Genomic DNA, 72,089 nt, shown 5'->3' with positions numbered 1-72,089 from the left:
GACAGCATACTTTGACTTGTAATTTACAGCCAGGCCTGTTTGGCCAGCTCCTGGCTGGACCAAAGTCCTCTGTTTTGCCAAAAGATGTCCAAACTTGGACTATCTTTCATTGGAAAAAGCAATGTTAAGTCGCTGGACCAACACAGATGTAACTGTTTTGACAACTCAAAGAAGAGCAAGAAAATAAAAGTGACCTGAACATGTTTTCCATAGGAATATATTAACCATAAATATCAACAATCTAAAGAGAACACAAGGGCAGCACAGAGAGAAAACACTCGTGCACAGTCTATCTTTTCATTATTGACACCATGTGTTGAAATACAGTCCCTCGGAAGGAGGATGGAAACATTTCAAATGTGCATTTTTTTGTTATGTTTTGGTGCACAGGTATTTGTGTTAGCAGTAGAAAACACAGATATACAGGATTTTCTTGGCCCATATTGTACCATACTGCAACTACTTAATATTGCTAGCTGGCAATTAACCCAAGTATATGCATCCTTTAATTATCATATAACACACAGTACCATCTAGTCTGGGGAACAGATTTAAATGTGTTTATCCTATAGCTGTCCCATGGTTTGTTTTCTGTTACACAATAAACAGCTGTTTACAGATGAAGATAATAAGCTGTGTTGAACCTCCCACTTTGATTCTGACCACGTCATGTATCACTGAAATTACTGGGACTCAACATTAAGTTTAAATGGACAAATCCTGGCCCATCTACTTTGTTAACATTCTTTTACCAGGGATGTGGTCACCAGCCACTACCTAGAGCCCCCTGCAATGAATTCAGCTACAAACCACTTTGGCCTTGCAGAATAAATAAACAGCTCACCAACAAACTGGCATTTCACAGATGGTTCTCTCATGTTCTCAAGAAATGGGTAAAACAGTTGTGATGAAATGTCAATAGAAACATCGGCGGATCAGAGTTGAGTGGGTGAGTAGGTAGAAACTATATTCATGTTAGTCAGCACTAACTCTTCAGAAACCCAGTTATCCCTTTCATCTGTCATTGGGAGGACTAAAGGAAAGATTTTATTAGTGAACAAAATGTTATCTGAGAGGTTAAGTAAAAAAATATTTTCATGTATCTAAAAAATACATACCAATCTAAAAGTTTGAACAAAGCAGCATCTACATAGGAGTGATGCAAACTGGTCTCCACTTTCTGCACAAGTATATCCTTATCTCTGATAGATTAGAAAAAAATGCTAGGTCAGGGTAAGGAATACATAATTTTGACATCTCTGAGACATTCTAAAAGCTTATCTTTCAAAAACTGATGATACTCTTTTGCACTATCCAATTTAAGTTTCCTGTTTCATTCAAATGTTAATATAGACACAAAAATCAGGATGTCAGGGGCCACAGGAGACCCTATGGTCCAGTCTCTACCATGGCTGAATATTCCCTTCCAGTATCTTCCAACAGTAACTGTGCAATAGCAAGTTATGTCCTTTTTTTTCACACAGGCAGCCCTTAGGGAGAAAACTCCCCACAACTGGAAAAAAGACACTATGCTACACCTGCTCAAAGAACTTGTAAAGGGTTTCTCATTGCTACATTTTTTTTGTGGGTAGAGGGGGGATGGTGTCTACAAAACCCTCTGTGGTTAAAAACATGCCACAGCCTATAGCGTGGTACAGTTTGCTTCTAGTCCGCTGGACCGGAACAGGTGAAACCAGTTAAAATTCTAGCCCCTGTTTCCTACTTGTTGCCTTTTGAGCATTATACCGGAACATCAAATTAGTGCAAGTCCTGAGCTCACCAAAGCTGGAAGCACCAGCTTTTCATGCAGGGACAACAGAAATCTTACCATGACTTGTTTTCCCCACAGAAGATTACATGGAAAAGCTGGTTCCCATCCAACAAACAGTTTATTTTACACTCTCTCTTTTTATATTTAAGGTCATGAACAAAAAACATTGGAACTAGGAAGAGCTGAACACACTAATGTGAGTTCGTCTGGATTTTCATTTTGTTTATGTTGATTTTCTTAGCACAAATGTAGTGATTAACAATAATGTTTTATGAACCTGCCTTGGTGACACCCAACAACATGCCTGTTTGGCAGCTAGTTTGGAAGAGACTTGACTGAACTTTTCAACAGACTAAGTTAAAATCCTTTTAAAACTGCTTAGGATTTTTACCTGAGAAGACCTGATTTGGTCAGGGACTTTTACTTTCCCATCATAAGCCCACCAATCAGTATGAAATAAACTACATATATAGCTGCTGTTTGCTGTTTAGCTAAAGTGGCGATCAGCCATATGAAGAACAGTGTCTGCAAGGCTCCAGCAGACAGTACTTCATGTAACTTTCATGACTGCATTTACTTTTAATTGATCCTGCCGTACTATGCCCCTTATGGAGTGCTTTAAATCAATGTCAACCATAAAGGGGTACTAAACTGTACAAGATCCTTTTTTGGTTGCAGTTAAAGATAACTTATTTATGAGGACATGAATAAAACTCCAAGTGTGTGAATGTAAACATGGCCAAAACTTTCAGAACTCTTTTCCTTTAGAGCGTCAGGCATCAAGGCATGGATTTTTCCTTTTCCCCTCTCCCTTTATTAGCTCGGTATGACATTGGAAGTCGCGTTACACAATGAAAAATCAAGGTGAGCGGAAAAGAAGCTCTTCCAAAGTTTGCAATGTTCTGGCATTCACCTAGCACTTTCATCTTACCAAAACATTCACTCTGCTAGCTAAGACATGCATGATTCTCACCAGTCAGGTCTTCTCAGGCCATAAATCCCAGCATGGACATTACTAGTAGCTCCTGAAAGCAAGTGCTTCAGCAGAGGTATTCCTCAGTAAATTAATTTACAAATGTTCATAACCCACTTGCACTGTACAGGAAGAATGACAACTCGGGGTGTGACTGTGGATCACTTCATCAACCAGATCCCTTTGTTTTGGGATAGCCTTCTCAAACATATTCCACAGCCTGAATGAAGTACCTCCAAAGTACCACTCCAAACAAGAGGTTTGTTCTTATCACAGAACTGAGGAAGCAAACAGTCCGAAATTCTGGCTAAACCTGCCATGGTCACTGTATTTAGGTTAGTTATATTATGTTAATTTCTCAATAATCTGTCAAAGGAAGAGAACATGGAATTAGTGAAGCCATGCTATACGGTTTCTAAAAACTTAAAAATCCCATACGACTCAAGTATTGCTGATGTAGAACTGATGAATGCATACAGTGAAGAAGTATAGAATAAGAACATCATTCAGTCTTTACGTATTACATTTTTCCTTTCAGATCCTCATCGAAATTAGGAGAGAGTGAGTCAGTATGGGAGACATCTAAAAATGTCATCAAAATCAATATGAAAGAAATTAAAGATGGTGAATTAACTATAAAGACTACTAGTGTTCATAAGTTACTATTCAAGGTAAAAGACCTTACAGAAAAAGAAATTAGAGATACGCAAAGAGAGCTCATTACCTTACTTGATTTTCCCTTTTATGGCTTAGATTTTACACTTTTAGAAGTTTTGGGGTTTTTTTCCTGGTCAGAGCATAAGTTTTATAACACACATAGACCCAGAATTTTTATCTTGTAGAAAACTTCAGAGTTCCATATTAAATATATGACATATTACCTCACTGGCATGAAACAGTTTGCCTCTGAGAATGTAGCAGAGAATAAAGAGCTCAGAACGAACATATTCCTCAAACCTGAGTTTAACGTGAATCTTATGGAAGATGCTGAATTGCACCTGCTCAGAATTCGAAGTCAACTGTAATGTCTTTAAAATCTCCATCCTGTATTTGCCAGTACAGCTCCGTGTGCTTGGAGATTTGTCTATAGCTGTTCTTTGAAGTATAAGTTCCACTGAATAGGCAACCTGTGAAGGAAAGTTAATATAACTGCAGTACTTGTCTGGCCGTGCAAGGGATGATGCACAGGGAGCCTGCTGTGCTTACAGCAGCACCAGAGCCAAAAAATCCTACTGTGTTTGCAAAAATAACTAGCTTATTTTTGAACCAGAGCTGGCTCTTTTATATCCTGACTTAAAACACAACGTATCGTTATAACGGTTTGGGGTTGGTGTGGGTATTTTTGGGGTTTTTTTTTTTGGTTGGTTGGTTTTGTTTTTTTTAATAACAGTAAAAGTTTTTGTAAACTATTCATAAGAACGATACCAGGTTTGGCCCCAACCCAGCAAAGCACATGTTTAACCTTCTGCATGTCACTAGTTTCTGAAATCAATGGGACTGCTTGCAGCCTGAGAGTAAATCATGTGCTTCAGTGCTCTGCCACAATAAGACCTTTACAATTGTTTTCTTCTGTACAGATAATTCCAGGAACCCTCACAGAGCCTCAATGACTTTCACATATGATGAAGAATTTCTACTATAGGTAGGAGGAAACCTTGCTAAACACCTCCTTTTACAGCTTTATAGCTATGTGTCCCATTTCTTTGCCAACTTGATACCAGAATTTAAACCTTGCGGGAGACACAGGTTAGTTATAAGCAGGGGGAGTTAAATGCATGTACAAAAGGGATGCTTTTCCTGGCAAACAAAGGAAAGAAGATAAACATATATAATGAAATAATTTGAGACATAAGAATTATATATGCAACAAATAAAAGGTTCTTTTAGCTCTGATGCTGAAAAAAAGTTTGGGTTTCCCCTCCCTCCTCTCAAGGAGCAAAAGACTTAACTTTGCAAGACTGCCTTTGAAGACACTATTTGGGGTACAGAATTTCATTCATGAAAATTATATTAAGCACTTTTTTTTTGTTCTGCAAACCATAAGCATACACTTTAGAGATCCAATACTGCTTGAAGGCTGGGAGCAAGGTGCGGTCTGACGGTTTGCATGAGGACTGGTAATTAACATTTTGACTTAGAATATTGCAATTGCCCCAAATTACCATAAACACCTTTGCACCAGGTGTAAACACCTAGCACCAGGAGCTATACTGCCAAGGTTGATAGTTTTACAAAATAATTATGCCTATTCTCTCTGGGAGAACGTTACTGAAATTTGGATAGACTCAATCTAAAAAGTTCAAACTTGTAATGAAGTTTTGAAAAAGAAACAAAAATTAAATTGGCAACTTTTTCCTAAATATATTTTGTGACTTGCCCAGGCAGCATCTAATAAATGGCAGCACTTCAGTAAGAAAAATGAGCCCTAGTCTTCTGAATACCAATCCATCCTTTCCGTGTGCAATAAAAAATAAAGATTCAGTGCACCTACTTGTTGCTGGCTGAAGAGCCCTCTCCTACAAACAATCAGAATTTCTGACAAAACCTATTACATGCATTTAAGGGGAGAAACTACCACCTTCACCTTGGATGAAAAACCACTCTCACCTTTACCTCAGGGTACTACAGCGATTTATGAAGTAATGCTTGTGCTGTCAGCCTGACAAATCTTAAAAAAAACAGAACACACACCCTGCCCCCACTTAGACATACAGCAAAATTTCGCAGAAATTTGCAGTAAAGAAGCATGATCAGGCTTCTGCTGAGCATTGGCTGAGTGTACACCTACCATCTTATTTTTCAGCTGCACCTGCATCCATGCATTAGTGCCTCCACTGCTCCTGTCAAGCTGTGCTTAATACTTGCCCAGGTGAAAGCCAGGACTCCTCCCTACCTACAGTGTCATTAAGCAGGTGGCAAAATGGCAGATCTTGAGCAATGCTGAGCTTAATTAGTTCACCTGAATCTGTTGGGCAGGACTGCTGCTTCTTTAGCATGGCTTAAATATCCCCATAGCCTTGCACCTGGGGAGCACACTGCTCTGTGGCTAGGAGGAGGAAATATTCATGAGCAGAATATTGCCCGAATGTGCTGATGAAAATGAAACCTGCTTCCAAGGTATTTTGCCTGGCTGATGTTTGATTTGTCGGCTTCACTCTGTATCCTTTCCGGGGCAACAGCACTGGAGGTTTATACACACTAACTTCTCCTGCCCGTAGCTTTTTTAAAACAGAGGGATGCTTTGAATTCCGTATGAGAGGTAAAAAATGAATTCCTAGTGCCCACACCTACCTCTGAGTTCATTGACGTATTTCAGCCCTGCACATCTGACACGCAGTAAAATATCAGCATCTTACAGTACCAGATACTAAATAGAAGAAGAAATGTGTTAGATGTCAGGCCTCAAGAAAGCAAACTTAACATTCTGACAGCAGCTGGAGAGTGATAGCCATAATCAAGCATTGTCCCTGCTTAGATCTGTGCCAAACAACCTCGCTTACTTCCAGCTAATTCTCCATCAGAGACGATCTTTCTTTACGATTCCAAAGAAACATGTTGTCAGTTCCCACCTGCTGGCATTGCTAGAAATAAAACCGCAGTTGATCAGATGCAATAGGTCAGCAGAATAGTGCATCGAACCGTTGTTTGTGCTTCTAAGCTGTGTTACAGGGGATTCACTAACATTTATTAACCCTTTCTCAAACTGTGGCTTTTGTTATGCTTTTATAAAGCAGTAAGGTTTCAAGGATGAAAACATGTCCTTTTACGAATGTCAAAGGAAGCATAATTCGGGCTTTCTGCCAGGCTAAAAGTTCGATATCATTTGAAAAACAAAATGTATTAGAGAAGAAAGAAAATGCAGATGTCAGCCTAGTGACACAGAGTAATCTATTTGCTCAGTGCTTGTATTTTCCTACCAATTTTGTATTTTTCAAAAAGGACAATAAAAGAATTGTGCTCACTGCTAATTAATGACAAGCTGGTAAAAGCATCTATCCATTGTTCCATTTATTTCTTCATTTCCAGCAGTTAACAGCCCTGTTCTGAAATGAATCAATGTCGTTTACACAATGCTGTCACCCCTATTGTTTCTTTATCATCCTTGCATTTTCATAAATCGGAGGTGTTAATCCCTTAATGGCTTCTCTCAGAGCTCTAAAATGTATGCAAAATGGTAATCCATCCCCTAAACAATTCACATTTACCAGGCACCCTCTTAAATATGTTTACTATTAAAATGAATCCTTTGTTTGGATCTAACCCTGTTTGTTTTCTAAACACAGAATCATAGCAGGTATGCCTAGTCTAATTTTAACCAGTGAATATCAAGTCACTCCATCCTTTTAGCAACCTGGTTAGTTGTCTCCAGAGGTGAAAGACTTTTCTTTTCCTAAGGAGTCATATCAGTACGTATGAAATTGAGGACATGCTTGTTGGCTTCTGAAGGAAAAATCAAGGGCTCGATGCAAAGATTACTCGCATAAGGACAAGATACCTGCTGCTGTTGCTGGCCTTTGGTTTGGGACTGAGTAAGTGGAGTTAAATGCTCTCAGACGGGAAAGTAAACCCATGGCATTTGTACACAGTACTTTAAAAGTAGCAGACTGTGCTTGCTGATGGGTTTAATACCTTTGTGTTCAGCAGTCCGTGGTTCAGTCTTTGCAGGATTGGGACAGTAAAGTTTCTGGGAGAAACTGCACCTTACTGTGTGCAGAAACCCGCGTAGGCACCTGGGCAGCTGGTGTGTTTGCAATAGTTAGTTAGCAAGAACAGAAATGGTCTTGCTCTCCAGTACAGTTTGTCAGCTTTTAAAAGTAGATTCTACAGAGCTTAATGGTTTCATCCCTGTTAAAGCATGTATTTTCTTACCATTTGGTTTTCAAAAAGTCACTATCAATGCTAATATTTCACATGCACTTTCCTGAGCCTGACTCATAGTAATTTAAATCATTGAGTTTCATTTCGCTGATATTCTGTGCCTTTGGGCCAGCACCAGAATGGACTGCACCAAGACAACTTTCTAGGAGTTATATGCAGACAAGTACAGGATAATTTCCAGAATCAAAGCACAACTCTTTTAAAACCAGATTCAAACATATTCTGATCTGAGGAAGGTACAGCTTAGTAAGTTATTACGCCAGTATTAAGATAAAGATGAAAATGAAAAAAACCCACAACCTTAAGACTAAAATGTCTGACGAATAGGCAGACAAACATTTCAATAACTTCGGGGCAAACAGAACGTTGGTGGTAATAGAAGCAGCAGTATGAATAAAAAATGAAATCAAAGCAGTACTTAAAAAATCGTTTGTGCATTTCTGTTTAATTCACTTCTGTTTCAAGTTGCAGAATCTGTATTGCTTAGAAGTGACACTGAAGTTCTCCAACAATGTATAATTGTGTGATCTGTGCTGCTTAAAGGATGGATCCTTGGAGTACTGACACAGAGAGAGAGAAGATCAAGGCTTGGCAGTGACCGTAACATGCTGCTACACAGCAGGCAAACATTGGAGTTGAGCAGCTGCACCAAGGCGGGTTGGGCTGCCTTTTTCCTTTATGCTCTTGTTTTGACTTGTGTTAATCACCCATTGTTCTAGGTGGGAGAGCTAAATTAAAGGACAGGGTGATCGAATAGAGCTCCCATTCAATTAGAATAAGCAGGTCACTGAAAATTCTACCGCACAAGGAGGTGATAAGCAGGAATTAGAAGTGTACCTGGAGAAGTGTATCATTTAGAAGTAGGCACAACAGCCTAATTTTAACTAAAGTTAAATGAAAATACTCTGTGGTCTTCCCGAAGGTTCAACATGTGCCAGCACTAAACGGTGGAGATCTCTGGAATCCTCCTTTTGCCATGAACTTACAGCACCAATTTTCAGGGGTAGAAACGTGGTGGTGTAATGGGAGGATGAAAAGAGATATATGGGAACAAATGAAAAAAAATCACCTTGAGCATTTTTTTGCATTGTTTTGGGATAACCTTCAGCATGTCCATGACATACTGCCAAATTAGATTGGCATTGCATAAATACTTTTAAGTATGGAGAGAAGTTTGACTCTGCAGAACTTTCAGCCCATTGTGTATGCTAGCATATTTCCCAATGAGGCGTACCACTAAAGATCATCCACTTGGCTGTATTTAGTTGCATTTCCTATCAAATAAAAATTAGGACGTTTCACACATTTTGAAAGTGGCCATTCTCGTAAGATTTCAAGTTAAATTTTCCTGGGCATTGAAGTTTTGAAAAGCTTTGCACGTGAACCTAAAAGTGTCACATGCCATGATCCACAGAGCTCTTGAGGGTTTGCCAGGCATTCTTAATTATTTGTTAGCTTCCCCTGAACTCTGTGGGATCCAGGGATAGTAGCATATGCTTGTCTACTAGGCAGGTGGAGGGGAGGATACACTTTGGCCCATAAGCTACTGAGTTATGTGAGCTCCTGAGTTAAATTATTGGCTACACCTTTCATGGAAGTACTTATGGACCACATCTCGTGCACTCTGGTGACTTTCCTCAGGCTTCTTATTTGATGCAGGTACTAAGAAATCCCTCAACAGTGGGAGGAGAGCACCTTTCCTCGATAGAGCAACACCGATTGAAGAATAAAGGGTTGGTATCAGATCCGTGTCCAGGTTAATTTCTCTTGATGTGATGATATCAAAAGACATCACTGGGACATTCAACAAGATGTGATTTGAAAACAGAGATCAGCAGTTCTCCATAGAGCAATAATGCAATTGTTCCAGGGATAAAAGGGTTGCAGATAAATTGGAAGTGTCATTCTCCAACTATATGTAGAAATGACACAGCTATTTGGGCACAAACCTGCCCTCTTCCTGTGGCATAATGCAGTTTTTGAGGCTTTCAGACTCCTACGCTGACATGTCCTCTATTTGTGATATGATGTCCTGGGACAGATTGCTGTGTTTTGTGGTGTGTGTATGTGAGGAGTGAACATTTTTGATCAAAGCAAGTACTGACAAACTGGATGTGATTTAATGAAAAGGGAGAAAGAGAGACAGATCCGGAGCTGGTTTCTACTGGTTTCAATTTAAATATTTTCAGTTTATAGAAATGGATAATATGGCTTTATCTGTGTTCCTTTTTTATTCCCTTAAGCATATCCATCAAACATGACCTAAAACCTCCGGATTTCCTATGACCTGACTTTAAATATGATGGAATTGTCTCTACAGCAAAGCAAACAGCAGCATTTCTGGGCTCTGTTGACTGTCCTAAGTCATGGACAGGAGGCAAAATAACAGAGCATACATTGCCATTTGCCAGAAGAGCCCTCAAGTATTCTGCAATATATAATTTTCAAAGATATCACCTGAAAAAATTATCCTTGAATAGGCTTGAACTGTGAGGTCTGGCAAAGTATTCCAAGTCTGGATTTTTTTAAACCTAATTCTGTTGCAAATGCAACGACACTGATTGTTTTGATTTAATAAAAACTGGCTGTTAAATCTCTAATTCTAACGTCTTTTCAATCTTTGCTCAAAGTGACACATATGTACTCTGTGACTGTGCATTTTGAAGTTAACAACTTGTTATTTGGCCTATCAGTTGTTGAATATTCAGCCCCTCGTTGGAATTATTAAAAATGTAAAAGTACTTCTGCCTTTATCACTTTTGTCTCTCAATTCATTCTTAGAGATCATAGCTCTTCCAGAAATCAATTAAGAAAAATACAGAGATGATGTTTTTTTTACTTCAGAAGCTGAAGGTTTCCAGACTCCTTGTAGTTGAAGGAGGAAAAGAATTAGGAGGAAGAATAAAGTATATATTTCATCTTCTAGTGATAACCCAATATAGAAATATGCCATTTTTAAAGACTTAGTCAACAATTATTACAGAATTAAATACGCCATGTATTACTTTAAGATTAGCACGGGAGTTACCAATCAAATTTTTATATGATTATATGATACTGTTTGAAGACTGGAAGAGTAACTGAATCACACATATATTAGTCTATTTTCTTTTTGCTGATTATTTTTTTTAACAGCCATGGAAGTTCATGGTGTCTTTAGGCCTCAGCAGAATCAGAGGAAATAATTTTAGTTGGTAAACACTGTTCAACCCACTGAGGACACCCACCCCCCGTTTACACAACAAACCAGTTAAGGCTTATATTTAAAAGAAACTTCAAGAAATGAACACTAAATTTTCATAATAAACATAAACATTTTCAAGGCAGGCTATCAAATACAAAATCAGACCACTGTAATTAAGGTCATCCTAATAGGTTTCCAGAAATAATTGCCAAACCTCACATATGTCACATCTAGCTATCTACTTGCACACTTAGTGGCCAGAGTGAATTGGGACTCCATCAGCTGATTATTTCTGTAATCAAACGCCCCTTTCATTAAAGGAAGCATCACTTGAATATTGTTGAATGGAATTAAACAGAACGTATTAAACTGTTTCTAGCTACCATCGCTGTTGGGAACATTTTAAATCATTTTTGTTCATATTTGTATTTCTTTCTGTTTATCGTTGAGAGCAGCTGTCACGCATGGAGAAAGCCAGCATTTCTAGATCATTTGTGTAATGAAAAATACTTGTGCTCTGTGCTTAATGAATCCTTAACCTCTCACCAAAGAATTATCTACAGAATGATACCAAATCTTATGTGCCTGGTCTAAATCTTACTGAAATCAGTAGAGACTCCTGGAGGTTTCAATAGGCTTTGGATGAAGCTCTGGGTGTACATTAGCTTTAGTGATGCATTATTTTGACGTTATTTTTGTGGTCTCATACCACCTACCCAGTAGGCTTGTTTGCTCCACCAATGCTAGCACTTCCTGGCCTAGGCTGGTCTATGTCTTCAATGAGAGGATCATTTCTACTCTTGTTTAGCTTTGATTAACATCATTAACCTATCATACACTGAAGCAACTTGCAGAGCAAATTGGTAAGCCAATTTCAGCAAGCAACATAAAGCAAAGAACAGCTTGGATTGTCAGATAAACATACCCAAAGGTGCAGTTAGGATGCTGAAATTATTAGGTGAAAGATAGGAAGCCAAAAAATCAGTGAGCCACTTGAGCAGAGAGTATAAACATAAATATCCAAAAGCATGCCACAGTACGTGCGTATTTTATGTTGATGTGCTAATACATTATCTGCTAAGGGTTTATTTAAACCATTTTTGTATTCCCTGTAATTCATTTATCTGCGTAAAGAAGAGCCACTAACAGGACAGTGTCTTATGAACAAGCAACCCTGTATGTTTTCCACTGCTGTTTATAATTCTTCATGCTCATATCTATAATTCATGAGCAAATTGGCTCGTGAATGTTTCCATAAAGGTTGAACAAAGTATGGTGCTGTTAACACTCGCGCTGTCATGCACAGAATCGAAATGTGCCCACTCTCATTCTATTCATCACAGCTCAAAGACATTTTGGCAATGATATTATCCAAATATTATTAAAACTTTGAACCCTGTCCCCATAAATTATAGCAAAATGGCTTCAGAGCCATTAGGCAAGGAGGATGTATGGGCTCCAGTTGCTTTGGAGTAATTATGTGCTTAAAAGGAAGCGTGGCTAAGCATTCTACCAGTAAAAAGAGAAAAGCTATGATCATTTGTTACTGCTTCAGTGCTGTACACAGTATTGCTCACACAGGTCAAGCCAACCTTACAGCAGGACAATTATCTGCCTAGAGAGACCAAACATCTGTTATTAAGTACGCAGAGGCACCACTGCAGCATGCTAGAAATCTTGTCCACTTCATTGGTTTGGCTTACGGTAATGTACTTCAAACACTTGGCTAACTCTGCACAACATCCCCCCTTTCTTATTGTTACTGCAACAGTTCAGCTTTGAAATATGCAGTACCTCCACTCCCCCATTACTTCCTTTAATATGCGCACAGCTGTTAAAGATGATGGTGTAACTTTAGATGAGTTGCTCTCTCTTTCTCGTTGCTCTCTCTCTCGCGCTCTCACTTGCTTCTTTCTTCAAAACGTGTTTTGAGACGTTCCTGTACATGTCTAAGTTACCCACTGAGAGTCACTGTGGAGATTAGGAGTAGTGCAAAACCACAGGGACACACAGTTTTTCTATTATAAAACAAACGCTGCTTGGCATCAAACATTCCCTAAGCTGGCCAAGGAGGCGAAGGGTGCCTTTGCACACAACAGTTATGACATATGTGTTTAAAGCAAGCAACAGCAGCGGAACAGATATCACTTGCCTGCACCCACTGACACACAGGTAGAACGATCCTCTTCCACCGGACTGATTATTCACCTGAAGTGAGGAGATTCCAAACTGTACACAATTTGCTCCACGTTTTAACAGCTCTGATGTTAATAGACAACAGTTTTCCCCCCTCTGATAGAAATTGCAGATGTAACTGACACATTTGCTTTCACAGGGCATAGCAAGAACTCTGAAAAAGAGTAATGAATGGGTGGCGGAGATGTCAGGGTTAGAAATTAGATCTATCTTACCTGTCTTGGGTTTTTCTAAGGAGTCTATCACAGTGCAATAATCAAACCTCTGGAGGAGATGTTAGGCAGGAGAGCTACAGAAATTAAAGATCCTAAGAATATTTTTACTACAGGCTTTGATGAAAAATGTACAACTTCTGTATTTGCTTTGTACACACTGTACTATTGTAAGAGGAGCTGATACAACTGGCAGATTTATGCCATCCTGAGATACTATCACCATAAACTTCTCTTTAAAGAAACCCAGATTTTCTTATCTTAAAAGCAAATGATAATAATGCTCTGGGATAAAAAACACAGGTCCAAAGTACTGTATGCATAGGTAAAAAGTGGAAGGGGAAAAAAAAAAGATGAAGAGGATCACAAGAGGCAAAAACAATCCTATGATAAAGATGACATTATTGTATAATCACCAGATTATTTTGCCCCTTAGCAGAAAAAAGGCTCCAGAGGAAAAGGCATACCTCATCACTATGATGTGTAGCTCACTTCAGCAGTTCCCATCTACATTATACTCTCCTTTAATATGCACGCTTGTGAATAAAAGACCAGTTAGGAAGAAAATTTGAAATTGGATCAGTGAAGAGGAGTGTTTCTTCTGTCTGAACTTTATGTTCACTCATGACTAGCCTCAAAGGAATTACAGAATGAATTCAAAGCATACCTGTAATGGAAAGATTTTAGTTAGCTTTTAATTTCAAATTTGTTCATTCTAAAGCCAAGCTCATGAACTCCTCAGCTAGAGTCTTCCTTGTGTAGTTATAGCAAATGCTGTATTTATAACGGACACGTTTGTCAAATAATAGGCAAAGAATTTAACACCTAATTCAAAAGGAGGTATTTGGGGCAAGTCTGAAAATGAGTGCACCAGCGTTTTTTCTCTTTGTTCTAAGATGACGTTCCCAGGAAAAGAATTGCAATCAAATGTGTACCTTCCTTTAAACATCATGGACTCTTACCAGTGGCAAGCTTTACAACATTTTCAGTACGCTCAGTGATGGCCTGAACGGAAGAAAGGAAACTGATCCTTTTGAATAAGATCTTCCATAGGATACCTTTCAAAAAGTTCATATAGGCTTTCTAGATTTTTGGGGGTGAGGAAATACATTGCAAAAAGTATCCAAAACTGCAATAGTTTAGCAATACATTTAATTTAACTGGGACACACTTCACCAGTATCTAGGAATCATGACATTTATCAACTAAAAAGAAACTTGTAATATTCAAGAGTACTCTGCTACAATAAAAATAATTTTAATCATGCAAAGGGAAGAGAGTAACTCACCTGCTGCTGTTCAAAGCAGGTAAGGACTTTACCACAAGGACTGTTCCCCACCATGGAGAAAAGCCCATACCACAGCACAGTCTCCAAACCTCCTGATTGTCCCGGCTGCAGCATGTTACAAGCCAACGGCCAAAGTTTTGGGTGAGAGAGAGATTCCAGGACATCACAGAGAGCCAAAATAGCTTTAGGAATTACTCAGAAGTTGCTTTGCATTGATTTATATAGTTAAGAAGCACATTCAAGAGTACAGCACAGGCAGAACAAAATGACCCCTCCAGAGGTCATAGAGATGTGGTTTGAGTAGAGAAAATAAAGTATCTGGAATGAGAGTCCTTTGGGTGGAAACATGATCCTAATCACATGCGGAACTGATCCAGCTGCTCTTATTACACCATATTACCATTAGTGAGATATTAACAGGGTTTTCCTGCACAAAATATTAATAGTTAGATTATTATTTAAATGTCCAATTTTTTTCAATGCAGGTAATACCAAGTATTGTTGCCCAGTTAGCAATAGACACTTGCAAAATGTACACATAAATTCAAACTATAGAAATCTGTATCATGATTTTAATTTTATATCATATTTGATATTTTGAAACTCAAATAAACTAGGTAATTTTTTTTTAAGAAGTTCTTTAATGTTTAGAAGTGTTTTCTATGAATATTTATCTGACTTCACTTTGAACTACTTGGTTTCATCCTTCTGAGTTTCTAAACAATGAATAATCATGATAAGATATAAAATGACATTTTAAAATGTGGAACTCCCCAGACATCAATGGGAGTTTTGTTAAAAAACTACAGAAGCCTCTGGTTATGATATATATAGTTTTCTAGCTCAAATAACTACAGTTTTTAATAAGTACTCATGACAAACCAGGTGTTTATTTTCAAAATGAGGCCATGACTTTAGTGATAAGAGTCTTCCAAATGAACATGTGTGTACATATACCATATATATTTACCTCTTTACAAAATGGAGACTTACATAGTGCTGAGGCATAAATTCATGAAGCATCATACTCAGCTTTATGGAATATATCAAAACAAGCTTATAAACTCAGCCTTTTATAACTAATTTAAACACCATTAGCAACAAAGCAGATCAATTAAAAGTATTCTGTAAAATGACACTGTCAATATGTTTTCAGCAAATAGGGGTGCATAATTTTTTGTGTTAGCATAAGAGAAGTGATGATAGATGAACTAAAGCTTGAGGCTGGGACATGAAAATGAAACCGGAGAGAAGAAACCAGTGTTATTCTACAAATTAACATTTTTTGGGAGACATCTCTTCTGATAAATGAGTCAGCCAATTGTCTGGAGTTTCTTCATCAGTGAAATCAGACTGATTGCACTTACATTACTGGTTATTTTGAATGTAATCCTGTGGGTAGATCTGTGGGCACCAGTATTCATACCTAGTGATGCCTCACCTGGTAACTGCAAGTGTATCACTTATAAGGTAAGAAACTGATCAGCAAGAGTAAAGGCATCAAAATAATTTCCTTGAGACACTGATTAAAAGAAACTCTGTAAATGCAAAGGTGGATAGGAAAAAAAAAACCATGCAAAGAAAATTTCATAAACAGAGATTCACCCCTGAGTGATGGTGCTGCACACAGTGCATATTAATGGATTAATGCAGACCTGCAACTCCCTGCACTCTTTATATTTGACTATCATCAATTATCACAACACTTGATAGAGCAGAGAGCACACTAGCCACTTGCACTGCTTTTTGTATAGTTTAGTGTCTCTACATTATCTGTATATGTACACTTATATGAACAAAGTATTTGTAAAATACATGATGATATCTGATGGTTATTTAACCTGAGTGTTTATACAGCAATTAAAAACTGGAACATGAAAAATATTTTCAAATATTGTCTAAATGCAGATTATAGAGGAATAGTTCAGTAGAAGGAAAGAACAGATATTCTCTGATATGTAAGACTTTGAAGAGCATAAATGGCCGTGGTGTGGAAATGGCTAAACTTTAGAGAAAGCAAACATTCCCCATTAAGGAAAGTGATTAGCACATGAAAATTATCACATTTGAATTGTAACAAGCTGTTAGTTTTTCTGTAAGTGTAGAGAGGAAAATCACAGGAGTGTGCACGTGTGAAAGAGGAGACTTACTGATGTGGTGGTAAAATTGTTAATATTAAAGATTAAGTCTAAGAAAACTTTACTATAAAAACATCCCTTCTGACAAAAAGCTAACAGTCTGTGATTGTTTCCAACTCCCAGCTTCTTAGCTAGGATAATACTGGATGAGCCATTCTATAGGCTCCACCAAGTGCTCTCCCTCCATATCACGTTATTTATTGTTTGATTCCTTAGTATTGTGGCAGTTAGCAAGCTACTCGAGGAGCTTAACATCCCTCCTGGCCTTATTAACATTGAAATGATTGTTTTCCTTACCTCCCTCCTTTCTTCTGAAGTGGTGTGTAGGTTGACCCTGTGCAATGACTAGGCAGAGAACAGAGGAGCAGAGTGGGAGATGATGCCCGCATGTCCTCCCACCTCTCACAGCTTGTCTGACCTGCCCTGCGTTGTGCTCACACTATTACACACTCGGAGTCCGCAGATTCTCTGACACAGAACATGGAGATGTGAGGTGTAAGTGATGTCTTGGATATCCAATTAATATCACCAGAGGAGATGCACACATCACAAAGAGGAAAGCAGAAGAAAAAAAAAAAAAAAAAAAGAAGTCAAATTAGTGCAGAAATCCTCCAGTCCGTGGAGTATAAATTATGTTCCTTTGGCATGCATCTCTTTTTTATTTACACTTAAAATTTCTAAATTTGTCTGTGTTGATAAAGAGACTTGGTATCTCTTCTTCCCTTCTGAAACAAGGCTTGGCATGGACTGTACTTTTGGGACACTACTGAAATTGGTATCTAATTTGCTATCAACTTTGTTGTGAACAATTAAGTAGTGTACTTTCATTCCCACTGCCAGGTTTCAAATGCTCTACCTTCTCACATGTGATCACAGGGGTTTTCCACAGAACATCAGGGCTGTGACGTTATTTCAGGACTCACTTTATAAGCATGTTCAATTACTGGTTCATTACCAGGGTAATGAAAAACTACGTCAGAATGGAGAACATTTTAACAGCATAACTGTTTTATGACACTAAGACATGATGAGGAATATTACTTTCTAAGGGAAAAATTCTTACTCTAGGCATAAAAATGCGTCATTTAGGTCTATAGACACAGATAGTGCAATCATCATGCTTCATTGAGAAAGCCAGTCCATTCAAATTTTATGCTCAATCATAACATTTTTTCTTATTCTCTTGTGGGAGGAAAACTACAGCACATTCAGTCATATTACATTTTTTTGTACCATGACCAAAGGTTTCTCCAACAAATATCACATACTTTGTAACATAAAAAAAAGAAACCCATAGCATGAGAGAAATCACTGATAGAGTTAGTTCATCGAAGAATCTCCTCCTGCCTGCCTCTCCCAAAGCCAACTTCAACACTCCTTCCATGCCCCCAAAATTCTTTGACAGGCTAGTGGCACTTGTGTTATTCCACCCCTTAATATTTTTTAACTCCATTTCCATATTTCATTTAAATACTGTTTGCCCAGGAGATACATAGCTACTGATATATATTTCAAGCAAAGTTTTCTTTATCTGAACAAGCCTCCAGGAAAAGAGAAACCCAATTAAAAAAAAAAAAAAACACCCAAAAAACAGGTTAAAAAGGAGAAGCGTGGGAATGAGCTTGTCAAAAAGGGTTTTTGATCTGTCTCACAAAATATTTGACTATGTGAGGAGACAAGTACAAGTAGATGAAATTTTCCGTATAAGAAAACTCCTCCACAGTCTAGTTTCAAAACAAAGAAGTACACACATTAATGTCAACCATTCTGTGCCAACTGATTAATTTTTGTAATCTTGTTTGAGGTTTTCTCTTCAATTGTCAGTTGTAGTTTCTTAAGAAATCTGCATGCAGCTGCATTTTTAAGCACTCTCTCTACTCAAATGAACTAATCTCTTATATTGTACTTGTCAAAAACCCCCTTTCAATATTCTTTTCCCCCAGGAAGGCATAATTTATGGTAAAGCACATTTTCTCAACACCTTCTCTTACACTGAGAGGACTTATGTGAAACTGTGGGCATATTTTTTTGCCCACTATCTTTTGCCTTCTTGATAACAGACAGCCTAGCCTGTGTTTCTGAAGCATTTCTTTATGCAGGTGGATGGCAAAACCATCCTTCAACCTAAAGAAAGAAATTACTTTGTGCAGGTGTGATGTCAATTCCAAACAGGTGACAGGAACAGATATTTTTAGCAACTTATTTTGAAGCTTTCTTATGTTGATACTACAAAGTTACTGCTTTCCGAGGGCAGCTGCCTTGTACAGGTCATAATGTATATCCAGTTTCAGATCCCCAGTTATAAACAGTGTCCCCCTATAAGCATGTAATCCCCCCCCCCCCCAAATCTCTAAGTATCAAGTAACTTTCAAAGTTTCCCTAACAAATCTGATTATTATTTTCTTATGTGCTAGCTACTTTCTCTCACTACTGGGTTGTGGTGGAGTTGAAAAATAACCTAAATAGTTAACATGCAATGAAAATTCAGTAGCCTATAGGGAAAAATCTTTCAGTCCATTTTCAAGAGGACAAACATCCAACCAAAACATTAACAGTTTCAGTCAGCAATAATCACCCTGGTTAGCAATCTAAGCAGGGATTGTATAGGCATGGCAACAAAGCTAAAATTGAATATTAGTGTGGTCTTTCTAAGTTGAGTTGGTAGATTGAATCAGGAAAAATGCCCTGCCTAGACAGTCTCAGCTTTGTAAATAAAGACCCCATTCCCTAACTGTTTATCCAGTCTTTTTACATGTTCACCTGAAGACACAGATACAGACGCGTTCAAGTTCATTCCAAGGTTTAAGAAAAGCTGTACACTCCTTGTAGGAAATATTGGACACTTGGATTCAAAATTGTAGAGAGTTTTTGTTGTGCCTTTCAGCAATTCTTATAGTGTTTATATGAGAGTGATTCTGCCACTAAATTATTTGCAAATGTTCCTCTTTTGGGGAGACTTGGAGCCAAATTATAATAAGCAAGAGCAGACTGACCCAGATTAAAGATACAATTAGTCTGTCTGATTAGTAAACCTAAAAAGTACTACTTACACTAAGTTATTGTTTTTATTACAAAAGAAGACATCCTGGCAGAACAATAAAGTCAGTGCCATGGATAAGAACCTTGTAATTTACTCCAAACAGTATGAAAAAAATCAGTTTAGAGATACAGCAATTCAAAATCAGTAGAACTGAAATATTATGCCAAAGGTAAGTCTGACAATACAAGTCCATACACATATAACTGTACATGCCTGATTCTTTTTCATATTAAAGCCATTTTATGGTATGGCATGGGTGAAATTTTAATCCTATTAAAATCACATGCAAAATCCCACCGAACTGCAAAAAGACTAGGCTCTCACATGAAATGGATCTTTTCCAGTAAGCATGCAGGACCAAACCAACTCCACTTTACAGCTCCAGTGGGACCTATCTTAGTATAAATTGAAATGAAAATTAGGTCTCCATGTGTGTAAATATATACACATCTATATATTTATTCACACAGATAGTGAATTACAAACTGATTCCTTTAGGGACCACACCTTAAAATATTTTTATTCATTAAATTTAGCATTACTGACAAATAACGCATCAGTCACTACTTGTGGAGCAGGGGGAGGACAGAATTGAATCCATTTGCTATCTTACAACCTGCTATACTTAATGTAATAGATACATTAAGAGTATTATACTCTGATTTGATTGTGATCTGTACCACTTCCATTCAAGCACCTCAAAGCAAAGTGCGCTGCCATCATTCTCACCTCTCCTTAAAGCTGGAACCTGTGCTATTTATGTGAATCTGTTACATGGCTCAGCTGTGGTTGCACCCAGCACTGCCAGTAGAATGGATTGTGGCTATAAACCATTAGCATTTGTGATGGGCAGCAGGGAACCCTCAGCAAGAGTTCTTCCCAAGCTGGAAAAGTGTGTGGTCGCTGTGACTTGAAAAGGTCAAAAAGGAAAAAATGGATATAATTTCATCAACCACCTCAAAGCTGGCAATTCCTCCATTTGATGCTTCTAAGAAGTCTGCTGAGCCATGTGCAGGCCAACATTACTGGTTTTACGCCACTGGCTTCCCAAATTGCTTATACAACAGAGGTCATGACTAGGAGCCATGCCCTGTTTTCCATCACAGCAGATCTCTCAGTCCATTAAGAAAAAGATGTGTTTATTCCAGTGTACACCATGGGATCTTTGCTTTAATTTTTTAAGATAGCAAGTGAAGCATCTCGTAGGTGTGTTGGCAAAGCATAGTCTGAATAGGCGTATATATTCGTATATATTTAGCACACGAGGAAACGGAATGAAGCTGCATCAGGGGAAGTTCAGCTTGGACATTAGGAAAAGGCTTTTCACTGAGAGGGTTGCTGGTCACTGAAGCAGGGTCCCCAGGGAAGTGGTCATGGCACCAAGCATGTCAGAGTTCAAGGAGCATCTGCGCGACTGTCTTAGCCATACAATTTGATTTTATGTAGTCCTGCGAGGATCAGGGAGTTGGACTCAATGATCCTTATGGGTCCCTTCCAACTTGAGGTACTCTGTGATTCTATGAAAGACCATCACGTAATTTTGAAAGATTCACAATATCAGGATCTCCTGGACAGCTCTCTCGAGTGGGAAATCAAATTTTGTTCCCATGTCTCTTCCATACAGAAAATCTGCTGTTTTACCCCTCATTCTGGGAGGCAGTTTCCCATCTGTTGCTGAGTGCTATGATGCTATAAGTGTGACCATACCATAAGCAGTTTCAGGATGACAGTGAAATGTGCATTTTTAAGACTAAAGGGAGAAGGAAAAGCCTGATGTCGAGACAGGAAGCCGATGAGTCTTGTAATAGCTGACTCTGCTATACACTATCTTCATGAGAACAAGAGATGAGCAAAAAGTGCCTTGCAAGAGATAGAAAAAAGTCTCAGGAGAAACTTGCTGAATATTTTGAGAGTCAAAGAGAAGATCTATGCAAAAAATTTTCTTTGAGCCCTTATATTAATGTTTTGAGTCTAGGCTTAGATGTGAATAACAGGTACACATTACTGCACATCTTCATGTGTATAAGTAGCTATGCAAGGAATTAATCCTGTCTCGTGTGTCCATCTGATCATGCTTTATGTGTTGGGTTTTTTTTTATTATAGAGCGCATTTAGATTTAATAAGTGCATAGTGGATTTTATGGCAAATGATGTCAGGCATTACAATGGATTGCACATGACTCATCAGTGCCATCAGTGAGTGGAAAGTGAGGACTTTGCAGATATGCAGCCTTTGCTTCAGAGAAAGTGCATCATTGTCTACTTTTCCCCAGACAGAGCAGCTTTTCAAAATGCTTTAATAATCACATATTAAAATACTAGATGAGAGAGAAAACATATACATATAAGCTCTCTAAATAACTGAAGCCATCTTAAGTTTAGTGTGTAGACATGCTAGAGTTAAGGTTACCCTTGAGGACCAAACCCTGCTTCCTTTCATACACTCCTACCTACTCGCACATACACTCCTCCCCTGCCCCAGATTCCAGATTGACCATACACACCTATTTTCCTATTCATAAAGATTATGATGTGGGAGTGCTCTCATGAAATTACTAAAGAAAGCATGACAGAAAGATGCAGGGAACAAATATCACAGCACACAGGTACTTCTGCCTCTGTCTAATTTCTTGGCAGTATCCACACTGTGATTGAACCTGTTCTTCATCCCTGATGCCCCTTCTGAGTAGCTACAAAACCCACCTGAAAACCTGGGTAATGATCTTGTGGTTAGCTGAGGATGATCTTTGTGCTACATTAAACCCTCAGTCACAGAGCAACTTCAGTACAAAATATCTTTATGGCACTTCTTAAGTTTTAGAACTTTGCCCTTTCTGCAGCTCACTTTGCTATCAGGGAGGTTTCACAAGGCAGCTGAACTAATGCAATATTCATCAACTTCAGAAGACTGGTCTCACTCTTGTTTCTCCTCCATCCCACCTAACTGATCTCACCTAAGCATTAGGTCAGATACTTAATCAAACCTCTCAATGAGATGGTTTCTGCAAGCTATTAATTTCTGTAATTCATCCACAAGGCAGAAATAACACTCTCGGACTGGAACTGGACTTTTTTCATAAGCTCCCAAACTTACCTTTTGTTCAGCAAGTCCAGTGAGCCCAGGCAGTCATAAGTCACCTTTCCAGGCTGTGTCCAGCCACGAATAGTGACTGCACAGCCTTTTAAAAACAAAAGTATTATTTACTAACAGTAGTTAGATGTTTGCTTTCACCTAAGGCCAGTCATTTCTGGCGGCCTGAACTGGCCTGCTGCTTCTGATTCCTCCCAGACAGCAGCTCTGCCTCAGTCAGGTTCTCCTGAACCTTGAAATCCCATCTCTCAACAGATCATCCTTTGAAAACTACCACTCTTCTTTTTTCTTTTTTTTTTTTTTTTTCCTCCTGTGTTTGTGGGACTTTTCTTGCCTGGTTCAAACAACTGAAGAGGAACCTTTAGAGTTGACAGAACTTTCCTAAGTGGTTCCTAATGGTGTGCTGAGAAGTTTCAACTGGGGCCATTTCTTCTGGTTCCCCCACCCCCTGCCAAATCCTCCATTAAGTGAAACCAATGTATTTTTACAATAAACATCCCACTAAGCACATCCATATATAGACTGATTTGATTATTATTGCAGAGCACCTCTGATTTTCCAAAGCAACTTATCTTAGTCATCACTATACAACAAAGAAAAAGTCATAAAATGAGAAAGCAAAAAAGAAACCCAAACCCTTCTCTTTAACATTCCTCATTGACAGCTTCTTCTTTATGTATTCCACTTTGTCCTAAGTGATTCTCTAATGCTTTACTAACCTTATATACTCTGCCTAGCACAGAAACGGAGCCAAGCAGGGCACATGCTTAGCAGGGCACATTTTTTATGCAATAAAGGCAATGAAGTATCTCCTATGAACTTCAACTGCAAAGCTCTGGGAGACCAGAGAGGAGTCTGGGAAAGTGGAAATAGAATATGCTCAAAACACAGAGTGAATATCCATACTGTAAAATTACTATAGAATAAATAATTGCAAGGACTTGGGAGTTCAGTGTTCTCACACCACCCCCCCCCACGCACCCCCAAAAGCTGCGTTGTGACATAGGAGTCAGTATTAGAGTTGATACACTATGATATCAACTGTAATTGTGTCACCAGTAACAATGACAGTTATTATTACTTTTTATTTTATGGAAATTCTCCATTTGTTCCTGCAGCTAATATGTCCTTTAATCTGGTAACAGTATGGCATAGGTGATTTCTGTTTTTACTGGCAACAACATATTTGCTGCTAGGAAAATGTGACTAGTCATGGAAAAGGCTTAATCTTGAAATTCAGCTATTTTTTGTTACTTGGTGGCCTCTAATTGCAAGCTTGAGGCAGTGCACAATAATTATCAGTCTGCAAGCATGAAAAGGAGTAAATGCCAGTCAGACTATATGGTTTCTTTGTGCACACAACAACATCTAAAGAACTCTGCCATGTCAGTGTTGGGCTGGCAGCTTGCTTCTTCAGTGTAATGGCAGTGATTCAGCTGGTAACTGGATGAAAAATTGCAGCAGGTTTCCCTGTTATGATTCTTTCATGCATCTCTGTCAATGGCAGTTTACATTCTGGGATTGAGATCATTTGTTTCCTGTTTGCTCACAGCTTCAGGCTTTTCTTGTTTGCCATCACAGATTTACAGCCACCACCACCACCACCCCCCCAGCAAACCACATCTAAGGGGTTGAGGGATTATAAGGCTTAATACTTTACAGCGCAGCACATGTAGCAGAAAGTTAAAACTACTGTAAAAGGAATGATGACTACATACTTCTGTGAAATAGATACACGCACGTGTGCAGATACGTATACCTCTATGTAGAAAGAAGTCCACAAAGCAGCCCACACAGCAGTGAGATGCTGGACTAAAAGCTATATTAAAGGTCTGTCTTCTCATAAACTAACACACAAAACCTCAGAAAAAAAAATTATAAATACAAATAACCTTTTTAATGGGTTCCTTCCCCTAAACCTACTTGGAAGATGATAGCAAAGTAAAATACACACTTCAAAAGACTCCTAATAGTCAGACCCTTGGACGAATTTTGATGAAAAAGATGTTGCTGTATTCATACAGTCATTAAACATAAATGAAAGCATAAACACAAGCAGGAATGACCTGATCCAGTACTTATTTATCACAGATGCCTAGTTGGAGAGATGTTTGTACCCCCTGATTTTAGCTGTTTAGCTTGAATGTCTTACGTGCTTACTACCACCAAGCACCCTCCCAGGGCCTATCTGGAGTAGGGAACTGCTACCGTGTACATTAACGAAAGTGTATCTATAAGGATACGCTATATCTATACAGGAATACGAAGGCCTGCATTTAACTCCTGCTAAAATTAACTGGAGTTGATTTCAGCCTTGAAAAACGTGACCCTAAGTACTCAGAATAAAACATGAGGGTAAAGGAGTGAGACCAGAACAAAATGGTGAGCATATGATTAAATCGAGACCTGAATAAAAGTTGCCCAATCTAACCATCTTTCTTACTCGACTATCCTTTTTCTTTATCTATGGAAGGAAGTACTGTTTGCCTTTATCACTCTTGTCATGGTCAGCAAAACTGGGGAAAACATAATTTATTTGGTAAATGCCACCTGTTTTTTGTTTTTCTATTCACTAACTGCTCAGAAGCAGTTTAGCTTTTCCTTGAAAGTGTATTTGTATTCAGGGAATTATTCATGGTTGCCAGCTTATTCACAAGCAGCTCATTACAAGCGTTCACTCTTTAAGTACTTTGTTAATTTTGATTAGATAAATGGCTATAGGGTATGTTTCTGTCCCTGGCTGGATCTCTAAGTGTTCAGTTTCTTGACTGAATACTCATGTTTACAAATTTCCAACTCTTTTTCTAAGACTGTTCTTCAATATTTATTTAATATACACTCTTTCAAACATTCCTGCCATAAGAAAATAAGCTTTGTCGCAGCAGTTCAAACAACAGTCTCTGGTGACCGAAGTTTTGGAAGGTGCGTTATTGGTTTGAGTGAGTACAACTGAGGTCGTCTTATTTGAAAATGCAAACATGATGTATTATATTGCTTAGCTGTAAGAAAACTATTCCTTAGAGGAGACAAAGTATATTATACGGATCCCTCTGAACTCCCTAGAACATTTTAAAATGTAATGGCATAATCCAATTGTTAGAAATGTTTCTGGATGAAGACCACAGAATAAAAACCACAGGCCTGCCCTGGTTCTTTTGCATGGCTCCAGCTATACAAAACAGTTGTAAAACTCTCTTCACAGCCAGTTTACCACTGCTGATGTCACCAGAAGGGCACAAAGAAGCCTTTTAAAGGTGGGCTTAGGCACCTGAAATGAGGCAAAACATTGCCATATTAGCCCCTTGTCTCTGTTGTAAACACATTTACTGTAGCTTGTACAGGTGAATTATGAGAATGGCGGTGGTGCCCTTTTGGGGAAGCTATCAAAGGATCTCAGGCCCAGGTCCTGAATTCGATCGGGCCTTAAATATCAGTTCTTTACATCATAAAATTGAAGGGAAGGGCCAAAAGGAGGTAAAGGTCAACCTAGGGGCTAGCAGAGGTAGCCAAGGAATACAAATGACCAGAAAAGAAGCTACCCTCCTTTGCAGCAACCGTGCTAAAGCCACTGGTTGAAATGAGCAGATTCTCCTGAAAATAACGGCAGGAAAAGGATAACCCACTTCTGCCAACTGAGTCAAGCCACAGTCTCTATGCAAAACTGACACTAAGTATTTTACTCTTTACAAATAGTCTTTATAATTGGGATTTTTAAATAATCCTTCTTAAAAGGGATTGCAGCTGTAATCAATTTGTGGAGGGCTGTTTTAATAAGAAGCTGCTTGAATAGGATTAACTATGAGACCCTAGACCTCTTTCCTCCAGTCCTTAAATTCCTATTTGAAACATTTAGATACCCCATAAATTATTTATTGGTCTTACAAGGTGTCATCAAGCTAAGAAAATGATGCTTGACAAGTTGAAAACCGTAACCATTTCCACCAATTTGTTAACAGCCTCTCCCACATGGCATGTAATGTCTCACTTCTGCCTTGTCTTACAGGAACAGTAGCTATATTCACCCAATGCACCACAAGCACATGCGCAGAGCTGGCAGATCTTGTGCATTCTGTTTATTTCAGGAAATCTATCAGAAAATTATTTTAAAGGGAGCTTGAAAATAGAACAGCAGAGAGGATTTCCTTTTCCTTGCAAGGTTCTTAAATAGCAAGGCAACATAAAAAAAGCTTTTTCACTCCCCTGTCTCCCACCCAAAAGACCCCTAGTTGACTCTTTTTGATTCCTGAACCGCGCAGATAAATGTCTAAACAGGCATGCTCTAAAAAGGCATACAGGGAAAATCTATGTGGGGTTTTGCCAAGAAAAGAGGAATCACCCCTTCATCTGAGGTGTGTCTCTCAACAGCTGTATCTGCCAACCTTGGAAGTAAGGCTACTGGAATTTTTTTGCAGGGGTTCTCTGGCAGTACTGGTTAGTGAAGACTGGTAAAAAGGTAGTGGGACAGGGGGCATCACTTTTCTGTAAGGGTTCTAGCTAAAGGATCACAGCAAGCACGAGGCAATTTGCATTCAGCAAATATCATCTGAAGTCAGTTTTATACCTCTGATCATCTGAGAAGGATAGAAACTCTCTGCACCTGAAAAGAGGGTTTTGCTCATCACTGCTTCTTATGGGAATGTAACAGAAGGTTTCATGTTTTCTGTCATCTGTGGAGTCTTAACGCACTGACTCCCACACTGACAATGCTCCATCATTAATTACTGCAGTTTTGTAGGGGTCCTAGGCCATAAGCATTTTGTCTACGAGTTTGTTAGTTTGTGTTTGTTTGGTGGTTTTTGTTGTTTGGTTTTTGTTTTTTTTTTTCTTTCAGACACCATATAGATTCTATCTGTGGTACAACCAATCTTTCTACCATGAAGCAGTTTGTGTTAGTGTATCACATAAAGCAATTAAAAAACTGGTTAAACAAAGACTTCAAAGTGTGACGCTCTAATTTATTACATGCCATTTGTTTACTGTATTATTCTACTAATACCGGATCAGTCAGCCTTCAACAGCAATAATAAAACTGTCTACGGGACCAAGGCTCATGGGGGAGTGCTCTCTACTTTTGAAAGTGTACAGTTTCCACTAACAGAATATCTGAAACTAAATCCACTTAGAAGCACAAAACTGGGGAAACTACAGATGCGCCCCAGTAAGGTTTTGTCTGATCTGCTTCCTGATATAATTTCAAGTTCACTGAACTTCTTTGATGTTTGGTCATTTTAAGAGAGAGTGACTGCTGAAAATTTCTTTTCTGTTCAGGCATGGTGCAAGTGACACAAAGGAGAGCAATAACTACCACTGTTACTTATAAACCATCACATACAGCTGAGTTTATCGGACATTTTAAACATTGGGACCGGGTGTGGTCATTTAATAGAAAATCCCTCTGTCTTAAAAAGTGAGAAAACAGAATATGAGGTGAAAAAATTTAGGGACATAAATCTATTATTACTTTCAAAAACATTTAAGCTGTTTGTTTCTGTCTCCTTATAGACACCATGAGATTACGGGTTTGATCCTCTGTACAACCCATCTGTTTAGTGTGAAGCAGTGTTAGCATATCACGTAAAGCAATTAGAGAAACTGGTTAAACAAAGACTTCAAAACGTGAAGTCTCTGGTAGTCCTGGCTGAAATATTTAAAATACAACACAGTGCACTGTGCTTTTTCCACAGACTGCTCTACGAAACAGGTAACTCCCAGTAGAGGAGATGTCACTGAAAGCGTAAGATCACATTTAACACAAGAAAGTTGTTGCTCTCCATCATCTAATTTTAAAATGCCTGACTTTTTTAAAATCATTTTTTAAAATGATTGACTTTTAAGCCAGCTCAGTAATTTAAAAATAAGTACTACACTGCTTCAGATTTACAAACTTAGACATGATGATTTCAGAAAGATACTGGGTGAAAGCAAATAATGCTTTCCCATTTTTCTTTGAAAAACTCAATCTTGACTGTTAAAAGTGTACAGTCAGCCATAAAGTTACTGTAAGTCACAAAAGGAAAACACATCCCTCAGAAAGCTGCGGTTTAAAGTGAGAAACATGCAATAAGAAATGCCTGAATATGCAGAAACATCTGTATATCAGTTTTATCTTGTTCCAGGTAATTTGCAGAGCTTATATGCTAGTACAGCTCTAGTCATTCATGAACAAAGATGTTTTGTGGTTTTAGGCATACACACAGAAGTAAATGAGTTTAAAAGACATAGAAAGCAATATAATTTAGCAGGGGGAAAATGAAGAAATTCTTGAGTTGCTAATAGAAAAGCAGCACATTGGCCTAGAAACCCCTTTTTGTTTATAATTTCATAAACTGAGTCAGTAGCCTTAGACAAGCCTGTCACATCTTTGGCTTTGAACAAGGGTCAGTGATGGATAACTGACCTCCTTTCTCACTTTTATCAACAAATGTCAAAAAAGGCAAACAACAGCAATGACATCCTGCCCAAACAGCCAAGAGTGTTTCATTTTCTTTGCACTTCTGTTTCCTCTGTGCCTTTAATCAGGGCCGGGGGATGTAATTGCTCTGTCTGGGCACAGCTTAAGGCATGCTGTGCAACTAACAATTAGTTTAGAGACTGAGATCTATAAATTTTGAGAAAAGAGTAAGAGGATTTGGTGTGCTTGAGCTATCCTTTCTAATGAAGAAAAATATCACACCGGAAGGGACCCAGAGTGTTATCAAAGCAACTTAATATCATCTGGTAGTGATTTGTAGGCCCTCATAATCTATTGTGATCATGTTGAAGGGGGAGGAAAAAGTCCACGTGTTCCACTATTTATGAGATTTCCAAAATGATGGCCGCCATCTGTGCAAACGCCACTAATCTCAGCCACCGTCTTCATGGCAAATGGCTCCATGAGATTGTCCGAGGGAAGGGAAACACTGCAGGAATGTTGGGCTATTTATTGTTTATAAAAATAAACCAACTGGACTAAGACATATGCAAGGAATTTATATCAAACAGCTGCAAAAGCAAGTTGCCTCAATAGGGAGGGTGCATTGATGATGCAATCGGACCACACTGCAAGAGTTTCCTATTAATCTTAGAATATACATGGCACGCTTGAGATACTGATTTGTCCCCATCTACACCCAAACTCACTTTATGCGCATATTCTTAAAATAATTCTTCAAAACAGTTTATATAGACTGAAACTAATCTATTATGTGAGTTTATTAACTAAATAAATATAAACAAAGTCTAAGAACAGTCTGTCCCCATATAAGCTTACCTCTCTTAAACATTTCCTCCTTGCTGTCTTAAGTTAAACAAGCACAATGCTAATACTGAGTGTCAGTGAAACCTCATCTTATATATACCAACTGTCTGGGATTTGAAAATTCCTTCTTTTATGGTGGCAGTCTAATCCTATCAAAGTCCTTTCCTCATTTCTTGAAGAAGACAAAATCCATCACAATAACAATATCCACTGAGAACAAGGAGTAAAAATATAACACCAAAATGATAAACGGTGCCACAGCAAAAGCACAAAGTACAGTATTTTAGTACTGAGCATGCATAACAGCATCAGACAAAGGGAAAAGGAGATCTGAGAACAGAGACAAGCTTCTTGCCTTTGCAAAGCTGGTTTACCAGACATGCTTGACACTGGAGAGAATCTTACTTATTTAACTGTTAATGGGTTGGTATATCTACAGCAACCTCTGGGAAATTCTCTTTCTAGGTCTACATGCTTGAGAACAGCTATCTTCGCTTTTCATTAAAACTGCATGCACTTTGAAACACCTGCCTTCAGGAAAACTCTCAAGCTGATTGACTCTAACATGAGAATTAATTCAGGCTGCTTTAGTGCATGGACAAGGCTCCACAGAACAGCATGTCGGTGTTAGGCTTTTCCATAATACAAACTGGCAAGGATTGCTCTTTTGGGAATCCCGCTCAGCTGGAATTCAAGCACTTTGTTTGACAACTGACTTTCAAGGTGTGTGTCCTTTTCTCCTAAACAAACACATGATGCTTGAAAGCCAAGATACAACAGTGCATATATACATATATATAAATGAAAAAAAGACAGTTCCTAAGAAATCATTTGCTATAGTTGGTGAGTGTTACTTACCCATGCTGATCCCAGAGCTTTCTAGCTAGAAGGGAGGAAAGTTTTTTGTTTGCTTGATTTATTTAAAAGAGTGATCAAAAAAGCCTCTAGTAGATACTAGTTGTGTTTTCTGATGTCTAGGAGACTCTGTGATTTGGGTCTTCCTTTTTTTCAGAGAAAAAATCATTGCACAATCACAAAATAATTTTGCTCAGGCACACTAACAGTGAGGTACACACTTGAACGGGATGCTTGTTAACAAAAAACCCCAACAAATCCAACCCCTCACCCCAAAACAAAACCCTGAAATCACTCAAAGTATAGCTTACATGTAAAATAATTACACGCACATCATACGTGTTATGTTACATGTTGTGGCATACTTGTTCGTTGGCCTCACTGAGTGAGTGATTTCCCTGAAGCACAGACCTCTACCATGCCCATGCATAGCACCAAACATGCCACAAAGCTCCAAAATTCACCTGCAGACCTTCCAATTCTGCCTCTTCCTTAGCTCCCACGCACAAATACTTGTAAGTTCCCTGTCCACAAACCCATGAGCCCCCATCCAAAAAGCACACGCTTGAGCAGCAGTTCAAGTCGTAGTTTTCCTACAGTTATGGCTAATCTATAAAACAGCATAAAGGCTGTTTACATTTATTAGTGAATCTGAGAATAAACTTGCCCTTTTAGAGGCAAGAGATGGTTGAGAAGCAAATTTGAAGATTACAGATTATCTGTTGTCTTAGCAATCACTGAAATGCAATCATGGTGTTGCTGACATTTTTCTCTGACAGTAAGAGAAAGAAATTCTTGTATTTCCTTTCAGTCTCTGACTGTTCATTTCTGTTCCTGTGCTGCAATTAATCCTCTTTGCTATGCTGAAACCTACAGAAGTGGCCTCACAGAAACAGGTAGTAGCACAGCAAAGGTGTGGTCTGTGACCCAGAAGCCAGGGAACAACTGAAGGTGACTCCACCACTAAAGAAAATAGATTCCAGGACTGCATCAACAATAGACTGATCAGTTTCTAAACGTTTTACTTTGAATACCTGCAAAGTCCTAAAGGTTAGTTTCATAAAACTCTTTGCTTCAAAGCATGCTAAGTCTACCTTATCAAGTAAAATAGTCTAAGAAATTAAGCTGTGAGTATTTAATGTCTGCCACAGAACTGGACTGAGACATTTTACATGAGCAATGGTCCCATCAGTATTAAAAGAGCGTGCCTAGAAGAATTTCCTTGCATGGGTGATGCTTTCTTTACCAATATCTCATCACTTACTTCAATATACATCTATATTTTTAGGTCTATTACCAAACATACAAATACAAATATTTTTAACACACTTAGGAGTGGTACGCATGGAGACTCAGAAAAAAATTAAAGCAAATCAACTAAAGATCAATGTGCATAAGAGAAACCACCTTTAGCCTATAGGTCGGTGTTCTTATGCATCAACCCATGGTCTCACACTGCCTACAGAAACACCTCCAGCACCCTCCCCCCATTTGTTTCTGCTGTCAGTGGGAGTTAACCAGCAGGATGAGTGTGAGCACATCTCAGGTCAGTTTCCCAAAAGGAAGTCTCCTGAGCTGGTACACTTGTTCCCATCTCCTGCCGCAATTGATTTTGTTTTGAATTATACCACTCCAACTGTTTATGAAGTCACGCTATAAAGTAGTTTGTAAACTGATCTGGGTTCAAAAGCTGTTGTGAATCGCTGGTGGCAGGAGATGTGAGGTTGGCAACAGTCTCTTAAATCAGCTGTGCTACACAAGAAATAGTGGAATTGTATCTGAGGCTATCTTTTCCCTGGCAACTTTTGTGTGTCTTATGTCACTAAGTTCACAAACAGGTCACAGAACCTGATGGGAAATAAATTGCAGAGCTTGAGCCTCACCAGTGAACAACCTCTCCAAGAGGAAACCCTACACTGGCATTGGTTTGCAAAAAAACATGCAGAATGGCCCAGGTAAACCCAAGAAGCTCCCAGTTTTCAAATATAGAGACAAGAATAGATTGTGTCCTCCTGTACATGTCTGTCAGGAAAGTCCAAATATGCTAAAGGGTCTGGAACAATGCCTAGTTTTTGATCCTGTTATCTCAAGCACAAAACAATTGCAAAATAAAATTTGCTAGCTGAATGCTTTTTAGGCTACGTTTAATAGAGATCTTTAAAACTCCAGTGTACTTCCTACTCCTACTTATTCCCGCATCATCAGTCATGCACAGCACTGTAAAATACCACGTTTGTCACTATTTTGGAATATAAAGGTATATGCTACATGTGATGTCTTTTTCAGGATTGCCGAGTGATTCATACTACGATGAATTCATACTATGATGGGGACAACAGACATTTCAGAGTATGCCAGAAGCTAACTTTTTTACAAGTTATTAATCATTCTTTCAGCAGATTATCATATCTTTTTCTATTAAAACACATAGAACTATCACCCAGGAGCTAGCTGTAATCATGGTATTTTGCGTTCCTGTTCACAAAATATAGGTGAAAGTAGTGGTAACCTAGAAATATATATTGCTTTTGTTGTATATAGTAAGCATGAAGGGTTGTAAACTGGAAGATGCACAACTGCTTCATTACAAAATCAATACCAATCTTCCATTTCTGCAGAGCCTGGATATCATTTACATGCTGTCTAGTGTGAGCCGCCTTACATAGAATTTCCTTCTAATTAGCAAGTACATATGTCCAAACTGACTGGGAAATGGGACTTAAAAAGCCTTAAAAATAACATATTATTTGCAGTACTATTATTCCCACCATTGCAAACATGAAAACATTAAGTCAATAAACACAGGTATTCAAAGGCGGTCCTACCTTCTTCTGCATGGACGCATCATTTGAGAAGTTACCTGTCATTTAAAACATCAAGAAAATATCTTTGTTATTTTTATGACAGCAATTTTATTTATTTATTTTTTTTAATCCTAGAGATCCTCTTTTGCCATCAGGTACCAAAGCACTTCCCGAGGGATGTAAACGTTCCAATCCCACTCTTAGAGGCTGAATAGGAGCTGGTCCACTGCAGTGGAAGCAGTTTAGCCAGCAGGGCAAGGGCAGAGCTAAAAGTTTACCTACCTTTCTATCCCACCCTCCTATAAACTAGATGTACTGGCTTTATTTCTATAGGTATACTATTTTAAAAAAATGTAACTAGATCTTTTCTGATTGCTAAACACATGTTTCCCTCACAAAAATAATAGTTTTCAAGCCCTGAAATCTGACTTGATTCTTTTTCTAAATCTGGTATGTTGAAGGCTAAAATGGCACTTCTTTCAGTTACTGCGTACTGCACCATCGCTGTGGGAAGAGACAGGTCAGTGAAGCGTGTACAGAAAGGTGTTATCTTTTAGAGCTGGGTGGTAGCTGTTAAAGCATGAAATCTATAAACTTGCCCAGATTCACAGCTGTTGTAAGGAGGTTTGGGGGAGCTATATGTATTTGCACCAACTAAATATCTCATTTGTCAGCATGCTGAACAGGAACAGTCTGCAGATAGACATATTTCTGCTCTGTATTCACAACAGAAAAATTAATTGCCCCTCCCCAAACCCTCTAATATCACAAACCAATACGCCTCAAACACAACAGAAGTACCATCTATATTGTACAATGCAATTTAAGTGAAAAAGTGCTGGCTAAGGTCTACCTTTTGGCAGAAAAGTCCACGAGGAAGGAATTTATTTTTATAAATTAGAACACTTCATTTAGCAATTTACTAAGTTATGTGGTGATTTTTCAGTTATATATGTTATATGACTAGTTAACAAAAACTGTCTATAGTGAGGAGTGAGCTGGAACAGACAAGATAAAATTTATGACTGTTTTGTATCAAAGTCAGCTGAATCTACTTGAAGCTTGAGGAGGAAACAAAAAGTCAGTCTAAACATTAGAGAAACTGAAATTTAAATGTTATGATAAAAACTCACTTCACCTGTAAAAACCCTGTGATGGTTAACAAAAATAATTTAATGCGCTCATCATCATCAGTTTTTGCTTTGGTCCTTAATACGCTCCTCCTAGCGTACAAACCTGAAACCTTCTAGAACAACAGACTCTCTGTCTGTGTGTGTGGGGTACAATTGTTGCCACAAACCTGAAAAATTAAATGAACGTAAAACCATTTTAAGATTCCAGTCAATCTTAAACAATATCACCACAATATGGTATTTTACATCATCAATATATAATGACCAGAGTAGAAACAGGGTTGATCATATCAAAAGCAAAAGGGGACTCGTGCAGAATTAGCTTTGCTCAAAGAGCTGTCTGAATTCAGACAGAACAGCGCTATCCAGGCAGCTTCTCTGCTGCTGGGGCTGCCTTTGAGTCCAAAATGCTGTTTGACACTTATCCCATGTGTGGTGAAGTGGTTAGAAGCTAAAGCTGTTTTTCCCTTCTGAGAATGCTGTTTGCTGCTGGTTTTCACACTCTGTGGAAAGGATTTCCTCACAAAATCACCTTTTCCTTACATTGCTTTTGTACTTGCATTGCCTTTCTGAGGTTCTGCGGTGTAATAAGGACCATGCAGTATTGAGTTTACAATCAACAAGAGCTGAACAAATACTCTGTATGACATTAGGAGGAGAATATCAGCTGGTTTTTTTGATTGTGCAGTCAAATAAAAGAATAGTAGGTTAGCCTAATTCAGTGCCTTTTTATTCATATTTTGCTATTCTTAAAAAATAAAACTGTTTTTCAGGTTTCAGAAACGAAAGAATAAAAAATAAAGTAAGGAATGTTCTCAGCATTCTTGGAACAAGTGATTCTTGGTATTACTACTTTTTATGGGAGTGACTGTCAATCATCAATCTTAAAAAATGTCATAAACACCCACACATGCTATTTCGAAGATACCTAATGTAGGATATATAATACCATATTTCAAACTGGATTCAAAGCTTTTCATCTATCTAATAGTTAAGAACAAGGAAAAACACAAACATCAAATGAAATGAAATGTATTTGTTGATGCTAACTGCAAATATTCATTTTTTTAAAATTAATAGTCTATTACATATCTGCTTAAAATTAATTTTTCATGTCTGAATGATGATAGTGATCCTGAAATGCCTGTATCCACAGAGAACCACTGATTCCAGCATGTGAACTGCAAGCAGGACCAATCTTAAAATGCATGTTATGGCTTAGGATTTCTTAATTTCTAAAAGAAATCCATAATCTTTCACAGCTTTCATCCCATTCTGACATGATCTCAGCTATTCATCAACAATTTACAATCCACAGATGTGGGGAGGGGAAATTCCACAAACTGATATTTGTAGAAGGTACTCTTCCAAAACAACACCAATATTCACCACAGCTTCTAACCCTTTACAGATTTTATTAACAAGGTATACTAAAGATGCAAAAGATGCACATGGCAGATTTCCACCCTGTTTGCAAATTGATAGGAAAAGTAATTAGCAGCAGTATATTCAGAGCTGTGCAAGGTGACAAATTATAATTTATTCTTGCTGTAACTGACCCAAGAAAAATACTCTAGAAAGGACCTAGTGGGCAATCAAGGGACAGTTGTAAGCAGGTCTATACAACCCCATATAGGGTGACTGTTTAGAAAGAACTGCAGAGGAAAATACACACAGTGAAGTAAAGAGAAATTATCGGGAGAGCAGGTAACTTTGAAGTGTTTTGCTCTCTGATCATCTTTGAAGATGATGACGGTGGTTTTAAGAGACCAGGTAATGTTTCATCTAATCCAGCAAGTTTACATATTACTACAGTGAGCATTGTTTGTTGTCAACCAAATGGACCACAACTGGCTATGCAACGTTCATCAAACAGCCCAAGGTCATGGTCGCAGAGCACTGCAAGAAGCAGTCAGAGCTTTCCTAGAGGGCCTGGTGATCGCTCACTGCGCGTTCCAGCAGGGCAAGGAGCTCCCAGGATGCAGCCGAGCCGAAGTCTGCAGGCCAGTATCATACAGACACTAAATAAAAGGAATTCCAGATTCAAACAATATCTAACATAACATTCTCTTCTTTTCGCATCTCTTAAGTGAAAGAAGTTCAACAATGCATGTGAAGCCCAGGCACTCACAGCAAAGGTGTGCAAGGAAGACCACACACTTGCCTCCCCGTTGGCTGGGGCAGGTGGCAGGGCCACCTTTGCACCACGTGCATCTTTCTGCTGGCTCCTCTCTCTGATCCAGTACAAAAATGGAACTTCAGGGCCACTAAAGGAATACTGGACGTATTTCTCAATCTCAACTCCAGCTTTCAAATGAGTGCATTATTTATTCATTAGTACTACATTCAAAGTGCTGTTTCCCTTGTTACTTGGTGAAATAAATGAAAGAACAGCAATATCAATCTAAATCCCAATTTACAGCTCTTGGAAGCCCCAGCTGACTGTATCATAAAATTCTCCTTACCCTCCCCCCTCCACTCTTTTCTGCCTTGCATCTGATTGAGATTACAACTGCCCGCTGCCAGGAGCTAGAGGCTGACCTGGTAGCCTCACTTAACAGGGGAATCTATTACAATGATCAACAGATTCCAAGTGGAAGGAAGGGTGGTCCTGGACTTAATCTGAGCTTGGATCAGCTGATGGGGCTCTACATGTGAGTTGCACCTGAAAATACATTTCTTCTCTGGAGAAAGACTGAGCTGAAAAAGTAGGGAAGACTGAATTGTCAGAAAGTACACCACACCGACACAGCTCACGTACTTGGAGAATTTTTTCACTTCCTTGTTTTCTTCCATATCATATGAGAAACAAAATATCTAAAAAAATTTAGACCTGATTACATCATGAATCTTGATTTTGATTTATTTGGGGAGACACACTAGAACATCACTGTTTCTCACGTAGCTAAGCTGCTCATGACTGTAACACACAATTCAGTCCCTTCTGCTCCCACAGGGCTTCCCCTGGCTAAATTTGCAAACTTGCTGTCCGTTCCTAAGATGTTGTAAGAAATACAGCAAAATGCAGGCAGTTTAAATTGTAGGCACTTTTCTAGTCTGATAGCTTTAGAACAGGCTTCATATTTTATCTTCAGGTCATGGCCTTTTATAATTATGGGAAAATTCTAGCTTTGACTATCCAAAAAATTCAGCCCAGACTGGACTTGGGGTCTTAATCCCTGCTACTTTTGACACATCATTCTTGTAAAGAAAATCTTAAGCCCAAATGCTTATATATTGGAATAAAAAGATGTCAAAACTTTCACAGTTTTAAAAATCTATGATTTTTAACCCCCACGTGGTGATTCTCAGCGTCCTGTCTGCTGAACACTGGTGACAGAGCAATGTGGCTGTCAGAACCAACACTTCAGCTGGATACGAGGGGAAGCTTTGCCTCAGACTGCCCCACCGTTAGCACTCGGGAGCTTTTGCTAGCTACATCAGCTGCACTTTACCGTGTGTTGTGAAAACTTTCCTTCACGGCAGAGCAGGGAGGGCTGGGGGTGTGATTTTTCAAAGGGTTTTAGCTCTGACCAGCTTCTGTAGTGATTTAAACTCCAAGGAGCCCTTAAAGGCAATATTATCTGTCACCTCTCACCTTTCAATTTCATAGGAGCTGCTTTTGACTAGTAAGACAGTCAAGTTACTTTAATACCAGGGAACATGAATTTGTGTCTCCCTAAATATTCAGACTCACACGAAACAGCAGATGCTTGACCTGTGCAGATGCGTAGGTGTGTCAGTGTGTGGGAAAGGAGGAATGCACACACGTGTAAGTGTGCGACAGCTAGGAGATGGCTCCTGCTGTTCGCTTAACTGGTTAAACACACCCAACTACTTTCAAATGGGCAGTAAAATACTAGCTGTTTAGGACACACAGACGGGCAAACTATGACTCAGGAGGAGGATCTACTGTGACAAAACCAAATGTAGTCTTTACTGTTTGAATAGGCAGCTCAAAGAGACTGAAGTAGGCAGAGTTAAATTAAACCAAGGTCAGAATGTAACCATTGTTAAGACAGATTTAGGCAGCAAACCCCAAATTGCTTGAGGACACAAAAACTGGTGGTTTATCTTGAAATCTAACATGCGCTATCTGGCAACGGCATTGTTTCAATTATGAAACAATTCACATCTCGGCTGACACATGTAATGAAGCTTGCTACTTGCCTAGTACATAATTTAAGGTAAAAGAAAAGAGGGTATGTTTTATCATGGTCTATCATATCTTTGTCTATTGTTCTGCAATCCATTTGCATACCTAAAGGGAAATGGCCTTTTTAATTTCTTTCCCCTCTCCTAATCATCTGAGGCCTATTAAGAAGTGTTCTGTATCCTGTAATCAGGCAATTTATACAGTGTGCACCCTTAGGCTACAACCATTACAAACAAGCTGAAAAAGTCCTTTACAATAAATGATTAGCATGGGAAGACACCATTCATAATTAATTTTTTTCTGTTTGTGTTGGCAGATGGTCCCAGACATTGAAGCATGAAGAGAAGAGGGCAGACTTAGAAGAAAAAGAGAAATGTCTGTAAGACTGCTTCACTTTGGGAATAAACATGCTCACCGGCTTTTCATGAATTTGTGCATGTTAAAGACTGGATTCAAAGACAGTGGAAGTCAAAAGAAAATAAATCCTATACAGCTTCTGACCGGGACCTGAGCTAAAACCACAAGAAAAATATTGACTCGAAGGGACAGTATGACTGCTTTTTTTCATCATTTTCCATAAGGGTTATTCCTGAGGCAGACATATTGCGCCGCTGGATTAGAAAATGATCAGCTTTGTATTTCTGAAAGCTGGGTACTCACTGAGGCAGCAAAGAAAAGGGAGTTCTGCTTTTAGCCACATTTTACGACATGCATTCTCCTACTTCCACAGAAGGACAGTTGATGACAACTTCATTCTCCATTTACTCATGTATTTGCTCACTGTTTACATGTTACTTTTCAGTACTTTAAAACAACTTCTGATGCACTTCTGAGTTGTTGGCATCACTGCAAACTCCCCCAGAATGAGACCCAGCCAAGCAGACTGTCATTTTAGTGGCCTGTGCCAGCACTTTCTTGGTGACAGGATAGTCCTGACTGCTACACAGCAAATTCCTAACTTAAGAATAAATGGAGCTTTTTCTGTCATGACTCAGAAGACTCTGACCCTCCCTTTCGCTCTGTAAGAAAACAGCAAGCTGCATTTCGGTATGTGATCTCTAGAATGTGATCTAATCCAGGCTCACTGAAGTCTCTGGTGTGTTTTGAGTGCTGATACTGAAACCCAAAGTCACTGACTGTGCCTTCAAGATCATCTGTTTGGATTTACGCAGACAAAAAATGCAAAGTCCCTGGATGAACTCTGAAGCATGGCACAGGGATTACAGGATCTTATCCAAAAATTCAATTAGCTTTAGCCACATCTCATATCTGTGGTACCTAGTTATAGCTACACTTGCCAGGAAGAGACGTTCGCCACAGCTTCCTAGGGCCAACATCAGATAATCCAGGTGAGCTGGACCTTCGTCAAGGAAGACATGACATCATATACTTCAGGTAGTGACACTGCCACAGAGCAATCACACAGTTAGAGGTCGTATCAAGTTCTAGCCTGCTTTTGCCTCCACTCACCTAGCCTCCAGAGGCTTTATGAAGTTCTTGCTGTTGACTTCAGGCATTTTTCCTCCGCAAATATAAGAGTCAGCTTGTACTAGCACCTACAAGGCATTATGTGCTATGTTATAATTTCCAAAGGAAAAAGAAAATAGGAGCATTTATTCATATAATATCTAAATATTTTCCTGCCTGCTGAAGCTAATCTGCAGCACAGTCTGATTTCAAGGCAGTTAGTGCTGAGGGCACAGGGGAGCATCCCAGGGCAGCACAGCCACATACAATCACTTCCAAGCAACACACACGGGGTCTATGAAAACTGGGAACACACTTTCCACTGTGGTAAATCTTACCGACTTCTGTTTTAATAAGGTTTTGAGGACCATCACAGTTGTTTAATGTCACTTCAGTATCCTCTTTTTCCCGATGTGCCAAAGCCTACTGGCCCGACAGATGTTTTGAAATACCAGTGGGAAAGATATTTTCACTCCAATTTCAACCTGGCTGGAACCATCAGTTTTACCACCACACCACATTCCATAGGAAAACCAAAGACTTTCATCTAATTAGGAAAAAATAAAGCTTCTGAGTTTTCAGGTTTTGTCATTTACCATATACTTTCTAACTCCATCAGTTTTATCTCACCAGAGAGCTGATGAAAAAGCTCTCTGAAAAAAACTCCAAATCTAAAAAGTAACCAACTCATTTCAGAATGGCATTTTTCTCTCTGCAATGCAGAACCACCTGAATACTACCAGAGAATTAGGAGTCGCTAGGTATGTCCCTGGCCCACGCAAGTGTACTTTCAAAAAACCAGTCTGCTCCCTCTGGATGAATACATTGCTCTTCCTCACTGATTCTTTGCAATTGATGCAATACATGCACATTCCTGCTTCTCTGTGCAGTTGTAGCAATACCTGTAATAATAATAATAGGCTGCTACTAGCCTTCAGAATAAAACTAGCTTATTTTATTGATACAACCAACTCTTGAGGCCATTAAAAGATTGCTTTCTTAGCCCTTCATTGTGTATTCAGTAAAGATGGTAGCCAAGACTCCTGTCTTTTCCCCTGTCCCTTCAGCCACAGAATAGTACCTTTCTCTTCCCTTTCCCTCGCCGATAGACACTTAAAATTCAAATTATAATTATACTAGATCATAACAATATACAGGTAAGGCAGATGTTGGGAGCGAGCTACTTGACAGAGCCTCTTTATTTATTTGGATGACTTAATAAACTGCAGAAGCTGAGGTCATCAAAGCCTCTCAATCATGTTGCAGTCTGGTGCCAACAGCTGTAACAGAAACTGATGATGTAAAACCTTCTAAACATGCCAAACCCGAGTTTCACACAGGTTAGTCTGCAACAAGATTATTTTCTACTTGAACATTACACAGCAGTGTGCTCAGGTTTATTTATGCTATTCTTAATAGTCATAACCAGAAACCCTGTTTCACTTTTTCAATGATGAATGTAAAAACTGTTTTGTCTTGCAACGGTATGAAACTATACTGCTATAACTATATACTATATATGCTATACTATATAACTATAGTTCCAGTTAGGCAGAGCACAGGTATTCAAATTGGATATCAGAATTTGAGTTTCATCTTCTGTAGGAAAAAACCCCCACCCTCTTCTTATTAAAAAATACTAATTATTACAAGATTGGGGGGAGAAAGAATAAATTTATGACCTTCACCATTTTCTGCCTCTTAATTTTTTACAACCCTAATTCAGTTAGTCAGGAATTCCATAAAAAGAAAGCATGAATGGTACAAAAACACCCCACCAAAAAACCAAAAAGCAAAATTGATTGAACAGATAAAATAAAAAGGCCTTAGGCAGGATTTCAGGTCATGAAAAACAATCTGCAGGCAGAATATATACAAATTGCTCTATAGATAAACTATAATTGCAATCTATTAAGGGAAAGTAAGTAAATAGAAAAGACAGCAGAGGCAACTCTACATGGTTTTCCTGGGACACCACTGTGGCAAAGCCGAAGGGTCAGATTCCAACATCTAACGCACAGCACGTATTGCCACACAAGTCTAAAAAAATCTGCTGACACTCGTAAATTGCCACATGTTTGGATTTCCAACAAGATCTCACAACAAGCTGTGTTACTGCAAGTCATTATTTCCTTTGGGGGAAAAAATGTCTCCAGTGATGTTAAAGCTCATGGCAGGATGTACTGTAGTGTCAGGATAGCTCACCGGGGAGCATTCCTGCCTCAGGGCCAGGAGGTTGTGTATAAATCCTGCACCTGGCTAGGGGCTGGGGAATGGGACTAAAGTTTATCCAAAAACTGTATAAAGCCAGTGGTTGTAGACAGTGCCATAGTGACAAATCCTGGGAGGGAAGGTAGACAGGTGTGCTGGTTTTGGCTCAAACGGAGTTAAGTTTTGTCATAGTATGGGGCTATGTTATGGATTTGTGCTGAAAACAGCATTGATAATGAAAAGATGTTTTTGTTACTGCTGAGCAGTGCTTGTGTAGCATCAAGGCCTTTTCTGTGCCTCACCCCACCCCACCAGCGAGAAGGCTGGAGGAGTACAAGAAGCTGGGAGGGGACACAGCTGGGACAGCTGACCCCAACTGGCCCAAGGGCTATTCCATACCGTATGATGTCATGCTCTGTATATATAAGCTGGAGGAAGAAGGAGGAACTGGGGGACATTTAGTGTTATAGCATTTGTCTTCCCAAGTCACGGTTATGAGTGATGGAGCCCTGCTGCCCTGGAGATGGCTGAACACCTGCCTGCCCATGGGGAGTAGTGAATGAATTCCTTGTTTTGCTTTGCTTTGCTTGCATGGCTTTTGCTTTACCTATTGAACTGTCTTTATCTTAACCCAAGAGTTTTCTCACCTTTACCTTTCCAATTCTCTTCCCCACCCCACCATGGGGGAGTGAGTGAACGGCTGTGTGGGACTTAGTTGCCGGCTGGGATTAAGCCACAGCAGTCCTTTCTGACACCCAGTGTGAGGCTCAAAGGATTCAAGATAACGACAGGTTTGATTGGAATGTGCTAGACTGAATTTATAGCTGTTAGTGCTGTTTAGCTATTAATGGGCAGGCTCCAGTGCTTGCAATGGGGCTTGCTTGCCTTACTGTAAATTAGTCTTATGCTCGTTAGTGGCTGCTTTTGCTTTTGCTGCTGCTGCACTGCTTATCTCTCACTGTGCTGTGCCTGGGGATGTTCTGATAAGGGCAGTGGCTCCATGCCTGGGCTGGCAGATGGCCAGGGCACTGCTGCTGTTTCTGTGATGCTGTACTGGACCGGTTGGAACTCCAGTGTGAACTTGAGTCAAAGGGACTGTGACCTGTGGATGAGTCCACATGGAAGCAAGACACCATAAAACACTTGTGGCTATGGATAAGCCTATGTCAGAGCAGGTACATCTTAAAGCATCTGTGGCCATAGTTATGTCTGCACTGCAGCAGTGTCCCAAGGATAAGTCCACACTGGAGAAGGTACACCTCAGAGTGGTGTGGATTACTCCATGCTGCAGCCGGTAGACCTTGAAACATCAGTTGCTGTGCATGAGATCATGCTGGAGCTCCTCAAAGTGTGTGGCCTTGGATAAGGCCATGACAGAGCAGGTACAGCCCTGGAGAGACTGCAGCCATGGGTAAAGCCGTGTTGGAGCAAGTTTACTTCTGAAGGGACTGTGGTTATTGGTAAGGCCATGCTGGAGCACTTATGTCTCTGAAGGTGTTGTGGCCCATGGAGAAGGCCATGCTGGAACACGTGCACCTCAAAGCAGCTGTGGCTGTGCATAATCTATGCCGCACCAGGTATACTCCCGAAGAGACTGTGGTACATAGATGAGGCTCCACTTGGAGCTGGTACATCCCTAAGGGACTGCAGTCTGTGGACAAGTCCAAGCCAGAGCAGAGAAAAGGGGAGGAGTTCATTGCAGTGTTAAACTCCATATAGCCTGGCCCAAAGGGACTGGAGTGGAGATTGCAATGGATATACCCTTAAATTGTTGTAGCCTGTGCTCTGAGTTGCATGTCACAGGAATTACTATAGCAGGAACCACCTGAAGCAATGGAGGACAAGCCTTATGAGAAGCAGTGCAAGTGCAGCAGTGACCTGAGCTGGGTTTGGTGCCCAATAACTCCACTCAACAGACCACCTCTTCTGTCCAGAGTGACAACCACAACAGATGGAGCCCAAAGTCATGGACTAAGTGAACCCAGTGAACATTGTGTAGACATTTTACAGACATTTTTCAGGGGTGGTCCACAGACTAGGGGAATGATACCTGTGTATTATATCAAGGGATGGGAAGGGGGGAGGATGTTAATAAGGATGCATTAGATAATGTGGGACCTGAGCATGATGTAAATCATCTGGAATAAGGGGTAGAGAATGTCCTTATTTTGGCTTGAATAGAGTTAATTTTTTTCATAGTAGCTAGTATGGGGCTATGTTATGGATTTATACCGAAAACAGCATCGATGATGCAAAGATGTTTTCATTATTGCTGAGCAGTGCTTACACAGCATCAAGGCCTTTTCTACTCCTCACCCCACCCCACCAGTGAGAGGGCTGGAGGGGCACAAGAAGCTGGGAGGGGGACAGCTGACCTGAACTGGCCTAAGGGCTATTCCATACCGTATGACATCATGCTCAGTATATATAAGATGGGGAAGATGAGGGAAGAGGGGGACATTTGGCATTAAGATGTTTGTCTTCCCAAGTCACGGTTACGTGTGATGGAGCCCTGCTGCCCTGGAGATGGCTGAACACCTGCCTGCCCATGGGGAGTAGTGAATGAATTCCTTGTTTTGCTTTACTTGTGTGCCTTTTGCTTTACCTATTGAACTGTCTTTATCTTAACCCATGAGTTTACTCACTTTGACTCTTCCAGTTCTCTCCCCCACCCCACCATGGGGGTGTGAGCAAACGGCTAGGTAGGACTTAGCTGCCAGCTGGGATTAAACCACAACAGGAACAGGGCAAGCCTCCCATTGCATATGCATTTCAGAACTCTCCTGTGTGGAAAGTGCATCTGAAAGATGCTTACACAAGCACTTGCCTTTTCAAAGGTATACTCTAAGCTATAATGAGCTTTAGAGATTTTTCTGTCAGAGACCCATGCTAATTAGCTCATCTGCATTCTTCAAAATCACAGACCAAAGAACCACATCTAATATTTTCCCATAAATACGTGGTAAGTACTGGTTGGGTTTTTCTGGAATATGGATTCAGAAGAAAATGACCAGAAGCACTGATTCAGCTTGCTCATTGTCTGTGGTATTTTCAGATGATTCTCAAGATCACAGAAGTTCTTACAGGCTTTATATTTTATATTGTCACAAAAAAATATGCTTCTTCCTATATGCAGAAGAAACAATGGAAGATATTGATCTGGAATGGCTTAAAGCTAAACATTCAGGGCCTACAGAAAGCTCAACACCTTGCCTGTTTTGTCTACACTGTTGCTTTAAAAGCCCAAGGATCTGTGAAATGGTGTTGATCTGGGCCTTCTGTTGATGTGTTCCTTCAACAGCCTGAAGTTAGGAGTTAGCATACAAAACTGTTACTGAATTTTCCCAAGTTTGGACACAGAGAAAGGGGGAGAATTTTAAACACCAACTTATCAGCGCAGTGCCCTTTGATAGGTAAGAAGAGGCTGAGTTACCTGTATGAAGTCTTCAAGTTCCTTAGTGGAGTAGAAATGAAACATCTTGCTATCATGAACCGATTTTTGTCTTCATAATCCTGCTGAGAGACAGGGAAGTGTTGCTGCAGTCTGATGGGGGGAAAATCACAGTTATCAAAGTGATCTGCAGCAGACACACTGGATGATCTAGGAATCAAACCAAACAGAACTGAGTCGCAGCCCAGTGTCCCATGAACATCAGTCCCAGTGCTCCCATTCACACCAGGTCCACACTCACAGCAGCTTGCGAGTAAGGACTGGCTCAAAGATTGGTGATAACCACCATGGACAGGTTTTTTCACAATATGCTGCCTGCACTCATATGGCTGAATTCAGTTTTCACATAGCAGCTGGCAACAGCCAGCAGCAGAGAAGGCACAAAGGTCCCTGGAAAACAGAATCAAACAGGACCCCCAAAATAATGCATAACGGGATGTCAAGGCAGGCCCTGAGCATCAAGACAGCTGTAGTTTTCAAGGACACATCTGTTATCAAAGCTGAAATTGAGGTCTTTTTCTGCCTTTCAAATATCCATACATGAGCCATCGCAAACCAAACAAGGAATATGGCACTGTCTTACATCAGCCCCAATACATCTTACGAAAATCAGGTCTAAAATTTTGTGGGTGTGAACATTACTGCTAATGGCATATGATCGACTGCTTTTGCCAATATAAGGTTCAGCCCAAAGTTGATAGAAGTCTATCCACTGTACAGGTCTTAATAGCCTCCGTACCAGTGTAAGACCAGCTACGCCTAGTCAAATATTGAATAAAAAGCACTTAAATGAAATTAGGATATCAACATTGAGATCTTATTCATGCACATTATGCCATACAGTGACAGTCTTTAAAATCAAAACTAAATATTTATTTTACGTTATGTTTTGAAGCAACCCCCCCCCATATACTTACATTTCTGACTACTGTTTAATTCAGTACATTTAATTCTCTCAGTGACATGCCTTTCTTCTACTCAAAAAATATTTTAAAATATCTTATACACTGACTTCTGACTTCATGTGGAAGGAGAAGAAATACTATGAATGTAACTCCATGCTTCTCTAGATATATCCTTATTTCGACAGTATTGCTGATTCCAATCACACGGTATTGTTGAAACCTACAAAAAACAGTTTGTCACAAAACCCACTAAACAGCAACAATCAATTCATTACTGACAAACAAGAGAAATTTAAATTAATACTTTGCCTAGGAATCATAGGTTATCTTCTAATAAAAACATCATAATTGGCTTGCATATTTATGCATAATATTTACAACTAATACAAAACTGAGTTGAACAAAGGTTTGTACTAGAGGTATAGGCTTGACTTAATTTCTTTAAGAGGCATTTTATTTTACATACAAAAAGTATTGCTGTATATGTAAACTTGTTAAGAACATAAATTAACTTCTCATGTATAAATGTGTTGAGTCAAACAGGAAAAAGCTATGAAATCACTTACTGGATAAATCTCTCAGTTTCTATTAACACACTTGGATATTACAAATATACCAGCAAAGAATTCAAACTGGGATTGGTTGAACTTGCCTATTTTTTTTTTATTAGGCTGATTGTTTTTTTTAAATATGTATGTTACCAGGAATCTAAGGTAGCTTAAGAAAAATGTACAATCTATGATATATGTCCTGCACATATATATATACACACACACCCCCCTTACTGAGAAAACAAAGTTATTCATTAGATTTACAGAGGGTTAGACTCAAAATTACAAGACCATCTAGACTCAAAGGCACACCTAGTGATGTTTGAGAAAGGCTTAACTCAGTTCCTGTGAAATCCTTGGAGATACTGACCTACATCTTCATTCCCCTAAATCTGACTCCTTGTTTGTATTACAGAAAGAGGTCAGAGCCGGTGCTTTAATTGTCTAACGCTGTAATGGGACGTAATTTAACAGGACTATCTCAGTACAGAAAGGTCTCACATTATACGCTTTTGGCTGAATAAAAAAGTTTTCCCTAAACATCTATTTAAAGGCCTGACCTTTAAGTACAGTGAAAGCAATCCAAAGTATTCTGAATTTATTGGACTTTGGAAGAGCATTTAAGAGGTCCTGATTCAGAAAAGCCCATTTTTATTTGAATCTGAACCATGACATTTATTTAAACTTTAATCAGGCATGTATACAATGATACACCACTGATGATAGCATCAATGGGGTTGGAAACAGGAGGATTTAGGACTCTTAGCACTATATAAGTGGTTAGGCTTGCTCATCATGGCCTTATGCACCACGGCTACTCTGATTTAGCTGCATTGCACGCAGATTATTTTTAGCAGATGGAAATGATGAGAAGAAAAGGCAAAGGGCTCAGTCTAACATTTCATGAAGTAACCTTATGAAACTCTTGAAGAATATTTTGGAAGATAAATATGCACTCTTTGTTTTCATAAGAATGTCACAATAATGTGCTTTACAAGGGGGAGTTTTTTTAAAACAGAATGGGAGGACATGGCACATGGACAATATTATGGACTAATCTGTTATGTATATATTCCTTGGTTTTTAGAGTTCTTATAATATTGATCTGCAGCAGTTTTCAGTTAGGCAGTTATAGATGACAATGGTACTCTGAAAAAAGTTAAATAAGATTCTTACAGCTGTTTCTGTACGCACGCTCACAGGAACTAGTGACATGAAAGGTTTATGCTACTGTTTGAATGGAAACTAATACAATTTCTTTAAACTAAGTTTGCTTTTTACTATCTTGTTCATTTGTGAGGTGGAAAGAACAGAAATGATGGATTTTAACAATATATACTTGTGCATGCACAAACCCACACACAGCACACACACATATTTATATAGCATAGATATTATTTCTCAAGATGTACCAGATTTACAATCCCAGATCTCAGAAAATTAGAGCATTAATTATCTGATGTTTATGAAGAAGTCATTTGAGTCAATGAAACTAGTTGTGTGTCTTTAGATAAACAGATGCATAACAGCATGTAAAGACTTACTCACTGAAATTAGCAGGGAAATAGCAAACCCATTAGCACAACTATTTGTAACTTACCTAATAAAAGTGAAAATATAGTGAGTCAATCTCCTGTTTGATATAAAACAGCACACCTTACTGACATGAATGGAGCTATGCTGATTTACACCTATTGAGGCAGCAAGCTAATAGATGTAAGCATAAACTGATCCTTGACACATTCCAGCAACTTCCATCAGTCGAAATACGGAATCATGTTACAACATGTTACAAGATTTAATCAACTGGAGAAGGACTATGAAAATACTAATTATTTTTTTCTTGTCAGATGACTAGTAAAAACCCCAGAAGTTATAAAAAAGTCTTCTCATAGAGAGAGTTTAACTTGGGGAAAATAAGAAAAAGAAAGGGGAAAAAAAAATCAATACCCAAGGATTAGTAACCAAAGATACTCCAAACATAGCTTGTGGTGAATTCCATTCCCTTCAGCAAATAATATTTAAATACTTCATATGGAGAAGACTAAGGATGTTTTACCCCAAAGTAGTTGATATCATGGGGGTAATACAGTTCCTTGAAACATCAGAGTCCTTGGCTAAGGTTCAGTCTCTGCTGGATTCAGTGCACTGGTAGAAAGTCAGGCTTTTGTGTCTTTCTAGTGCATGTCCAAACTACTAGAATGTGAGAATGATGCTTTCTCTGCTCAACGATATACAAGCTGACCATGCAAAGTGGATCATCATCAAGAAGATGAGAATCAGAGTACACATCGTCTTGTGGAAGGGTGAGGGCACTCTTTTGGAAGGCAGTAAGGCTGAGATGTGCTTGAGCCAAGGAATCTCACTGCATTTATTTGGTAAGAGGACACAGCCCTCAAGAAGTTTTGTGAACTTAGCCTTTTATTTCCTTGATTCCATTACAATGCGCAAACCCAAAACATTTTGAAACGTCAAAACAGTTCATTTTGACATTTTCAAAATGAAGCATTTCAACATTGTGTTGAAACGTTTTTGTCAGTTTGTTTCTACTCAGACTATTTATCAAATAGTTTCAGCCACTCTGAAACTTCTTTGTTCAGAAATAAATGTTACCCTGATTTTTTTTCCCCCACTTAAGCTTTGATTTTCAAATAGCTTAGCCACAATCCTACTTAGGCTTGGTAAAATTTTTGTTCTATTTTATTTCAAATGGTAATTTTAAGTACAAGGTTTGCTGTAGTCTGAAATGCAACAGACTGCTTAGTCAACACCAACTCTCCGAATGTTTAGGAGACCCTATGGTGTTTAGAAGGAAACAGGATATGTAACATGCTGCTAATTGAATAAGACAGCTTTTATTACTAAGCAGTGTCTTTCCATTTCCCACTATAGTCAAGATATTTACATACATCTAATGCTTCAATTTACAGGCTATAAACAGCCAAGTCATTGCAATGTAATTAATAATTGCTAGTGTATTTGCATGGAAATTATTCAGCAATTAATATTTTACAGGAAAGAGTAACAGCTAATTTTGACCTCACAAGACAATGTGCCTAATGATGTATTTTCTAGATCTCAGAAGCAACAGACTTAAAACAGGCTGACACTGTTATAGGATTATTAAAATCCAGAATTTTCAATATTTCTTCACTATATGTTCAGATGTGTGGTTTATTCAGGAGCCTTAGCTGTAGGTTTGAATCAACAGTAGAAAAGCATGCTGAAATGAAATGCTTGTATCATTCAGATCAGCTGAAACAAACAATACAAGTTTCAAGGAATCTCTAGTCTGGTCTTCTAGTCAGTGTATTTTCATTTAGAGAACAGAGCAGAAAGGCCAGTAATGTACCATCTCACAGCAGGGAAATTGCTTTAAAAATGTGTATTTTGGGTTATTAATCTGTTTTGAATGTGTTAAGGATCCAATGATATCAAAATACATCTTAGAAGCTTTACTGGAATCTTAAGAGTGTTATATAAAAAAATGGCAGATGCCGTATAAATGATGGCATGGGAGTGTATACACTCAGGCTATGGGACTAGCTGGAAAGAAAATTTAAAGCTAATCCTAGCCTGGATTAAATGTTCTCCTGACTTTATGGGAAAAGTTTCAGCCATGCTCAAATATAAACCCATGCTTAAATATGCGTCCATGCTTCTAGACACATAGCTGACTATTCCTTCTTTTTGATAAATGTAAATAATATACTGTGTGCTAACTGTAGCAGGAATTAAAGTGCATGTAATTTTGACTTAGAAATTGAATTTGTAGCCGTTTAAAGATATAGACTATGCAAAACGATGATAATTTTAAACTAAAAGATTTTTATAAACAATAAACTACTGCAGTTTATAATCAGCCCTATGAAACCTACCATTAATTCTTTGCACTGGACTTATTTTGCTGATTCTACAATTAATCAATATCCCTTCCTAAAGCCCAGTGAAGTCAAGAGGCAATTTCAGAGTCTTCAAGGTACTAGGTATTTAAATTCCTAAATTAAATTAACAGTCACAATTTCCCTATCTTTCACCCAAGCCCGAGTGTTTCACAAGGATAAAGAAAATACATTTAATCACATTTACCAAGTGAGTAATTATGCATTTTATCAATTTTTTTATGTTCAACCAAATCCTACCATCTAATGCAAGGTAATTTTGCAAATATAAGTTGCACCTGGAAGTTAGTGAAGAATATATGAGAAAGGCTCATAAAACGTGATTCTACAAAGACTCAGGCCCAGCTTACAGCCAACAGGCTTGGAGACCTCACCGGTGCCTGCAAATGGTGAGGAAGACATTTGCACAAGTGAATTGTAAGGAAACATTGTGTTTCTTAATGTCAACAGGATTACTCAGGAACTTCAGTGAGGCACACATTCTGAGCTGTTTGTAGGATCAGGATCCTATACTACCACTGGTACTTTCTCCAGTAATGTACACTCCTATGATCCCTCTAGAATTAATATCCAGAAGATGTGCTCTGACAATAAAAATGATATTTGCTAATAAAGTTTCAAAAGCCTGCTAGAGACTCTCTTAAAACTTCTATCTTCAAAGAACAAAGCAAGAAAGTTCAAAGATTACAAAGGAAGGAAACAAGCTCTCTTTCAAAATACCTGTGAAAAAAATTTAAAGCTTGTTGGTTTTAAGCTTTTCTTGTCATCATTCATTAATTTATTTGCTCTACTCATATCCTCAAGAGAGTAAGACCCAAACCCTGACAAAGTCACTGCACAGAACATTATTTTTAACTTTGCATGTGTTGCTCAAAGCCTTGTGCTCAGAGCTACAAGAATATGTCTAGTCTCACAAGTCAAACGCGGTGCAGTTCCTTACGTTGACTGGTAACTGTTAGTAATACGAGCAAAAGACATTGCACGGCTGGTGCCAAAGCTTTGAACAAAATTACTTCCTTTAACACACCGCCACCTTAATTATGTGCTGGGGAACATAAAGCAGGTCAGACAATTTGTACTGGGACATCATAATTCCATCAGTATAATGCTGACATTGCTAAAGATTTATGAATGGAATGTCGTAATTATTTTTTTAGTAAACATATCAAGTTTCGCTAATGGGGGGGCTGGAAGTACTAATTAGCTTTTGGGTTTTTGGTGGGGTTTTTTTTTTTCTTTCTTTTTTTTTTTTTTTTTTTTTTGGCGTTGTATCTTATAAGATGTGGGGAGCAGAGGGTGGAGGGGAAGGATCTGTGACAAAAACAAGCACACACACAATTTATGTGCGGCCTGTAATTCAAGCAGATGTTCTTATATAAGGGCTGGAGGGATTAAAGCCTTTCTGCACATAATTCCATTTGCTAACTACCTTCTGTCTGCACAAACCTTCCAGGCTATGACAGACTTTTGCTAAGCTACCTTTCTTCAAAAGCAAAAAGGAACAGAAGAAAAAGAATCTTAACAATTTCTGCTGTCAAGTACCAGGGTTTGGTAGTTTGACTGAGGGTCTTTAAGCTTTAACCAGCTGGGTGATTCCAGTGGAAGTTCCATTGGAATTATTGTAACTGTATCCAACTCTGGCAGAGTTTCCTTTGGAAACAGCGCTTGACCATAGTAGGTACATATACACACTGGTACTGCAGAAAAAAATTGTGCTCATGATAAATCTGAAGAATTTGTATCAAAATAATATTCAGAACCTCCCCCCATGGTGTCCATGCTCAAAGATTTGTCAAGGTAAATAGATAGCTCAAACAGAAGAAAGAAATTGGTAAAATTAGTTAACCTGTCAATATTACAATATGGCAATATCACAAATGCACAATCACAATACTACAGAAGCTGGGGGAAGAACATTCCAAAATTACTATTTTAATGCTTGCCTGACAGGCATGCTGTATCCAAAATAAAAGGACTGGTCATAATTGTGAAGAATTCTAAAGCTTTCACTAAAAATTATATTCACGTATCTAAACAAAAAATTTGACCCAAACCACTTCCCCAGAGACATCTGTGTGATACCACCCTGACATCATTGTAGTAACTCAACATTTGCACCAAGCAATACCCAGGTATGTCTTCAGGCAAAACCTTTTTCTGTGATCACTTGTAGTCAGGTACTGAACTTTCTATGAAGGAAATGTAATAAACGTAAGGATATTCTTGTAGCAAGGAGGAACTGTTCAGTACCTGGGATCTCTATTATTCTTCCTCCTCCCTGAAAACCAGAAAAAATACAAAAAGATAATCTTTCTAGACAGTGTCATGATCTTTCTACCACATTTCCTTCTTATGAGTAAGGAAAAAAAAACAACCATGAACTAATTCTTCTTGCACTGTCTCTTAAATAATGCTCCAGCTCTCTATATGGAGAGACGCAGAAAGGGAACAGGATTTAGTTCACAAAGTGAAACTGGAACTGAACTTTCATTCCTATATGTCATGTTGTTAACTAGCTTAATACATTAAAAAAAAAATAATAGAAAAGATTACTCAAAACTTACCTCTGATATTGCTGGTGTAAACTGTGGTTTTGCTGGATTTCTTAAAAAACCTAAATGCTGCCTCACCACCATCTGCAAAAGACTTAAATAGGTTTAAATACATACTTTCAAGGACATCTTTAATGGACTGACATGACCTAGTTCAGGAATATTTTGTATAATCATCTTTTACAGTCTCTGGGCTTCATGAAAAGCTTCCTGAATACGTTGCACAAACACTGAGGACTCAGAGCAGCATGCATCTTTGCATTTCAATATTTCTCAAATTATCTTTGAAATAAAAGAATTTGAAGGCACGTAAAGGCCCTATAAACATGACAGCTAACGTACAGTGATAGGACAGGTTTCTGATCTCAGAATAAAAATTAACATTAAATTTTTATCCAGAGATTGGCATCCAATTATCCTCATATTAAAGCACTTCCAAACAAATCTGGATAGCGTCCAGACACCTTGGGATTGCTTATTTTCTTTGAAAAGGCTTCTAATATGTTGTTGATCGTAGAAACTCCCATCTTCTTGTACTTCAAATACATGACAGAAATGAAACTTGTTTTTTTACTCCAGCCAGCTGCGGCACCTGCTTTTGTGTTCACTTTTCATATTTCACTAGTAATTTGCAGCTTCGTTAACAGCTCATGGGCATGTTATCTAATAGTAGTCTTCCTAGTCATGCTTTCGTCTTCAAGAATCTGAGTATAAAATGGAGAACGGCATTGAAGTGTATGCTTCAGTAGTATCAGCATGAGTACCAAACATAAAAGACATCTTTTGTCCCATATCACACTTGAACTGCATCAGAAATTTTGCATATAAAGGATAGCACACCACACCACACCCCACAATTATTCTAGAGACAGAAGACAAAGCATACTTATTTGTCTCTAGGCTATATTGTGAATAAATCACTAATTCACTGATTTTTGTCAGCATGTTCAAAACAAACAGTCCTCAAAAGTTGTGTTTAGTCAACGGAAGTAGCACAATCTGGGCATGGCAGTGGAAGCTTCTGAGAATAAGACAGACATTCAGAGATCACCACTCAACTGTGAGATCTCCTTCAGTGACACAATCATCAGCTGTACGTGATGTCAAAGGAAAACCCTGCATAGGAACTTCCTTCAACATCTCAAAGGAGAAAAAAAGATCCTCATAGGGGTTTAAATAGGAAAAAATGTAGTCTGAATCTTTTTTATCTTGTTCATATTTGCATCTTTGTTTTTAATCTTTGTATAATTTTGCATCAGATATTAGAAGGATTTTTTTTTTTTTAGTGTGAAAGCTATACTTAAAACAAGATTTAGGTGAAATTACTAGCCCATTCAACATCTATTTTTGGTAATATAAGGTAGAAATTGTTTCCTTATTCACTTGCAGCCTGAATCTGCACTCAATGCAGTGTGCCTAGACAAAGCATTAGAACATCTTATATGACATTTTTGTAGTATTTTCGAAAATATTTCATAATTATTTTTAACTACTTCTTTAAAAAGACTTACAATTTCAATGAAAGAAAATGAATAGGGGAAACATATTTCTTCCCCTTTATATCACAGACTAATACCTTCTTTGTGCTACTTTTAAACATTTAATGGTGAAGAGCATATCATGAGAGATTGAGCTATAGGCAAAAATACAAACTGATATCTTGGAAGAGAGAACAGATGGTGAAATGCCAACACTACTGGTAGTAACAAGAAATTCAGAAGCGTAAGGGGAAGCAATAGCAGAGGGCACAGCAACAGCACCAAATTAAACTTTTCTTCTGTACAGCTTTAAAGACTATTATTTACCCGGATCAAGGACTTGTGCCACCAGTGGTCTTGATAAGAAACATATGGATGCATTTTACATTGGTGTGAGGATGCGATTCTGGTATTATTAGATCAGTCGACAGCATTCGCCCCAGGCAATGGGCATATTGTGAGCATAATGGTATTAATTCTACTTCATTTGGTACAGCTTAGTTGTTTCCTTAGCATCAAAATCCTTCTAATGAAAAGACAAGAGGTCAGAAAGTTTTCCAGTGTACCAAGTTCCACTGTAAGCCATTTGGACGCATATTTCCACACCACTCTGTTACAATGGAGAAGTTATTAAAAAACAACACATAATGTCACTTTACTAGTTGTAAAGACTCAGTTGTGCATCTCGGTGCTGTAACCTCTCATCAGGTAGAGTGCCAGGGACCACACTGTTTTGTGAGTATTTGTGCCATCAAAGGACTGCGCAGGAGTGGAAGGGTGAGTAGGAAGAAGCCACTCACATATATGGAGTACTCCAAAGTGTTGGTTTGGCAACAAAATCAAATTTCATTCTAACAATCACATAAGTGAAAACCAGATATTTCACTCACCCGGAGCCAGAAAAAGGTATTCTGATCTGTCTTCAAGCTTTACCTTTCTCAGCTACAGCTTTTTCTTAACCTAAAGGACTTTTGCACTCAAAAAAATCTATAATGCCTGCTGTGTACAGAGTTTGCAAAGATTTCTAATGAGAGCAAACTCTTAAACCCCCTCTTCTTTTTTTAGATAAACATATTTGATCTTTGCAGTCATTATCATTTTAACTTGCAAAGTGACATTATGCCAAAAAGAAGGAATTCATAAATTAGTTCCAATTTAGAAAGTTTTCTTGTCATTGTATAAATGACAGATCTTTAAAAAGACGACTTAAAATGAAATGCAATAAAAAAAAATTCACTTTGGTGGCAGGTTTTTCTTTTATCTTTTTTTTTTTTCAAGACTGAAAGAATAAAACAATGTGCTATCAAAAAAGAAATGATTAGTACAAAAATTACAAATGTGTGCGGACAGGAAACTCATTTAAATTCAGTGATTGTTTTAGGAAAGCTAAATTTAGTTGGGACAGTAACTAAATAAAATGTAAGCAGAAAACACTTTGCAAAGTGCAATTCACCTGTCAACAGAAATTAATAAAGCGGGATTCACATCCAGCTTCTTATTTCAAAACTTGATGGTAGAGCTGTTGATATTTTGGGTGCAAATCTGACTAAAAATTTGTTAATCATGTTACCAAGCCCACATTTCACCCATGAATTTTGTTTCTATTCTCTTTAAGGACTGTAAAATTTAGATGTAGAGTTAGGTTTGGTTTTCAAATACCTTTGATGTTTGGGACCACTTGACTTGAATTCCTTCAGGAGAGTGCATTTCTGTAATGAAAAGGGTGATGTGTGGAGCAGTATGGAAAAAGATCATGAGTACAAGTGATGCCAAGGTGACAAACAGCAGAAGCTAATGGAAGACTTCCATCAATGAAGGGGGGAAAAGACATTTAGGGTTATGTCTGAAGATTTTTCACCCTGGGAAAGCATTCTTAGTTTTGAAGCATTCAAATGAGATACCACTCCAAGCAGTGACTACAGATAACCCCTGGGGCTTCTGGGACCAAAGCAATCCTTCAGTCGATTCATTACTTGAGCTTGATCTCAGCCTGCACTGTTGTTTATCAGGAGTCCCACGTGGCGTTTCTGGGCTTGTGGGTGGCAAACACATCAAAATACTTACCAATGTATGGAAACTGAGCAATTTAACCACATGGCCATTAACCTATAGGAAATAACTTCCTGACATCATCCTGTCTCCTGCTAACTATCCAGAGTTGCATACAACCCTTTAACTCAAAGTCTGACTTGGCATGATAACATTTACTTACATGCTTAGTAAGTACATGTTCGGTTCTGTAATATCGAGATTTTACTACTCTGGTTTTTTTTATTTCTGGGTGTCTTTTCTGAAAGTTTAATAACTGTCAAACCTACAATTAAAATTAAGCTAACCAGGGCTCTGTTCAACACCTCAGTTTTTTACTATTCATTTCTCAATGAGGTTTCATTGCTATTTTTTATGAGTTCTCACACAAGGAAGTTTAGCTTCAAGTTTTAGGCAAAAGAATTTTAAAAGGGAGCTACTTTTTCTTATTCAAGATTTCACAGTATTGTCTTATGATTCCTGCATTGCCACACACTGTGAATGGCAAACAAATTAATTTTTGAGGCATTTTCATCTTTTGCAGCTCTGTAGAAGCTTCAGTTGAAAATCAAGCCTTTAGGCAGCTTAATGATAGCAATGTGCAGGTTTAAAAAAAATGCATCTGTCACAAGCCAGTAGATATCAAAACACAGTAAAATACTTTGGTGTTCTTTGTATTGCAAATTGGTACATAATTTATAGAAAACAGGTTTCTGTAAGGAGTCAGTGCTACCATCAGCTAAGAGAATGCTATTTGATGCGCAGACCTACTGCCATGGTGATAATCATTTTAACTTAATCCGTTATTTCTATCTGTAAAAATAGATTGCAGGACACAATTTCCAAGCTGTCTTTTTGAGTGCTTCGTTCATAATGTGACAAAATTTATCTGTCAATACCTGTTTTTGTAAAAAAATGCTGAACATACAAAATTTCTGGATGTAGTCTATATTTCAGACCAGTAATGAATGAATTGTTAATTTTTGAGGCATATTTCTTCTAAACAGATAGTTCTTTGTTACAAGCAGGTTCCCTAGTCAGTTTGACCAAATGCAGAGGATTATATAGTGGAGTTACGGCCATTGATGGTCTCTGTTTATATGGGGATATGTATGTGCATATGCATATGTACATATATACACACGTATAGGTACAGAATGATTCTTCTGAGAAGCATAATTACAGCTGAAGACTTTAAGAACTCAAAATACTTTCTACAATGTTACCTTAACAGCTGCTGTGGCAAAAAAGCTGCTAAAATACTGTTACAAAGTGAATAAGAAAAGGAGGAACCAGGTTAAAACATTCTAAGGTCTAAAGCTTAAAAATATTTGCCAAACTCATTTGTAGTCACATCTGAGGAGAATACTTTTATGAGAGGACATCATGTAGTATGATCACAAGAAATAATTCTTTGATTCACAGAAAGATTCTGAAACCTCTACTTTCCTGATCTCAAATTTACAGGAAATACAGGTTTTGCATCATGCTTTTAGAAACTTTGAAAATAATATTTTAGAGATGAGAATGGGGGGACAGCCCAATCAAGTACCAATCTCTGAAAAGTCTGGGAGAAAACCGGAAACAAGTATCAAGCTTTAAAAGTGTCTTAATAAAAACTTCAAACCCTGTCTTAATACTGTGCATGAGATGGGACATCTCTAAGGAAATGTTAGGAGGACATTAATATTTCATATTAGAGCAATAAGGTACAATTGCATACTATGTGTTGAGATACTATTCTAGAATAAGCTCAATAGATAACCTAGAACCAACCTGGTTTCAGAAAGGAGCATTGTAGATTCTGAGTTCAAATGGTTCACAAAAAGAAAAGCATTCTATCACTCCTTTACATCTCTTATATTAACTAGAAAAGCAAGGCAAATTGAAAGAGTTAGGATGAATTCCTGCCTTTACCATGTAAATTGCAAATTCTCTTGGCTCTGCTGAAGCACACATGTCACCTTCTGTATTGGATGTACAGGGGAAGACCATCAGAACTGGACAGGAATGCAATGATACTACTGGATCAGCTTCCAATAATAATCGAGTTAATTTTTTGAACGTAACAGCTGCCAAAGTATAAAGAGTTCATACCTTTTCATAGGTTATAAGTTTGTTTTCATTCTTCCAAAGTAATAAATTCAGAAAAAGTCTGCATCTTCAAGCAACCAAACTTATTTGAGTGAGGAATATTGGATCTGAGTCTGTCTAGTATGATTTCAGGATAGCGAAACTGCAGCTGACAGAAACTTCAGCATGATTAGAATGATCTGTTATCCCCACGTATAAACTTTTCTGGTTTTCATTTTTTCATTTTTTTCCTTGTGTAGTAGACTTCCTTTTATTACTTTAATGGCTACATTGAAGGCGGAAAGTGAAATGATTTTTAGGGTAATGTTTTAGTGTCTGTTTCACAATGGTTTTTATTGAGCTGTAAAGCACTTGCATGCACAGAGAAAAGAAGGTGCGTTTTAGAAATAAAACGATTAAGTAACATTATCTTGCCATGGATCATTCCCACCGGGATAGAGCAACCATTTGAAAAGCATAACGGATTTCAGTTAAAATATGATAAATTTTGATCTCCACCTTACCCACAGTTTCAGCATTGCATGCTGATCAAAAAACTGATAAAAGCATGACTGTTTATGTTTAGAAGCTTTTGTCTGATCACATTGTACAATGCCTTCATATTTTTCCCCTACTACTTATAGTAGGGAATAACTTCAATATAACAGCTTCCTCCTAGAAAGGTGGATGGATATGTATGGCCTCATATCTACTTACTAATATACGGTCCATCACTAGCAACCAGTGTTACATGTCATCCCCCAGAAGATATGGCTTTGCATATCATGGCAAGAACAAGTAAACTCCAGATTACAGAATGAAACTGCTTGTATCTGACAAAAAAATCACAGAAATGTGTAGCCAAAATAAAATTCACAGAAAAAACTTCACAATCATCTTCCTGGGGGCTAAACCATAAATACTGTATATATCTTCTTTTTTTGTAAGCAGACATTGGCAGAGAACTTGGAGATACACCTATTAATTATCTTGGAAAAACTGTTTACTGATTCTCTCTAAAGAAGATAGAAGCTGTCTTCTTTAGTTAAGTGAGAGTTAAATTAATATGTATTTCTGAAATACAGGCCCCATATCCATTTTGTAGGTCACTGGATGCTATGAGTGATCTGCACACAGGAGATTAACAATGCCTTTTGAAGTATATTGGTTCTCCTATCACACTTATGAACACTGCCTAATATAGAAAAGTAATATTACAACTGAAGTACACAGTAGGGAAACACCATTTCTGCTTTACAGATGGTCAGCTGAGACATGAAGAAGTGATTTTTCCAATGTCAAACAACAAACCTGTATCAGAACAGAGAAAATCTAGGCCTCCTGAGTCTTGGCTGATTTCCTGAAGAATCAAACCTATTCTTCCGTTCTGGCATGAATAAACCTCTGGCTGCAAATTGGATTGGTGAAAGCATCAGTTCATCATGGAATGAAAAAAATAACAGAGAAGAACCATCTGACACAGTATAATATAACCTGTACAGCCGCTTTCTTCTCCAAAACTATATCCCAAAAATCTCATATAAAGTTAAACAACAGAATAATTATTTTTTTAAAAAAGGAGCAAAAGAAAAATTAAGTACCTTAGACAAAAAGTAAAAGATGTTTCAACTGAGGCATGAAAATAAATGTAGATAATAATTATCGCTTATGCAATGCTTTCTTCAAAATGCAATCTTCAAAATGCTGTATAAATATTACTTTAAAAATCCTCTCAACACCTCATGAGGTGGTTAAATATTAAGTATAATGTATTAAGTTACGCCCTCATATATTTAAACCAAGAAAAAGAAGGCTAAAAGGGTTTAAAGCACCTGAGCTGGCCTCATTCTGCAGAAGAGAACATATGCGGCCATCTAAGAGGACTAATTCCAACATGAGCTAGCTTTAATTAATCTACTATGGACTCAACACAAACATGACAGCTCGGGTTCAACAAGACTACAAAGCATACCCCAGACTCCAGGCAAATGCTGTGGGAGAGTTAGCCTGGATTGCACTCAGCACTCTGTGGTCACCAGCGGGATACAAGTTGGCTAATTAAAAGCTGACCTGAGTACCTTCTATCAAGGGCTGTCATAGGTCTAGAACGTAGCACTGGCAGATCCAAGGTTGGGACTGGAACTGTAGAGCTGGCTTCGATGTTTTTTCCCATAGCTCAGAGGCAACCAGGCAGGCACGCACAGCGAGGCTATTTCACACATGATGGAGCTGCAGTGGAGATGGAGCTTTTACACCTGCAGAGCCTGCCAAAATAATGTAAAAGGGCAAAAGGGAAGGTGGTAAGTCTAATCAAAGACAACGTTTTGAGCTGAATAAAACACTTAACTGCATGGAAAATTCCATTAGGTTGATTAGATACTTGCCTTAGGGCTCTCTTAAAACAACTGTTAAAAAAAAAAAAAGATAGCTATTGCAATGCGGCTTAAAAATATTGGAAAAGCAGGAAATGGAGCTTATTAGAGCTCAAATTAGATCCAAGATTTATGTGAAGAACATTTGGCCTCTTTAAAAGGCCTGCTTAATCCCTAGATGGTTTTTATTGTTTCTATTATTATTATTTATTTATACAGTGCCATAGGTATACATGGCACTTTACAGACAAATAAAAAAAACCATGGGTCCTCCCCCAGAGAGTTTACAGTACCTGATCTGGCAAAGAGTGAAGTACATGAGTAACTTCATTTGCAGGACTACCCTCCCTTGGAATCAGTGACAATTTTAGAAAAAAATCAACTTATTGACATGATTATCTCTTCCAGACCAGACCCTCTGGTCTCAGAAATTCAGTCTTAAGTCACAGGTGTAGAATCCAGTTCACCGAGTTTCGGTAACTTGGGTTTAGCAAATCCTACAGCAGTATTTTGTTCCAGGTTATGAATGATAAAGCCAAAGCAACAAAGGGGCAAAGCTAAACTGGCTTTGTACTGCTAAGTTGGCTCCAGTGAGAGTCTTTGAGTAGTATTTGTAATATTTTTGTCAACTGGAGCAGCAAAATTAGTCAATGATTGGGAAACAGCTACGTGGTATGGTTTAGTGCAACACAGGTGAGCTGCACTTTGCTGGTGTTCCTTCTTACTCTACACTACTAGTGTGAACAAGCGGTTTCTTCGGGGATGACTGGCCAGATCTCTCCTTCTGCGCTCTAAAACTACTGAATTTGAACGTTATTACAGCACATGTATTATACTTCAGGTATAAACTTGAATTGGTATTGTACAATAGTGTTCTTTCCTATTTTACTTTGCAAAAGAAGCACTTCTGGTGTCCATTAAAAAACCCAATATACTGTTGGGTTTTGTTTGGAAAATGAGGGGATCCTATTCTCCTCCTTACTGTCCTGATGCCCCTATTTCTGTGAATGGAAAATTGGAGCTACCTCAAGCTACTTCTCTTCTGGAGGTTAGTAATGACTACTCCAAATGTGCAACCCTATTTGCCTGCATATAAACTTTTAATAATGTTCATTAAACTTTATTAGAATTGTACGTGCAGCCAGATCAGGGTTACAAATTAAAACCTCAATCCTGCAAACACTTAAGGAGCTTTATTCATGTGAACAACAACAACAAAAAAAATTCTCTTTCTATACTCACACACTTAAACTGAATCTGCAACCTAAATACAATGTTTGTTTTTTTTTATTTTTTGGGGTTTTTTTTCATCATCCAGTATTAAAGTTAAAAACATATAGTCAAGGGAGAAATTATACGTTACAAAGAAAGCAAACAACTCGACAATGTTTTTGAAATGGCATCTTTTTAAAAATTACCGTTATGTGGAAAAGATTTCTGGTGCAACAGACTTGGAAAAGTCGATGAACAAACTATGCCTGTATGCACATAATGGTATAAAAAAATCCTGGTCAGAAGAGATACTGAAGTATGTAGAAGTTTTGCAATAAGCTTTATGGGCAAAACGATCAAACCTACAGAGCCTGATACAAAAGCCCAGTGAAGACAGGAAGAATTTCCCCACTGATAAGCTTTGAATCAGTTGCAGAGTGACCAACAGGACTGCAGGTAAAGCAGCAGCCATAAAAGCCATAAAGAGTTTTTAAAGCAGATAGACATGAGTGTCATAAAGCCAAGGTCAAACTCCATCACCAAGACAAGCATGTGTGAAAGAGTTATACCTCTTTTAGGGCTAAGTACAGTATTTATGATTATTTATTTATCTTGAAACAAAAGGGAATTAATCCATTTATTTTAAAAAGCATGTTTTTATTACATTGAGTAATTCCCTTTGAAAAAGAAAAATGTTTCCTAAACCCATTAGTAGTTAAACTAGATTATTTTTTTAATATATCTGAGATGAGAATGCATATCATTATTTATGCATAATCTGATTCCAAATGATTCCTTGTTTACAATTTGTTGTGTGTTTTCTTATGTAAGCAAGAATTAATATACTCAGGCATAGAAGAAATATGCTATATTATCTTTTATTACATTTCTTTAGAACATGCCATATATCATCTTTAACTCCCCAATGACATTCAAAATAGCCTGAGGAAAACACAAATAAATACACATATAAACAAGGACAAAGACACTAATAGCAAAATGATATAAGCTACAGGCTTGCATATAGGTACATTAAGCATGTGTAATATAAGCAATGGAAATCATAATCTGACTCCAAATTTTTAATAAGCATTAAAATTTGCTTGATGTTTGCCTGCCTTGGATAATAAGCATGACAGGCAGTCACGGCTTGCTCTCCTGCAGCAGCTAGATGACAAACCCTCAGACCTTCCATTCCAATTGCTGTGTGGGATGACCCCACCACAATTATTATACTCTTTTCTAAATACTAGCACCCTCCAGTGTGCACGCCCAGTAACATACACCCCATCCCTTGCTGTTCAGTGAACTTCCTACTGCAAGGGCTGGAGCCCTCCGAGCAGGAATGCGGATTAGATATTCAGTAGCAGGGGGTTTCATGCAAACCCAGGACCGCATGATAATGGTGGTGTTCAAGGAATGATGGAAGTGTATAAAGATCTGGCAATTCTGATAGAAAAATTCAGATGAGAAATTTCTGTGAAAATTTGGAGACTTCTCTTCACATCCACCCTTTCCAACCCCACCAGGTTTCCTGTTCTCACTCTGATTTCTTCCAACTGCTATTTCTCTTACTCATTTTCAACTGGCTTTAGATGAGTGAAGGTCTCAGACCACCTTGACTCAACACACCTTACCTGATGCTTTTCCTTTTGACTTTGTCATACTTTTTTATCGTGGTGAGTCTCAGAGCCTGAAGCCTTTCATCACGTGTAGGCAGGCATGCCTCCTGAATTCCTTAGTGTTAACTGTAAGGAAAAAATGACAAAAGTATTTTATTTTTTTCTTCCCCAGATCCAAAGAGAGTATCCATTACAGTAGGTGACTTTGGAGCACAGTAAGATTCAAAAGATTATGCCCCATATAACTGATTTAGGTTTACTCCTGTGCTTCTCATTACAATAGTTTTGATACTTCTTGTTATTTTGGATTTTGAATATATGGAATGACAGAAAAAAATGTAAATATTCAGAATGCTGAGAGACTGTTTCTCCTTGAGTAGTTAATAAACCAGGGGTTTGTTTCTTTTTCTTTTATCCTTAGCCATTATTATTTTTCTCTCTCAACAGTTTGCTTCTTTTTTATTTATTTTTACTATAATTTTTTAAAATATTTGTAGTTATCACTGATTTCTGCCTACCTGTAACAGCATATTTTTGTGGCATTTTAAGAAATTAAATTTCACATGGTCTATCTTTCCAAACTGCAATTCTGCAAAAGTAGTTCTCATATTCATGTACAGGAAAGATGAAATAGATAAAATATCTCTGAAGGAATTATCTATGGTAGTAACTGCATTGTAAAGTTTGACCTTATGAAACAAGTAATGTGATGACCGTTGGAAACCAGACCGTTGGAGGTCTATAGTATTTCAGGGCCTGCCACGGTGTCCCTCCAAATGCTCCTCAGAGATATAAAAGCTGTCTAACCTGTCTTGCAACTAAAATTAAAGTTTATTCCTACTTATCTACTCACAGCATCAGATTCTAAGGGCAGCTGTGACTTAACAAAATCCAGGCCACATTCATCTTCGTGGAAAAAATAAAAGTACCTCTTTTTCCATTTCAGAATTTCTCTTTCAGTCTAAAGTTTAACAAGAAATCAAAGATTTTATGGTAAAGTTGTTCGTAACTAAGAAACTGGGGGCTACTGTGAGGTCCCCCCAAAGTCTTTTCTTCTCTAGGCTGGACAAGTCCCAACACCTGAGCCACTCATGGTGGCCCCCCACTGAACTCACTCTACATTTGCCAGTGTCTTTCTTGTTTTCTTTGATATTTACTCATAAAAACCAACAGCTATCACAAAGTGATGGGCAAAATAGAATCCCAGAAGCCAGTATTGTCTTCTGATTAAAAAAATATGTTTTACAGGGCCATGATACCACCAGCAGTTTCTATTCTGATGTTTATCACTGGCACACTGTATTTCTGAGTTTACTAATTCTTACCTTTGATATTTATAGTGCCTCTCCCTCTTCTAGGCATTTAATGCCTTATTTGTTCACAAGTCACTTGAGAAAAAAAGTTGACATAGTAGCATTTTTGTACTTCAAAGTAGTAGAAATACTGGAGAGATGGTACTTATTAAAATATGATCACTGACTTGAACTTTATAGAATGAACAGACTTATAGGAGAAAATAATTCCCATTCTTATCCTCCCAGGAGCAAAGCTGTATATTCACTTTTGTTTTCAGATCCAAATCACAGGAATGTTCAACTGGAAAATGCACCTATTTTCAATTATGGCACTCTTCTGTGCTCCCGACTGTTCTTTTCCAGTGGTTTAACTTAACTGCAGCCGAGAGAGGCTGGATGAGAGCAGTGAGAGATGACATCACATCTGTCTGAATTAACAAGGTGATAAATAAGTACAGTAAGTTCAGCTGAATGGATCAACAAATAAGTGGAACTATGCTTTCCCATAGCTGCCTAACATAAATCATGAGGGCTCCAGTGTTTGGAAAATTCTCCTTTAAAGCAAGACTAATTAATTTCACATTCTTGGGTTTTGTACATGTTAATACCTTTTATAGGTTCTCAACCTGAACAGTCTTTTGACTTTTTCAGTATTATTGTGTCACATGTCTTTAATAAATAACTGCTAGGGTTGTTTCTTCAACCTTATTTTTCTTCTATCCACACCATACGTACTTCTACATATATATATATATATTTCAAATGCTGTGCCTACTGTGTCTATAAAGGATTCTCTATTTTAAAGGTGTTCTACTTTTTTTTTTATTTATTTCACTGATTAATACTTTCATTCATTGACCACATATCAATAGTTTTAACCAAGTGTTTGGTTTTCAACCAATGGAAAAATGCTCACAACTTGAAAATAATAATGTTTCCTTTGACTTTTATATGTACAACAAAGACTTTTTTTGTTGGGAGGCATCATGTTTAGAGCTGAGAAAGGAGAGTCCAGAAAAATAACTCCCATTCTTGACTTTGCCACCATCTTCCTTTCCAATCTTGACCATATAAAACAAAACTCCAGCTAAAACATTGCCTACAAGGTTTCTGAATATTTGATTCTGCTATGCTGTATGGCTGAAGCTGCCCTTCAGGGACCCGTAATGCAGTGATGTTACGACGGCAGCTTGGCTTGCCTCCTGCCACCCCAGAGGAACTGGAAAAGAAATTTATTCACACAATGGAACAGAGCCATTGAGGATGGTTAAGAAGCGTGTTTTCTAGGGCTTGGGTTAAGGATTTAGCTGAACAAAAGCCAAAATTAAAAGAGCTGAAATAACTCTGGATTGCAGGTCTCAGCTGATTGTCCACAGGTTTGGCTTAGTCCAAAACCACTCGGATTTCTGGCAAAACCTAGGTTCTGTCTCTTCATTTAAATCTCATTAATAATTCCAGAGACATGATTCTTACAGAAACTCTACCAAAGAAACATGCACAAGGAAGAAAATGTGAGGAAAGGTAAAGGGCTTTTGACAGATGAGCTTCATGATCAACCATATGAAAGTAATAATAGGCAGTTTTCAGACTTATGTGACCTGGACTGACAAAACTTGATAAGCAGACCTCGCTGGTATCTCTGAGAGAGGAAGCCTTAAGAAATCCCATATTTGGGAAGATTTATGTTACTGAGTCGAGCATTCTGAAAGCAGACTGAAAATCTTGGCAACGTCTTCATTTCTAGTGCTAAGAAAGAGCTAAAGAACTGGACCTGCTCCCTAAAACTGCTTTCCTATTTCATTTATTTCCCCTGCTGTTTTCCTACTTCATTTATTTTCCCTGCAGAGTCTTGGGCTTCAGCTCCACTCTCTAGATAAACCATATCGAGAACAGATGGGGTAATATGTAATTGCGACATCAGAGTGAGCATAACTGTGGATGTTCCCTGTGAAGAGAACAAAGTAACCAACCCAGCTTTGTGTTAAAGCTCGAAACATCTTCTGACTGGACATCCCGGCTCTTTGCCAGCCCTGCTGAAGCTGCAACATCAGAAGAGACAGATTTATGTTTAACATTTATTGATTGATATTTAGTAATTTTTCTGTTGCAGAAATAGGTGCAAGACTGCCAAGTTCTCCAGTCCATACCTTTCACTGCACTTGTGGCTAAGAAGAGAAAAATGCACCAGACCCTTAGTTGATGGAAATAGGAATAGCATCCATGTCTCCAGGGGAGACATACAAACTGAAATTATGGAGTAATTAGTTCTCAATATTGTAATGATTCATAAAGAATTCTTACATATTATATGAACTGCAAGTGGTCTTTTTTTTTTTTTTCTTCTTTTTTTTTTTAATTGTAACAAATCCCATTCACTTCCATTTCTTCCCAGGCTTCTTCCCTGTTCCTTAGGACTCTAGTGGATTGTAACCATATAGAAAAACTCCAGTACTTAATGATTGTGGTGTGATAATACCACTTGGTACACTTAATAGTGATAGCAGGAATCGATGAAACTAAAGGATATTTTCAAGATTAGTCAGTCTAGGTCTCAAATCTTATTTTCTATAGCTAATTTTCAAGTTCCACATCCAAGAATGTAAAGAACAGAATTCTTATAACAACACTTTGATGCCTGTTGGTACTTAATTACTGACATGGTATTTTCACAACAGACCTCTAGGAAAATAGGAACAGATTTTTCACTATTTTTCATTTCTAACAGGCAAACTAAGTAAGATGGAATAAAATACTTTTTTGAAGAGTCATAGGTTAAACTAGATCAAGAACAGGGGTTCTTGAATCTCTTCTCTCCTTTAACTCAGATCACTAAATCTTTTTTTCTGAAACCACTCAGAGCTGCCCAGGTGTTGCAGACAGCTTATAAAGCTGTTGCTCTTCTGCGGCACTGTTATTTCTGTGCTAAGCAGTAGAATTTAAATGTACAGCTTTCACCACTGCTGTCCATATATCGCTCTTTGAGGTCCTTAGTTTTGCTTAATGTTAGATAACTGAAGATAACGCTCATAGAAGTTAGTAGGACTACATAAAATTACCCCTCTTCAAGAAAAGACTTATTCCCCTGAAAACCAGTAACTGATTCCTAATGACACTGTTCTGTTATGGACCTCTCTCAATTCTGGACTTCAGGGTGGTTTAGCATGCAAGTGACACCAAGGAATAAGTACTGAATACACAACTTTCTCTGCTTTGCTGGTCCCGTTAATGCCCTTCTCAATGTTCACAGAAGCGATTGCTCAGGGAGCTTCTTGAGCACAACGAGAGGGAAAGAGGGGGGGCATCTTGCTCCTGTGGCACTCGGGTACCCGCCGGTTGTTGTGCTGCCCCACACGCTGAGCACTCCAGGGCTAAAAGCACCTGTTTCAGAGAAGCCTTCTGCAAAGTAAAGATAACGCTAGGTGGATCTGGGGCTAGTCACCTCTAAAAAGTTAAAACATATAGAGGTCTGTAAAATGCATTTACCATTTTTGTGTAAGGGAGTGGTCGCTGCTGCCCAGACTGCTCCTGTATAATTTGGAGGATAATCTTAGCCAAATGAGGAAGATACTGCATTTTTCAAATGACTGGCAATAGTCTAAACAAGAGATTAAGATGACTATATAATTTCTTTGTCCTTCACCAGAAACAACTGTGTTTATACTTATCAGAAATCTCCTATGTTAGCATTCATACCCAAGTGAAGCTGGTCTACCATATGTATCAGATATTTTAGTTACCCTAAAAAAAAAATAAATTTAAAAATCAGTTAAATTATGATGGAATATTTCTTTGACTATTTCCATAGCTCACTTAGGCCAAGAATGATGGGGAAGATGGATAACTGTAAGATTTTGTCTATACAAAGAAGAAATATCAGTATTTGTTTGCTGCAAAAGATCTGAAATTGGAGATAAACTCAGCCTGGTGGTACATAAATTATAAATCTCCTCATTCTGCAAAACTATAAGGGTTCCTCCTGAACTGTTATTGTCCTGGTGTTCATGAGCTGTAAGTTAATAGAAATTTAAAAAGACTGTTTTTAAATTGAATATGTTATTATTTAGGATAACTGACACTGATAGGTGAAAAAAACCCTAATTTGAATACAAAACTAACAGACATGAAAGATAAGAGATATGGCACACAAAATGGAACTTGGGTCTATTTCTAACACACAAAAAACCTACCATCTTCATATCAATATCGTGATTAAACTTTAGCAGTCATACAATTGTTGCCCTTGTTTATTTTTTGCATTGTCAAAACTGGAAGCTGCCTTGCAAACGCAAAAATGAAAAATTCCCCATAAATAAAGGAAACACTACAAGTGAATTTCCATGAAATTAAAATTTAAAAAATCAGAAAAGGAAAAGAAGGAAGAAAGGAAGGAATGAGGGAAGGAAGGAAGAAATGAAGGGAGGAAGGAAGGAAGGAAGGAAGGAGTTTAAAGCCTAGATGTTTAGACAGCCCTGCAAGCCCCCTTGTGACCTTACTCTGATATTTAACAAAACATTAATCTTCTTGCCAGCAATTATAAAGAATACAGTGATGTAGCTGGGGCTCAGTGAGTGAGTAATAGTAATTCCATTGTTCTCTTTTATTTATGCCTTGGCTGTACCAGGCAGATGAGGTAAGTTGGGGCTTTTTATATGTTATTATTCTGAACTGGCAATACATAAAGGCTGATTACACAAATATCTGTCTGTTTCTGAAGCACTGTTTCACACCTCCTTCCAGCTCATGATCAAAGCGTTTCAACATTTTATTATGAAATCATGAATCCCCCCCTTAGTTTGCATATGAATTATAGTCTTTTAAAAAAACCCCAAACCACTGGTGTACAACAGTGACAGTGCCTTTTGAACCAAGGAACAAAACAAGGTGTTACACATTACTTCTCGAAGGCAATGACTTGCTGAATAATTCTGTTTGTTGGAGCATGGTCCAACCTCCCTATTGAATACAAAAGACTTGAGACCAAAGATATTTTTTTTCTGTGAACAGGCCAGTGATTTTATTTCATTTGTAAGAAAAAAAAAAAAAAAAAAGGCAGAGCCCTATTAGGAACTTGAGAGAGCATTGCTGTATAGCTGTATTTATAATAAATTTAAGAGCTTCCCTCTGTTTTTCTGAAATGCAGTAGTTATACTAAAAACCTGAAAATTAGATTGTTCAGTTAATAACATCTCACTGTACAAACTTTGCATTCCAAAAGGTTCTAAGTGGGTTTAACATGTGTGCCATAAAGCACATCGAAAGAATGGTCAAGGAGGTGTCAAAGCGTGACCCAGTAAGATATGAGCAGGTATCCTGCCACCTACTTCTTAGAATTGTTACGGTATCTTTAAGATTCACACTTATTACATTTCAAGGATCAGTTTCATAGCAAAACTCATCTTGCAAAACTGGCTGCCACTTCAGACTTTCTCTGTGAAGTAACTTTGACCTTGCGATTGTTTCTTCAGTACAGCCTAAAACTGGGATGAGTTTAGATTCTGCACATCAACGTAATTGCATTTTTTATATGAGCATATTTTAAATCAGAACAGAACAGCATTCCATTGTGTGAGATTAACAATTACCTTTTTATCAGTATAAATAAATTATTATTGAAATTAATTAATTCATATACACACACACACCACACCCCCCAATATTACTCAGCCTCCTCATGCAGACTTAATAGAAGTGCCAGACCAAAAGAGGAGATATCCCTGTCTCAATGTCAAACTTCAGAAAATAATCCGTCTGGTCCTATTCACAGGCAGACAGGCCACATCTCTCAGTACCTTGCAAAATCAATGCTCTCCATGCATGAGACACAAACTCACAAAGGCGTGAATTTAGAGTTGAGCCTTAAGCCCTGTTCATAATTTGTTTCATTGTTGCAGCACATATGAGATACGCGAGACCCCCAGCAGCTCTGGAGCTCCTGTTCTGTTCCCACACAAAAGGGGTGAGTTAGAGATTGCATTGTATCCATATCCCTTCAGTTCTGGTGCCTGTGTAAGCTT

At 38.2% G+C, this 72,089-nt stretch overlaps 1 long non-coding RNA gene across 1 annotated transcript; it reads right to left on the bottom strand.

The window, feature by feature from the left end:
• Positions 1-16,438: 16,438 nt before the first annotated feature.
• On the bottom strand, positions 16,439-47,265 carry LOC114017378 (uncharacterized). Its single transcript, XR_003562406.2, has 4 exons — positions 47,003-47,265; positions 46,068-46,235; positions 33,689-33,723; positions 16,439-17,146 (listed from the first exon to the last, which is right to left on the bottom strand). It is a non-coding gene; the product is annotated as an uncharacterized LOC114017378 (long non-coding RNA).
• Between the last annotated feature and the right edge of the window lie 24,824 nt (positions 47,266-72,089).

The sequence above is a fragment of the Falco cherrug genome, chromosome 14 (assembly GCF_023634085.1).
Source record: "Falco cherrug isolate bFalChe1 chromosome 14, bFalChe1.pri, whole genome shotgun sequence".
Taxonomy (NCBI): Eukaryota; Metazoa; Chordata; class Aves; order Falconiformes; family Falconidae; genus Falco; species Falco cherrug.
This window is presented reverse-complemented; position numbering and strand designations above follow the sequence as displayed.